Raw genomic sequence first — 72089 nt, 5'->3', positions numbered from 1 at the left:
GTAGTTGGAGCCATGGTTGTAGTAGTGGTTGGAGCCTTGGTTGTAGTAGTGGTTGGAGCCATGGTTGTAATAGTGGTTGGAGCCATGGTTGTAGTAGTGGGTGGAGCTTGGGTTGTAGTAGTGGTTGGAGCCATGGTTGTAGTAGTACTTGGAGCCATGGTTGTAGTAGTGGTTGGAGCCATGGTTGTAGTAGTGGTTGGAGCCATTGTTGTAGTAGTACTTGGAGCTATGGTTGTAGTAGTGGTTGGAGCCATGGTTGTAGTAGTGGTTGGAGCCATGGTTGTAGTAGTGGTTGGAGCCATGGTTGTAGTAGTGGTTGGAGCCAGGGTTGTAGTAGTGGTTGGAGCCATGGTTGTAGTAGTGGTTGGAGACAGGGTTGTAGTAGTGGTTGGAGCCATGGTTGTAGTAGTGGTTGGAGCCATGGTTGTAGTAGTGGTTGGAGACAGGGTTGTAGTAGTGGTTGGAGCCATGGTTGTAGTAGTGGTTGGAGCCATGGTTGTAGTAGTGGTTGGAGACAGGGTTGTAGTAGTGGTTGGAGCCATGGTTGTAGTAGTGGTTGGAACCATTGTTGTAGTAGTGGTTGGAGCCATGGTTGTAGTAGTGGTTGGAGACAGGGTTGTAGTAGTGGTTGGAGTCATGGTTGTAGTAGTGGTTGGAGCCATGGTTGTAGTAGTGGTTGGAGACAGGGTTGTAGTAGTAGTTGGAGACAGGGTTGTAGTAGTGGTTGGAGACAGGGTTGTAGTAGTAGTTGGAGCCATGGTTGTAGTAGTGGTTGAAGCCATGGTTGTAGTAGTGGTTGGAGCCAGGGTTGTAGTAGTGGTTGGAGCCATGGTTGTAGTAGTGGTTGGAGACAGGGTTGTAGTAGTGGTTGGAGCCATGGTTGTAGTAGTGGTTGGAGCCATGGTTGTAGTAGTGGTTGGAGCCAGGGTTGTAGTAGTGGTTGGAGCCATGGTTGTAGTAGGTGTTGGAGCCATGGTTGTAGTAGTGGTTGGAGACAGGGTTGTAGTAGTGGTTGGAGCCATGGTTGTAGTAGTGGTTGGAGCCATGGTTGTAGTAGTGGTTGGAGCCATGGTTGTAGTAGTGGTTGGAGCCATGGTTGTAGTAGTGGTTGGAGACAGGGTTGTAGTAGTAGTTGGAGACAGGGTTGTAGTAGTGGTTGGAGACAGGGTTGTAGTAGTAGTTGGAGCCATGGTTGTAGTAGTGGTTGAAGCCATGGTTGTAGTAGTGGTTGGAGCCATGGTTGTAGTAGTGGTTGGAGCCATGGTTGTAGTAGTGGTTGGAGCCAGGGTAGTCATAGTGGCTGGAGTTGGTTCAGTTGCTGGAGACTAATCAGAGTGAGGAAACACCATTTCAATCAATGTGGGGTCAAAACAGACATCTAAAGTGAGATTAGCATGTCACACAGCAGTGTCCCTATTCCCCCATGTGTAAGTTCACCAAGTTATTTTGTGATAAAGCCAGAGACATCCCTCTAAAACCAAGATCCATACACTAATACACACTAGATAACGTACTAATACACACTAATTATGCCCATGCATTACAGCAAAGTTCTGTCTCATGACACATTGTTGTGTTTAACCTGTTAATCTGTAGACCGTTTTCGCCTAAATGTAAATGGAAGATTGCTCCACTTCTGCACGGTCAATTTGCATGTTCTTGGTATCTAGGAACATCTAGGGACCTGGGGGTATGTATTTCCAGTGTCAGAAATATTGTGTCTGTTACTAGGCTGAGTAAATTGTAATGAATAAATTAATTATGATTAATTATGATGATCAAAAATTGAAAACATTTTCTGAAAAATGCTCACTGAGCTTTTTTTTAAAAACATTAACCTCTTAACATCCAAGGGCCCACATGTGGAAGGATTCTTTGCCGACCTCTAGTGGCTCGGGTGTGCATTTATTTTAATACAATATATATATTTATATATATAATTAAAGCCCTATTTGTTGCCTGTCGATTGCCCTTTCAGGTGACAAAACCGTTCAGCGGTTCTCGAGTTACATGCCGATATGTGAGGCGTGCCCCAAAGTACGCAAAAGTACACATTACCACCCCCGACTCCCGGGGCTCTAGCTCCGTCAATCATTTGGCGATCTCGAAAATCTTTGTACAGGGTTGTAGCCAATGAGTGTGGCTTTCCAATGATACCATATTATAATTGGGGATCTAATACGGTCTCTATTGATAAAGGGAATAAAAGTCCCCTATAGGGGGACCTTAAGGCTTAACAGGTTAATTTAGGTATCCTTTGAGATTTTGTCAAATATAATTATTTACACTCATTGCCAAAAATGTATCTCAGCACCAAAAAGGTTAAAGGGGCACTACTGTATGTCGTTTTGGGAGAGAGAGAGAGAGAGAGAGAGAGAGAGAGAGAGAGAGAGAGAGAGAGAGAGAGAGAGAGAATTATAAAAAAAACGGGTTCCCTCTCTGGAACACTGTTAGAGGCTACAAAGCAAGCTGCCTGCAATGGCTGTGATTTGCAGCGTATAGTTTACCCGTGCCACGGCAGAGGCCAGCAGAGCCAGGATACAGAGACCCAGACGTAGAGTCTTCATGGTGGAGAGCAGAGGTGCTGGAGCTGGACCACTGAACTAGTAGTAATACTGAATAGAACCACAGAGAAGCTGTAGATGAGTGATGTATCTCTAGTCTAGCTGAGGCTCCTGTGTCCTTGAGGGATCTGAGTGGGAGTCTTCTCCTATTCTGAGCTGTTTTATACACCAGTATAACAAGGTTCACCAGGGGTCAGTCTGATCTCATGACATACCCCCTGGCCCTGGTACCATCATCATCATCATCATCAAACCTTTATTTGTATAGGCATTAGGCAGGTTAGTTAAGAACAAGTTCTTATTTTCAATAACGGCCTATTCCTAGGGGAAAGGGGATGGGGGATCAAATAAAATAAAATAAAAATAAAACACAAAGGAAGATTATTAAAAAGGCAGGACATACATACAGAGCAACACCTGAACTGAACAACAACAACTGACAGACAACAGAACAATAGCGGCAGCATGGTGTTAGCTCACGGAGAAGCAGCTACATGAGTGCTCTAGGGAGTTTGTTAAAGTTTCCTTAAACAATCTAATTGAAATAAACGTTTCTGTTGTGAAGGGCCAGATTAAACCGAATATATATATTTATTTATATATATATATTTAATTGTATTTGTATATTCTCTAATATTCCCTGATATCCCTTGTATATTCCTTGTACAATATGCATTGAATATCCATTCTAGCCTACTGAACATCCCATAATAGTCTCCATTCTACTATTGGTCGAGACCTTGGTGCCAGGCTGCCATACCCCTCAGACCCAGTTCAAACGTACCGCTCGACATGTACGAACAAGTCCTAGTTCCGCGTAGGAATTTGGCTACCGCACCACTAATGGGACTATTTGTTCATAGTGCGTATATATACTGCGCTACTAAAGTAGGACTTTCTTTTCAGTCCAGTTTCTTACCCTCCAATAGAGTCACAGACGTAAAGCCTCCCCGCGATGCCACGTGTGGGAGTAAGGCCAAGTTCGCCTACCATCAGTATTGAGACATCGTGTATATTAATATTTGAATAGTCATATTTGGCACTATATCGTCGAGTTGGACGTAGTCTATTAAGCTAATAATAGTCTGTTAATATATAGTGCTTCGTGCGGTGAGAATACTACCGTAGTCAGTACCCCATCGTTTCGGGCAGAGAACTGGCTGCTTACCCAGGGTGGTTGACCCTATGTGAAGCTGCACCCGAGGAGCCCCAGAGCCGACGAGCGAGTGGACCTGTATACCGGATTATTCTACCGACGACAGCCCGCCTTCCCAGGCACGGATTATGCTTTGGATACTTTGATTATTCTATGGATAAAGACCCCCGACACTACCGTGTGTTGGAACCCCCCCCCTGGAGAGGACACAAGGTGAGGAGACGCTCTGCAAGACGAGGTCTCTCCACATCTCTCCCCCGTGGACCGGAGAGAGCCGGCCCACAAAGAGTCCACCTGCTTTCATCTGTGGTCCAAGGATCGCCGGCGCATTGAACGGCACTACAGTGGGTTCTCCTGGGATACCCTTGGCCGGACGAGGCAGCTGGATTCTACCCCCCCCCCCCCCTCCTACTCCTGTCGGCTTACAATCGACCGGATTAACCCCCTCTAGTGTATCCAGCCTATAATCATTAAAGTATCATTGCTGTTATTCCTTAACTATTCCAGGTCGTATATTTACCACCTGCGCCTTCAGAGATTGGACATTATCTATTGATATACCGACGAATACTCCTTGCCATAAAAGTGCATACTATTTCAATTCATAAATGTAATTAAGTGATTAAGTGTTTATTCTACACACCATCGCTGTGTAGGAAAATAAAGACCTATTTCTAATTCGTACATTTGTGTTGGATCCGTTTCATCTACGTGAGAGTGTTCATGATAATATATTTATGCCGTGTACTGGGTGGCCGAATATTAAGTACAAAGGTAGTGGTAGTAAGTATCATATCTAGTAATACAGTCAGGGAATTGTACCCCTCAGTTACAATTGGTCCTTCGAGCCGGATGGTAATCAGTGTAATATTAATATAGTGTTATTAATATTGAAATGGCCTATTATGAACACTCCACGAAACGATCCTCCTAACCAACGCCCGCAGCGCGAACGACGGCTCCCTCAGTACTTAGAGGCTTACGCTGTCAGTCAACAACCTAGTCTTCTACTAACAGTAAACGCGGTAAAACTAGAAAGTAAAAGTATGTCTAACCCCAACGCCCAGACTACCCCGACCATAGAGGCCCCTACGGGCTCTAATGTAACTGACCAAGTTCACGGTGGGGACCAGTGGGAACCAGACATGACTTCACACCCCGCCAGTACTGAAGAAGTAGTCCCCGATGAGTCCCGGGAGGAATACAACACTACCGAGAGAGAACTCGGCACGGAAGAAGACGGGGAGAGCACCGTGGAGATAGAGCTCCAAGGCTCCGCAAGGAGTACCCCGAGGGAAGGCTCCCCTATACAACCGCCTTCTCCCAGCGAGGCAGAGAGGACACTACAGCAGGCATTCCTCGTCAGCCTGAAAGCCTCTACTGAACGCGATAGACTCCAGGGTGAACGCGATCGACTGCAGATCCAGCAGCGAAGCGAACACGAGCAGATACGTCTAGAAATAAGACGCATTCAGATGGAAGAGAATGTGGCCCAAGAACGAGCCGGTGCTCAACGGGACGCAGAGCGCGACAGACAGCAAGCGCAACTAATAGAACAGCTGATCAGACGGACAACACCCTCTCCCTCCGCCAGAGGCTCCAGGAACTCGTCTAGACACACCTCCAGGGCGGCATCCCCTAGCCGAGTAAACAACCCTGAACTTGACCAACAGACGAGGTCTATACCCCCCACAGACCACCTCCCCCCACCGGTCCAAGCGAGACCTAGCAACCGGGAAGGAGCAGCATATCCTGTGGAGAGGCTAAACCAGAGACTACAAGCACTGGATGACCTAACTGAAGACGAAGAGGAAGAGGAGGAGAACCACGCCCGAAGACAGCACAGTACTCTACCGGACCAGGAGGTCCGGTACAGCCCAGGCTATACTCCCGCGGAGCTGCGCTACAGACCCCCGACTCTATACACGGGTGAGCACGACGCACGACCCGCACCGAGGAACAGCACCTGGACAAGCGGGCCATGGTACACTGCCGGTACCAGCCCATACCAAGAAGCGGGAGGAGACTCGCCTAGGAGGCCTCTCCCCCAACGCTCGCCGATGTATCCACAGTCAGCGTCATACATTGGCACGCCTATGGTACCCGACTTCACCCAAGAGAACCGGGCCCAGTATACAGAACTCCGCATGTGTCTGGAGACCATGTTGGTGGATGTATTGGATGAACGCCACAAATACGCCATCCTACTGCAGCACTTAAAGGTGCCCCGCGCACATAATATAGCGCTCGCCTACGCGACTTCCACCACCCCATACACAGCAGCGCTGGTAGCATTGGACCAGAGGTATGGGCGCATATGGGATTACGTGATCCAGGAGATCCGACACATCGACCGCTTACCCCCAGCAATAGACAATCGAGCACTGGACGACCTGTCCATCAGAGTGCAGTCCCTGGTAGGGATGTTGGGAGCGCAAAGAGAGAAGGGGAAGTATGAACTTTACGCCAACTCAAATGTGGAAAGGATCCTGGAGAAGCTGCCGCCCGCTCGTCAGGAGCGCTTTAGGCGGCAGAGGGACCACAGAGACCCGAATGGCCCCGAACCGAACCTCCTCGATCTAGCAGACTTCCTGGCGAGAGAAGTCAGCAGCCTACGGCTAGATACATTCGGACGGAGCACCCCTGGCTCCAGAGAAGGAACCAGACGACTAAATGATGGAAGAAGATCGGTGACTGTGATGCACCAATCGGAGTCAGTACCGAGCAGCAGGAGCCACAGTACCCCCTCCAGAACGGAGAAGTGGAAGATAGTGTGCCCCTACTGTGAGAAAGAACACTGGCTAGCGCAATGTGACTCCTTCCCCAAGCTGAACGCGGAGGAAGCAGGTCAATGGATAAAGTCCAACAAGCGCTGTTTTCGCTGTGCGCGCTCACACATGGCAGCCGAATGCCGCTTAAAGAAAAGGTGCACCAAGTGCGATGGAGCCCATCTGGACATACTTCACGACAGTAACAGACGGCGCCCTTCACCTGCACCATCCAGCCGCAAAGCGAGCGTCATGTACATCGATCCCGCCAGCAGCAGTGGAGCCCGAGTACTCCTAAAAGTAGTGCGTGTGACACTAAGCTACCAGAATAAAGTCCTGGACACTTACGCTGTCCTCGATGACGGGTCAGAGAAGACCCTGCTGCTCGCCTCCGCTGCGGCCCAGCTAGGGCTGCGGGGAAGCGAAACCCAAATGACAATTCGGACAATAAGACGAGATTTGAAGACGATAAAGGGCGAGAATGTCTCATTCTCTATCGCAGCAAGCGGCCAGCCTGAGCAACGGTACCAGATTGCAGACGCTTTCACCAGCCAAGAAATAGGACTGTCGCGGTACACATACCCCGTCGCCAAGCTGATGGAGAAATATGCACATCTGCGCAAGTTACCGATCCCGCTCATAGACAATGCTATGCCGACCCTGTTGATAGGCTCCGACCATGCAGACCTCATTGTCCCGATAGACCGGGTTCATACCGGACCCCGAGGCTGTCCTGCAGCAGTCGAGACCCGTTTGGGATGGACTCTCCAAGGCCCGCTCGCCAAATCTCTCAACCGAAGTACAGCCACTAGATGTCTCCACTCCCGAGTCACAGAGGGAGAAACCGCACTCCTGCAACACGTAGAGCGGCTATGGAGCTTGGAACAAATGCCCTTTAAGAATGGAAAGAAAGACATTCGCTCTAAAGATGACATTTACGCCATTCACCTCCTCGAGACAGGGACCAAGAGAGTCCCGGTCAACGGCGTGTTGAGATACGCCACGCCACTCCTGCGGCGAGAAGGAATGCCTACTTTCCACGCCAAGACAGACGCCATAGAACGGTACCTGCTGAACACGGAGCGGCGCTTAGCCAAGAACCCCGCCCAAGAGAGTGTATACCGCACTGAGATTGAGAAGCTCATCACAGCGGGACACGTCACAAAGATGGACATTAAAGAGGCTGACCAGACCACTGAATCGTGGTACGTGCCCCACCACAAGGTCCATCACAACGGTAAAGACCGCATAGTATTTAACTGCAGCTACCAGATCGGATCCCAAAATCTGAATAAAGAGTTACTGCCCGGTCCCACACTCGGCCCCTCCCTACTCGGCGTTCTACTCCGCTTCCGCCAGGAAAAGGTGGCCATCAGCGGGGACATTAAAGGAATGTTCCTGCAGGTGAGATTAGTAGAGGCGGACAAGCCCCTGTTACGGTTCCTATGGAGAGAGAAGCCAGGAGATGAGCACCCAGCCATCTACCAATGGGAAGTCCTCCCCTTCGGAACGACGTGCAGCCCCTGCTGCGCGACATTTGCACTACAGAAACATGTAGCAGAGGACCCAGCAGCGGACGAAGAGATCTACACAGCATTTGTCCTCGCCCGCTCGAGAGTAGCCCCACGCAAGCAACAATCTATCCCACGTCTAGAGCTCTGCGCAGCCCTAGCCGGAGCGCACCTAGCCACGCTCATCCAACGTGAGCTCACCATACCGGTGTCTAGAACAATCCTGTGGTCAGATTCCACGACGGTACTCGCCTGGATCAAATCGGACTCATGCAAGTACAAAGTCTTCGTGGGAGTCAGAGTCACCGAGATTCAAGACTTAACCGAAGAGTTAACCGGAGAAACAGAGTGGCGCTACGTTGATACAAAACAGAACCCAGCTGACGTCATCACCCGGGGGATGCCCCTGGATGACCTCACCCGTCGCAATGTCTACAGTGACGGCCCCGCATTCCTAAGACTCCCGGAAGGACAGTGGCCCATGCCTATCCCGAGGGAAGCCAGTCCAGAGGAGGTGGAAATTAAGAAGTCTGTGTTCTGTGGATTGAGCACCGTAGCCTCCACCGACCCTAACATAAACGATTGCACGTCCATAGAGAGTGCACAACAAAGAACATTCCTGCGGTACCACCCGGAGTGCAAGTCCCCCGCTGATATGTCAGCAGCTAACTACGAGGAAGCAGAATTGCTTCTACTGCAGCGAGCCTAGAGAGACTCGTTCCCCGATGAATTGGCCTGTCTACAGGGAGGAAAGCCCGTCCCATCCGACAGCAGATTAATTCACCTGGCCCCCGAGAGCGACGCTCACACCCTCATCAGAGTGGGTGGTCGCCTACGCAGAGCCCCCAATCTACCGGATGACATTAAATACCCGATCGTATTGAACAGCCGACACAAGGTCACAGAGCTGATTATAAAGAAATACGATGAGGATGTACATCACGCAGGAGCAGAAAGAGTCTTCGCGGAAATCAGACGTCGTTACTGGATCCTACAAGGAAGAGAGGCGGTACGACGCTTCCAACGAACATGTCTAGACTGCCGCAAGTGGCGCGCGCAGCCCAGCATACCAAGGATGGCTGACCTTCCTCCATGTCGCCTCCGAATCGGTGACAAGCCATTCCACTCAACGGGTATGGACTGCTTTGGCCCGCTGCACATAAAGAAAGGAAGAGGAACTGAGAAGCGGTGGGGTATTGTATTCAAATGCATGACCACCAGAGCGATACACATCGAGCTTCTCCCGACCATGAGCACAGACTCATTCCTTATGGCCTTCCGTAGATTCATATCACGGAAAGGAAGACCGTCTACCCTATTGTCCGATCATGGGACAAACTTTAAAGGCGGCGAAAGAGAGCTGAGAGAGAGCTTCCAAGTTATGGGCCCAGAACTTAAGACCCACCTCGCTCCAGCACAGGTTGATTTCCAATTCAACCCCCCAAACGCACCCCACTTCGGTGGCACTTGGGAACGAGAAGTGCGCTCCATAAAGACAGCCCTGTACGCAGTACTTGGGGCCCAGACTGTGGCGGAAGAAGTCCTAATGACAGTCCTCACGGAGATTGAGGGAGTACTTAACTCGAAGCCCCTCGGATATGTCTCCAGTGATGTGGCGGATATCGACCCAGTTACCCCCAACACACTCCTGATGGGGCGGCTAGATCCCACATTACCCCAGACAATGTACCGGCCTGAAGAAGCGAACGGCCGACGAATGTGGAGGTACAGCCAAGTATTAGCCGACAAGTTTTGGAACAGTTTCCTACTGCACTACCTACCGTCTCTACAGACCCGCCAGAAGTGGGTAAAGGAGAGAGACAATTTGACAGAAGGAACAGTCGTCATGATTATTGATCAATCACTGCCCAGAGCTATGTGGCCGGCCGGCCGCGTAAGCAAAGTGATCACCGGTGCCGACGGCAAGGTCCGAGCAGCTGAAGTGCTCGTCCAGGGTCGCACTTACACCCGTCCCGTGGCAAGGCTCATAGAACTGCCTCGACTCCCAGACACAATCGATGATGACCATGACCCTACAACCCTATGACTTTGTGAAGTTGACTGACCCCTACAGCAAACCCTTATGTGTAAATAGACAACGCTATTAATCTGTCTCCGTTTAACTGATTAGGTCTGGGACCTATTCAGGGGGTGGCTGTTGTGAAGGGCCAGATTAAACCGAATATATATATTTATTTATATATATTTAATTGTATTTGTATATTCTCTAATATTCCCTGATATCCCTTGTATATTTCTCAAGCTCTGTCCCCTCGTTGAGAAACCTGCCCGCCGTTCCCCACCCAGTCCATGGCTGACAGATCCAGTGAGAGAACAAAGACAGGTCCTGAGAGCAGCTGAAAGGAAGTATAGAAAGTCACGCCTCACTGCTGACATCGACACATATCACAACCTCTTGTTAACATTCTCCAAAACCATCACTAATGCCAAAGCTTCTTTCTTCCACCATAGGATCGAGGCCTCTGCCAAGAATCTTCGCAAACTGCATGCTACCATGTCCTCCCTCCTCACTCCCCCCCCACCCCCCCCTCCCTCATCTTTCTCTGCCGAAGACTTTGCGATCTTCTTTGAGGAAAAAGTGGAGAACATCCGCAGCTCCTTCTCCCAACCCCCACCCATTCCAAATGCTGAATCGAGAACCTCATCCTTCACTCTGTCATCTTTCTCTCCCATTACAGAAGCAGAGACCCTGACACTGGTAACGTCAAACCGTCCGACTACTTGCCAGCTGGACCAGCTACCCTCCCCACTCCTCCAGACCATAGCACCAGACATCCTCCCATTCCTAACTGCAACCATCAACTCCTCACTCAACTCGGGGGTGGTCCCCACCTCCCTAAAACAAGCCAGAGTCACGCCGCTCATAAAAAAACCAACCCTGAACCCTACTGTCATAGGCAACTACCGTCCTGTCTCTCTTCTCTCCTTCCTTTCTAAAACACTTGAACGTGCTGTATCCAACCAACTTACTACTTATCTCTTACAGAATGACCTCCTAGACCCTAATCAGTCAGGCTTCAGGACTGGTCACTCCACAGAGACAGCCCTCATTGCGGTCACAGAGGCACTTCACTTAGCAAAAGCGAAAGGCCTCTCCTCTGTCCTGATTCTCCTAGATCTATCTGCAGCCTTCGACACAGTCAACCACCAGATCCTCCTTGCGGCCCTCGCAGGAATGGGAGTGGCTGGCTCTGCGCTGACATGGCTGTCATCATACCTCAATGACCGCTCCTACCAAGTGTCATGGAGAGGGACCCTGTCGGCCACCCGCCCCCTGCGGACGGGTGTCCCCCAGGGCTCGGTTTTAGGACCCCTTCTCTTCTCCCTCTACACTAAATCACTGGGTAACATTATCACGTCTCATGGCTTCTCCTACCATTGTTATGCCGACGATACTCAACTCTTCCTCTCCTTCCCTCCCTCAGATATCCACGTCTCTGTGCGGATCTCGGCCTGTCTGTCCGACATCTCAGCCTGGATGACGTCCAACCACCTCAAACTGAACCTAAGCAAAACAGAATTGCTCCACCTGCCGGCCAAATCCTCCCCCCTAACCGACCTTTCAATCACAGTCGAGAATGCAGCTGTGACTGCGTCCCCGACCGCCAAGAACCTTGGTGTTGTCCTCGACGACCAGTTGAACTTCTCTGCTCACATCGCAGCGACGACCAGAACCTGCCGATTCCTCCTGAGCAACGTCAGAAGGATACGCCCCTTCCTGACAAAAGAAGCCACCCAACTCCTCGTCCAATCAACAGTCATCTCCCGCCTCGACTACTGCAATGCACTGCTCGCTGGCCTCCCGGCCACTGCCACTAAGCCTCTTCAACTCATTCAGAACGCAGCGGCCCGCCTGATCTCAAACCTACCGAAGTCGGCCCATGTCACCCCACTTCTTAGGGACCTGCACTGGCTCCCCATTGCTGCACGAATCCGCTTCAAGGCCCTCGACCTAGCATACCGTGCGGCAAAGGGAACCGCTCCCGCCTACCTCCGGTCAATGGTCTCTAACTACACACCCTCAAGACCCCTACGCTCTGCATCTTCTGGCCGCCTCAGACCTACTCCTATCCAAGCTCCGGGAGGGTCATCAAAGAGAAGTCGCCTATTCTCAGTCCTTGCCCCACAATGGTGGAATGAACTACCCACCCCAGTTAGGACAGCCGAATCACGTCCAATCTTTCGCCGTCGACTAAAGACGCACTTCTTCAACCATTATCAGAATTAAAAAAAAAAAAAAAAAAAAAAAAAAAAATCTAACCCTAACTAACCGTACTGTCATGCACTTGTCCTAATAAACTAACCTACACTGTAGCACTCAACACTTTGATGAACATTGTTGCTCAGCTGATAGAGTTGTGCCCTTCCTGATGGCTTGTCGTACAGAACTTGTAAGTCGCTTTGGATAAAAGCGTCAGCTAAATGACTAAATGTAAATGTAAATGTATATTCCTTGTACAATATGCATTGAATATCCATTCTAGCCTACTGAACATCCCATAATAGTCTCCATTCTACTATTGGTCGAGACCTTGGTGCCAGGCTGCCATACCCCTCAGACCCAGTTCAAACGTACCGCTCGACATGTACGAACAAGTCCTAGTTCCGCGTAGGAATTTGGCTACCGCACCACTAATGGGACTATTTGTTCATAGTGCGTATATATACTGCGCTACTAAAGTAGGACTTTCTTTTCAGTCCAGTTTCTTACCCTCCAATAGAGTCACAGACGTAAAGCCTCCCCGCGATGCCACGTGTGGGAGTAAGGCCAAGTTCGCCTACCATCGGTATTGAGACATCGTGTATATTAATATTTGAATAGTCATATTTGGCACTATATCGTCGAGTTGGACGTAGTCTATTAAGCTAATAATAGTCTGTTAATATATAGTGCTTCGTGCGGTGAGAATACTACCGTAGTCAGTACCCCATCGTTTCGGGCAGAGAACTGGCTGCTTACCCAGGGTGGTTGACCCTATGTGAAGCTGCACCCGAGGAGCCCCAGAGCCGACGAGCGAGTGGACCTGTATACCGGATTATTCTACCGACGACAGCCCACCTTCCCAGGCACGGATTATGCTTTGGATACTTTGATTATTCTATGGATAAAGACCCCCGACACTACCGTGTGTTGGAACCCCCCCCCTGGAGAGGACACAAGGTGAGGAGACGCTCTGCAAGACGAGGTCTCTCCACATCTCTCCCCCGTGGACCGGAGAGAGCCGGCCCACAAAGAGTCCACCTGCTTTCATCTGTGGTCCAAGGATCGCCGGCGCATTGAACGGCACTACAGTGGGTTCTCCTGGGATACCCTTGGCCGGACGAGGCAGCTGGATTCTACCCCCCCCCCCCTCCTACTCCTGTCGGCTTACAATCGACCGGATTAACCCCCTCTAGTGTATCCAGCCTATAATCATTAAAGTATCATTGCTGTTATTCCTTAACTATTCCAGGTCGTATATTTACCACCTGCGCCTTCAGAGATTGAACATTATCTATTGATATACCGACGAATACTCCTTGCCATAAAAGTGCATACTATTTCAATTCATAAATGTAATTAAGTTATTAAGTGTTTATTCTACACACCATCGCTGTGTAGGAAAATAAAGACCTATTTCTAATTCGTACATTTGTGTTGGATCCGTTTCATCTACGTGAGAGTGTTCATGATAATATATTTATGCCGTGTACTGGGTGGCCGAATATTAAGTACAAAGGTAGTGGTAGTAAGTATCATATCTAGTAATACAGTCAGGGAATTGTACCCCTCAGTTACAGTTTCCCTATTCAAAGGAAAACTCCAACATTTTGGGAAATTTGCTTATTTGCCATCTACCCTTTTTTTGTAGTGTGTTCCAGCTATCAGCTGCCACGTACTGAATGGAGGAACGGCCTTGTGGTACATGGTTAGGGGTGTGTGTGTGTTTGTGTTTATAGGGGGTGGGTGCATATAATGGATGGATATGCACATTCGTTCATCCCCTTTGGTCGCTGTGTGGGTTTGTGTGTGTGCGCTAACATGTATGTGTCTGTGAGTGTGTGTGTGTAAAATGGGACCATAATATACCTGTGTGAACATGGCCTCTGCAAGAGCCTTTAGGCACCAAATGAACGGCCACTTTCATCTATTTGCATAAGGCTATCTAAACACACAAAGATAATGACTCATTTGTCATTATTTGCTCATTGTCTCCTTCTTTTGATGAGATCACTCCTCTTAGCCAAGCAAATTTGATCCTACATGTACTTTGTACTATTTTTACTATTAAACCTATATTGATCAGAAGATCCGTCTATGATATAATTTATACGGATCCACCACAGCTACCCTCAACAGGGTCAAGCGTAGACAGAATGATTGATTAGTAGTTCCATTTTCCATTTAACTTTATTAAAATAATATCTCCTCCCTAATTTTCACATCATATATCGATAAATAAACAGAATAATTACACCAGGCATGCACTATAAAACAATACATACCTTTTAGTAATAGATTAGTAATAACCGGTGCTTACTAACGTTAGCCTCTCGGCTATTTCTGACCGAAATAGTCAACCTTTCTTTTTTATAATGGCAGATTCTTATTCACAGGGATTTTGTCCAGTTTTCACACGCTGTAATATGGTGTCTAAAATTTATAGATATATGATGAATATGGCCGTTTCTCCGTTTTTTTTCAATAAAAACGGACTTAGTATCAAACAAACACGAATATAAGTGGTTAAAATTCGGAAATATTTGTAATTTGTTACAGATATCTTGAGATATCTGTAACAGAGATTATATAACAGAGAGATTATATAACAGATTATCATTTGGAGTATCATTTGCAAATCGCTATCGTTGTAACGGTACACCTGTTCTGAGGTTTTCCCCTGCTCCTCACTCGCCCCCACCTTTGCACATACTTTCCCCTGCTCCTCACTCGCCCCCACCTTTGCACAGACTTTCCCTACAAGATACACTATACGACCGGGGTGCCCATGTACATGTCAAAATACTTCCCAAAGGTCAGTGAATACCACAACCACTACACCAGAGGAAGCTCAACAAATCATGTTAAACCCAGATTTGGCTCAAACAAGGGACTAAACACGTTTCGCAATTATGCCACAACAATGTGGAACGCCCTACCCAAAGCTGTAAAGGAATGTGAATCCCTGCCCACATTCAAAACCGCTCTTAACACTTTGAGCGCCACGCCTGGTTTTCCGTTTTACCGGCTGAATGCCACCATCGGCGCCAATGTTAACGTTAATATCGCCTAATCTATGTTTTAAATTATGGCTATGTGTCTAATCGGCCCATCGCATTATCAAAGACTATTTTCCAGTCAGTGCTGTCAAGGCAGATTGTTTTTTTATCGCGTCGTTTCCGTTTCAGAGCAGTTGGAAAGGCCCCCGTTTTGATATAAAAAACAGCTCATTCTGGAGCATTCTATGAAAATCGTCTTTTAGTGGAATATTCCACAACGTTGATATTCGTCTGCCTTTTTATGAATCGTTTTCAAATAAACGCTAGATGATCAATATTATACGTGCACGCAAGCACATTACGGCCGCGCACGGATAATCGCTCCGTTGATTTCCTCACGGACTTTTACAGTGAAACCGAAAGAAGACATTTCACAAAACAGCTTATAACTTCATCAAACTTACTCTGATTATCCTAACACTGATAACATAGAGTCCTTACGTTTCCCTATTCAAAGGAAAACTCCAACATTTTGGGAAATTAGCTTATTTGCCATCTACCCTTTTTTTGTAGTGTGTTCCAGCTATCAGCTGCCACGTACTGAATGGAGGAACGGCCTTGTGGTACATGGTTAGGGGTGTGTGTGTGTTTGTGTTTATAGGGGGTGGGTGCATATAATGGATGGATATGCACATTCGTTCATCCCCTTTGGTCGCTGTGTGGGTTTGTGTGTGTGCGCTAACATGTATGTGTCTGTGAGTGTGTGTGTGTAAAATGGGACCATAATATACCTGTGTGAACATGCCTTTAGGCACCAAATGAACGGCCACTTTCATCTATTTGCATAAGGCTATCTAAACACACAAAGATAATGACTTAAGCTCATTGTCTCCTTCTCTTGATGAGATCACTCCTCTTAGCCAAGCAAATTTGATCCTACATGTACTTTGTACTATTTTTACTATTAAACCTATATTGATCAGAAGATCCGTCTATGATATAATTTATACGGATCCACCACAGCTACCCTCAACAGGGTCAAGCGTAGACAGAATGATTGAGTAGTAGTTCCATTTTCCATTTAACTTTATTAAAATAATATCTCCTCCCTAATTTTCACATCATATATCGATAAATAAACAGAATAATTACACCAGGCATGCACTATAAAACAATACATACCTTTTAGTAATAGATTAGTAATAACCGGTGCTTACTAACATTAGCCTCTCGGCTATTTTTGACCGAAATAGTCAACCTTTCTTTTTTATAATGGCAGATTCTTATTCACAGGGATTTTGTCCAGTTTTCACACGCTGTAATATGGTGTCTAAAATTTATAGATATATGATGAATATGGCCGTTTCTCCGTTTTTTTTTCAATAAAAACGGACTTAGTATCAAACAAACACGAATATAAGTGGTTAAAATTCGGAAATATTTGTAATTTGTTACAGATATCTTGAGATTAGGCTTTTAATGTTAATTGTGGGAAATATATTTTTTTTTAAATAGTAAACAGTTAAAATTATAGGACTTTCAACTTGATCCATACTTTCATCTCTTAAGCCTTATGAGTGCTACCAGTTCCAGGGAGCCACAAGGGTTAATAATGAAGATTTTTTGATAATATCTTTCGTATATCTTTACCCAGGGTCATCTTGCGACCCCCTGGTGTGAGAACTGCAGCCTTAGACAATCATTAGCATCTTACATGAAACATTTGAGCTGGTTGGTTCTTCAGACACCTTAGCTTGTGGCCCTGTGTTTCCACTAACAGTGAGGTCAAAGTGTCAGGGATCAGACTCAGAACATCAAAACCTGCAAAACGTCACTTTCTTCTATTTGCGTAAGGCTTTCTAAACACACAAAGATAATGACTTAAGCTCATTCACCAACACTGTCATAAGATTTCTCTTACGACAACCACCTTGGAAGGTCATAAGAGAAACTCGACGACAATTACACCCGGATTCACCAACTTGCCAAAATGATCACAGCCGCGATGACCAGAATGAGATACATCACTCATTGACAAACTTGTACGTGTCTTCCCGTTTACTTCATTTGCATACAGACACGCCTGTCCAGCTCATTATAATGCGAGGGCTGTGTGGAAATAGAGGTTCGGAATTGCTCTGTATTCAACAGGTAGCGGAAGCGCTTTGCGATTTAACAAGTATAGCCATGACTCAACAACCATGTCAGAAAATAAACAAATAAATAAAAACTAAACCGATCGCCGCGGATATAGCCATAGTAGAATATACTATTAATATTCCATGTATCGTCTTGTTATTCTTATATTATTTATTGTTGGTTTTATTTAATTATTACATTGATTGCGCATATCTAAGAGGCGAGCCAGTGTAGAAACGGCTTGATTGTACTTACATTTGCACTCTGGTTGGATGCCAAACTTATTTTCGTTGTATTGTGCTTGTGCTTGTATGATGACAATACATTTGAATCTAATCGAATCTCATTTTGGGAGATTATATAACAGATTATCATTTGGAGTATCATTTGCAAATCGCTATCGTTGTAACGGTACACCTGTTCTGAGGTTTTCCCCTGCTCCTCACTCGCCCCCACCTTTGCACAGACTTTCCCCTGCTCCTCACTCGCCCCCACCTTTGCACAGACTTTCCCTACAAGATACACTATACGACCGGGGTGCCCATGTACATGTCAAAATTAGGGCTGTCAGTTTATCGCGTTAATTAGATTAATTAATTACACAGCAAATTATCGCGTTATGAAAATTAACTCAAAATTAATTACAAAAAAAAAGTTTTTTTTTTTTTTTATATAATTTTTTTTTTGTATCTCATTCATTCCATAAGAATGTAGAATACACATTTACAGATGTTTTTTTAATATGGTCCATTTGCATGTTCTTGGTATCTGATTCTAGGGACATCTATGAATCTCAGGGAATGTATTCCCAGTGTCAGAAATACTGTGGGCTAGATCCACAAAGAATGAATTGCACAGTGCAAGTTGCACCCTTACTTACAATTCATTATGAATTGAAAATGGGGGACCCTGATGTAAACAAGACAAAAGTCTTTCTCTGATCTGCATCCCCTTAACAATTGTGTGTATTGAGCCGTACTGTATTGTACCCATTCTGCAATCTGTTAATAACATTTTCATTCAATCACTCAATCTGCGCTGTGATTGATTGAATGAAAATTTTATTTTGAGTAAATTGTAATGAACCAAATGAGAATATCAATATTTTTTTGTTATCTTTGACTGTGAATAACACCATGCTCAAATTGACCAGACCTGAAAAATCTAAGCAAATTAATAGATGGAAGATGATCAAACAGAAGGTTTTGTAGATACAGTACTGAATTCTGCCATCCGGACACATGCAATTTGAAATATGATTATAGAATATAGAATATCAGGCATAAAATGGTTATGCGATTAAAATGCGATTAATTAGATTAATTAATTACAAATCCTGTAATTAATTAGATTAATTTTTTTTAATCGCCTGACAGCACTAGTCAAAATACTTCCCAAAGGTCAGTGAATACCACAACCACTACACCAGAGGAAGCTCAACAAATCATGTTAAACCCAGATTCGGCTCAAACAAGGGACTAAACACGTTTCGCAATTATGCCACAACAATGTGGAACGCCCTACCCAAAGCTGTAAAGGAATGTGAATCCCTGCCCACATTCAAAACCGCTCTTAACACTTTGAGCGCCACGCCTGGTTTTCCGTTTTACCGGCTGAATGCCACCATCGGCGCCAATGTTAACGTTAATAACGCCTAATCTATGTTTTGTGTCTAATGTGTCTAATCTGCCCGTCGCTTATCAATGACTCGTTTTCCAGTCAACATTGTCGAAGCGGATTGTTTTTTTATCGCGTCGTTTCCGTTTTATAGCATTTTGAAAAGCCCTCGTTTTCAAGGAAAATAAAAAGATTCTGTGATAAACGCCCTGTACTGGAATATTCTAGAAAGTTGTCATTTTTCTGCCTATTTATGAATAGTTTTCAAATAAATGCTAGATTATCGATAGTATAATGTGTACGTATGCACGCTATATAGGCGATCTGAAAAATCGATTCTCTGATTTCCTCAAAGCCATCGCCCACACACACACATAGGGCGAACGCTGAGAGTTCAGCGAATACAACTCTGATTATCCCAAGACTTGTAAAATAGATTCCTTACCTCAGATCAGATGTTCTCCAAAAAGATCATTCCAATTCCTGATCGCCATTCCAAAAATCGATCGCTTTTATTGATCCAACGCTACATACTGTAAACACATATTCCACGCTGTTCTGATGGTCCACAATGAATCCGATCGGCTCGGGGTACATGCCTGAGAAGTAAAATGTGGATTCCGGATTTTTCTTTTCTCATCCATTTTCATTGAGTCCATTCCAAAAGGGTGCATTACCATCTGGGAGACGATAGGGGGTGTTTCTTTCTTTTTTTTTTTTTTTTTTTTTTTTTACATCTGAGCTCCTGATGGGGCTGGTTTACCAACGGGAGACTCCGTTGATGAAATATGAATTCAGATCGCTAATAAAAAAATAACACACTAATTGTCATGGTGGGCATTCAGGGGGCGGGCTGATAACACGTGTTATCACGTGGTGGGCTCTTAAAGTGTTAAGGGACAAAAAAAACACACAAAAATATTAATATTTTCAATATATCAAATGCAAATTAAATTTTTCTGGGGGGATTATTACAGGCTAGCATATGTCAATGATTAGCAGCAACACTGATTTGTATGGATTGAAAAAAAATTGTAATGTCAGATTGAAAAAAAAAATCACACTCTTACCATTAAGGGACAAAATTGTCCTCTTCAAAAACGTCATAAAAATATTATATGTTGAAATAATTCCATAAATGATTAGCAACAACACTGATTTCAAAGGATTTAAAAAAAAATTGTAATATCAGATAACATAAAATACTATGCCATGGTGTATGACCATGAGTAAGTTACTATGCCAAAGTTACTCATAAAGTAAAAAGGTACTGTATAGTTCAAGTCTCCTTGATAACAGAGGTCAATGTGAACCCACTGCTCCCATGACCTCATAACATCACCTCTTAACCCTTTGCTAGTTTGTAGTGCAGAGTCCTATTACCTTATTTCACACTAGAAATTAATACAACATCACTTTGAACAAGAACATGTTTATTTTTCAACAAAAAACAAAACATTCAAACGTGTGTGCGTGTGAGTTAGTTCAGTCTTTGTAACAGGTGTGGCAGTATGTATATGTGTGGTATTTGCAAATGTGCATTTTACACTTGCAGCAGGTGATAGTGGCCTTCTTTCTCTTGGTTGTGCACTGCACACATTAGATCCACAAAGAATGGATTGCACGGTGCTAGTTGCACCCTTACTTACAATTCATTATGAATTGAAAATGGGGGACCCTGATGTAAACAAGACTAAAGTCTTTCTCTGGTCTGCATCCCCTTAACGATTGTGTGTATTGAGCCGTACTGTATTGTAGACAGGTGTTTTTTAACTGTTTTTTTTTTTTTTACCAGAACTGCGACAAGGGTGACTGGAGGGTTACAACAGTAATGGCCCCAGAATGGACCCCTGGGGCACCCCACATGTCACCTCCATGGCTCCTCAGAGGGCCCTCAGTGTGACTCGTTTTAATTTAATTCTATGACTTCCAGATATGAGCTATAGACAATTTCAGTGGAATTGTGCTGCTAGGGAACAGTTTGGACTCAAATGTATTTCTTGTTTCTTGATTGCATCAGAAAACATTGCAAAATGAAATACACTTGGGTCCTTTTAAAATGTAATTGTTGTCACTTTGAAACTGTCCATAATCTTGTAACGTTTAGATTTTTGGGCTATGTTGACCAAAATAAATAATTAATAGGAAGACAAAAGACGTATCCTTTAAGTTTACAGCGTTCAGTGTTTTATTATAGCCAAATAAAAGTTTTTCAGTAACAGAAAAAGAATGTCAGCACAGTGACTGTACAACAATTAAGTTATAAAGAGTGACCCTTGGCTCCCATTTTTATTACAATTATAATATGCCCACCAGGTACAGTATATGGTCACATTTTACACACACACTCACAGACACACATACATGTTAGCGCACACACACAAACCCACACAGCAACCAAAGGGGATGAACGAATGTGCATATCCATCCATTATATGCACACACCCCCTATAAACACACGCACACACACCCCTAACCATGTACCAGGGCCAGGGGGTATGTCATGAGATCAGACTGACCCCTGGTGAACCTTGTTATACTGGTGTATAAAACAGCTCAGAATAGGAGAAGACTCCCACTCAGATCCCTCAAGGACACAGGAGCCTCAGATAGACTAGAGATACATCACTCATCTACAGCTTCTCTGTGGTTCTATTCAGTATTACTACTAGTTCAGTGGTCCAGCTCCAGCACCTCTGCTCTCCACCATGAAGACTCTACGTCTGGGTCTCTGTATCCTGGCTCTGCTGGCCTCTGCCGTGGCACAGGTAAACTATACGCTGCTTCTTCCAAATCACAGCCATTGTTTCTCATATACTCTGTAGTAGGGCTGCACGATTCTTGCTAAAATGTGAATCACGATTTTTCTCTCTAAGAATTGAGATCACGATTCTCTCACACAATTCTTATTTTTTTGTCAACATTAAAAAAAAAAAAAGTAAATTAAAAATAAATCGTATAAGAAATTATTTTCTTTTTTTATCGTCATAATTTTGAAATGAGATTGCATAGGTCTATGAATCGAGATCGCAATTTTATTTCGATTAATCGTGCAGCCAGTGGCGTCGTTTCAGTAAAAGGCAAGGTATGGCCAGAAGGGAGGGTGGGGGGGGTGAAGGGGGATTTTCCCCTCCTTGGTGGATATTTTTTGTCAAATCAGTTGTGCAATAGTCACTTTTGGTGAGTTGTTTCTATACAATTCAGTTATATGACATTTAGGTATGACACAGGACTACACAAGAATTTTTTGTATAGAAATGTGTCAACAGACTAAAGCAGGGAACCACAATATTTTGCATACGAATTATGCAGAATGTAATATCATAACTATCTATTACTTTTCTTGCAATTGAGCCAATTTTCCATAGGTACGGTTTTGAGGTGTGTGTTCAACAGAATGTAGTATCAAAAACACATTCATAAAAAGTATGGGTTACTGAATGCTGAACTGCACTGTTATAATCACTAAGCCATTGTAAGAACTTGTCTCTGCTGCCCTTTGATTAAAAAACGTCCCTATGTCCATTTTCCTTTTTTTGGGGGCATATTTCAGTTAGTCACAGTAAAAGTCACCTAGTAAAAGTGAGATAATTGACAATATCAAAACATGCTAGGGCTGTACCGAATAGTTCGAAGCTTTGTTCATAATGTTGACATTCGAATTCTAAATCAACATAAAAAACTGTAATAAAAAAAATAAAAAAATAAAGATTTAAATTTTTATTTGCCAAAGTATGGCGAGTGCCATACCTTGCCATACCAGAACGACGCCCCTGCGTGCAGCCCTACCCGTGCAGCCCTACCCTAGGCTACCGATTGATCATTATGTTTAAATGACAGACGAGGGGTGGCTTTTCAATCTAATACATCTTAACCCATTCTCCGCCGATGACGTGTTAACACGTCATTCTCCGCCATGCGTAATCTGCCAATGACGCCGTAAGGCGTCTTTGAGATCAATATTTCATATTTTCGTCATGGTATTCACATTTCACCCACGGAGTCTTGGCTGGTGCTGTAGGACTCCGCTCAACTCTGCAACGCTTCAATACCGCCACCTCGTGGCCGATCGACGAGTTGCCAAACCGGAAGTGGCCGGAAGTGCTTGGTCCGTCCCCTATTCCGTCCGGCCACTCGTTATCGCTCCCGGGACTCAATCCAGACACCGTGGATATCGATCCGTTGCCATAACTCAATAAACAACATGATTTGGACGTATATTAGTATTATACAAACCGGAACTGGATCACCTCGATCAACATCACATAACTGGGATCTGTTTGCGCCAGTGTGATCGCCCAACGGTAAGAGGAGGCTGATGTTACTTTAAGCCTGTTTGTTTATTATTATCCATACAACTGCTCTGATCAATATATCACCCATACTACATAAATGATTTAACGTCGGCCACGGAATTATAAACGACCCCCCCCCCCCTCCGTTCACCCGCAGATGATAAGTCATAACGTCTAGGACCATGTACAGTTGAAATTTTTTATATAACGTTCATCGGTGTCAAACGGCATTTGATAATCTAATAAATGCATTTATGTCTATATCTCACGTTCTAGGAAATACTGCAGAAAACGATAAAAACATATTTATACTCTAGATGGTATTTTTGTATGAATGTGTGAATGAAAAAGTAAAACGTTCCTACATCCTGAACGATAGATAATTGATGTTGAATGGGCCATAGTAATGTCAATTTAGCAATACAATTTAAAAAGTTATAGCCCTGCAAAGAAGGTGAACATCTCCATAGACAAATAGCGCTGGCAGAGAGGGTACAGCGATGGATATAAGCCCCGGCAGAGAATGGGTTTTAATCATGAAAGATGACTTAAAAATCATCTATGAATTAACTGCTATAACTAGGGTTAGGAGGACTAGGGTCTCCGTTAAAAAGAGCGCGAGACAGATGCAGTGGATTATGATGCAGTTGAAAGACATGTGTTCACATTTGCGGAGCCTGCAATTGGTTTACAAAACATATCAACTACAACAACAACAACTACGGTGAAACAGTAACCTTGCAGGCAGCTCTGTAGCCTCTAACAGTGTTCCAGGGAGGGAACCAGTTCTCTCTCTCTTTCTCTCTCTCTCTCTGACTTTCAACTGTGTGTATTAGTACGTCATCTAGTGTGTATTAGTACGTCATCTAGTGTGTATTAGTGCATGGATCTTGGTTTTAGAGGGATGTCTCTGACTATATCACAGAAAATACTGGACGTCTGTAAGCTAACTTGGTGAACTTACACATGGGGGAATAGGGACACTGCTGTGTGACATGCTAATCTCACTTTAGATGTCTGTTTTGACCCCACATTGAACGCAATGGTGTTTCCTCACTCTGATTAGTCTCCAGCAACTGAACCAACTCCAGTCACTATGACTACCCTGGCTCCAACCACTACTACAACCATGGCTCCAACCACTACTACAACCAAGGCTCCAACCACTACTACAACCAAGGCTCCAACCACTACTACAACCAAAGCTCCAACCACTACTACAACCAAGGCTCCAACCACTACTACAACCAAAGCTCCAACCACTACTACAACCAAGGCTCCAACCACTACTACAACCAAAGCTCCAACCACTACTACAACCAAGGCTCCAACCACTACTACAACCAAAGCTCCAACCACTACTACAACCAAGGCTCCAACCATTACTACAACCAAGGCTCCAACCACTACTACAACCAAAGCTCCAACCACTACTACAACCAAAGCTCCAACCACTACTACAACCAAGGCTCCAACCACTACTACAACCCTGGCTCCAACCACTACTACAACCAAAGCTCCAACCACTACTACAACCAAGGCTCCAACCACTACTACAACCAAAGCTCCAACCACTACTACAACCCAAGCTCCCACCAATAAAACAACCCAAGCTCCCACCACAGTTCCGACCCTCCCTACAACAACAATCCCCAAAACGACCATGCACAATGGAAGCCCCGGAGTCGAGGTATCTTTGTGGGGCTCTGTGGCTGCAGTGTTGCTGTGCTTACTGTGGCAGTGAGTAGCCTGGTGCCATGTCTAGCTACGCAGATGTACTGCACAGGCAAAACAGACTTGATGAAAAGTAAACTGGAAGACTGATCAAAGCCAAGGTGTCTGAAGAACCAACCAGCTAAAATGTTTCATGTAAGATGCTAATGATTGTCTAAGGCTGCAGTTCTCACCCCAGGAGGTCGCAAGATGACCCTGGGTAAAGATATACGAAAAGATATACTGTCCATATACCTACATCATCATGTTCAGAAACCTTGCTACAGAAGTGTTTTCCTTGTGAAATAAGGAATATTTGCTAATTATTAATCAAGTGAAATTGAAAAGGGAACTACTGATCATTATTTACGTCATAGCTGTGGTGGATCCGGACTCTTCAATTATATCGTAGACGGATCTTCTGATCAATATAGGTTTAATAGTAAAAAATAAATAGTACAAAGTACATGTAGGATCAAATTAGCTTGGCTAAGAGGAGTGATCTCATCAAGAGAAGGAGACAATGAGCTTAAGTCATTATCTTTGTGTGTTTAGAAAGCCGTATGCAAATAGAAGAAAGTGACGTTTTGCAGGTTTTGATGTTGTGAGTCTGAACCGTGACACTGTTAGTGGAAACACAGGGGTACGTTATTTTAACTAAATGACTCATTAACTACAATTAACTACAATTAATGCCATAATGAAGTATTTAAAACAAGAGAGCATGCATACAATGCAGCACTGTGTGACATTTATGAAACACATGTGAACAGTGTTAATGGAACCAATGTTTATTGTTATTATTTGCACAAACATCAAACACTGGGACTGAGAGCAATGACCTGTGAATATAGAGTTGTACAATTGTGTAGGTTTTGTACATATAGCTTTTCAGTCTTCAGATCTGCAGATGGCCAGTAGTGCCTGCAGGTGTTCCCCTTTGAACTGTTTCTGTTGAAAGATGAATGAAAGAGGAAATGTAAAAAAATATATAAAAAAAAAAAGATTCCAAGGGATCGAAGTTTTTAAAACTAGTGTAGATTTCAACTGAGACATTGAATAATAACAGAGTGTGTGACGTCTGGATTAAATGCTGTAAAGGAACGCGCCAACATGATGGGAGATTTGCTTACCGATTACCTCTTCTGACCCACCTCCATTCATTGTGCTAAGCTATAGTGTAGCCGGATAGCTTTCCTCTGAACGCACAGAGAGGAAATTGGTATCCATCTTCTTGTCTGACTCTGAAGAAGACGGTATGTGCATTCCCATGATGTTGGCATGTTCCTTTAATGGTTTGAGGTGATGGGTGTATGAACACACAATAAAGAGTGGAAAAAGTATTTGTGGGGTTGTGTCTAGTGTGAGCATTCTGTGAATAGGTGTGTGTCAACTGTGTGTACAGTGTGTGTGTACGGTGTGTGTGTGTGTGTGTGTGTGTGTACGGTGTGTACGGTGTGTACGGTGTGTGTGTGTGTGTGTGTGTGTGTGCGCGTGTGTGTGTGTGTGTGTGTGTGTGTGTACGGTGTGTACGGTGTGTACGGTGTGTGTGTGTGTGTGTGTGTGTGTGTGTGTGTGTGTGTGTGTGTGTGTGTGCCCAACCTGTAGGGCAGTGTAGAGAGAGGTCCCTGTCTGTCGGAGGTAGGCAGCTCTGACACACAGCAGGTCCTCCTCACAGTGGGATACCATCAGTCCCTGGACTATAGGGACCTGAAGGAAACAAACCTTTACCTTCTCAACTATCTATTGAGAAGATCCTACCACCAAACAGCTCTGTGGTAAACAGAACGTAGTAGGTACACATGTACACCATGTTAAAGTTACACGGATGTTTGTTAAAGAAGACATCCAACTTCGTTCAAACTACTTAAAACGGAATGAATGAATGAATGAACACAGAATCAATCAATCAATTAATCAATCAATCATACACCTTTGTCTCCTGAATCTCTGTCCAGCTGGCTCATACATATCAATCCAAAGAACTCAGGTTTTATACTATCACAGTCAGTCAGTGAATCAATCAAACAGTGAATCAATGATTTTTTTTTTGGATCCACTTTTTCTCCTTATTTTTCTATTTTTCTCCCATCCCAATTTCGCATTGCCAATTCTCCCCTCCCCTGTCTTGAACGTTGCTAGACTATGCCTCCCACTGGTCGGCTGTAGTGAGGATAGAAGCCTTGCATCACGTGTCCCCTCCGGTACACTAGGAGGCAGCCTGTCGCATCTTTTCACAGCGCGGACTCTCAGTGGCGAGGAGTAACGCGTGGGAGGCTCACACTGCTGTGCAGGCGTCACCCAACCGACCTGTAGGAGTCGCTGTCCACAACGTCCAATCCCCACCCATCGACTTTCCACCTGTTACCTCTGTCAATTGAGATAGTATGACGACTGGCCCAAGCCGCAGGCAATGCTGACACCGGGATTCGAGACCGGAGTCTCTTGCATTGGTGACGAGCGCAATCTCCGCTACGCCACCCAGCCGCCTGAATCAATGAAAACTTAAACAATATAAGAAGGCTGGAGTGTCTCACCTTCATGGACTCCAGTCTCTGGGCCAAGTACAGATCAGGGCTTTGAATGGACTGCACTGAAATGAACAACAGTACAAATACAGTATATGAAGAATCAGTACATACAGTAAATATACTTCGATGGTAGACTCACAGCAGTCCTTTGCAGACCCCTAGTGGTGGTTTAAGGAAGTGACAGGGAAAGACACTGGTCACTGATTGGAGGGCAGAAGTGACAGGGAAAGACACTGATCACTGATTGGAGGGCAGAAGTGACAGGAAAATACACTGATCACTGATTGGAGGGCAGAAGTGACAGGGAAAGACACTGATCACTGATTGGAGGGCAGAAGTGACAGGAAAATACACTGATCACTGATTGGAGGGCAGAAGTGACAGGGAAAGTCACTGATTGGAGGGCAGAAGTGGCCGTTCATTTGGTGCCTAAAGGCTCTTGCAGGGGTCATGTTCACACTGCAGGTCAAAGGGACCCGAATCACATTTATCTTTAAGCAGTGTGTGAACACAAAGATCTGACCTTTTTCAAATCAGAGCAGGTTATCTGTTCAGCACACTGATGCCAGATATGGGTCGTATACAAACATAGATGTGAAGTCAAGGCAAAGAGATTGGACCTGAGCTAAAAATCGCATTGGGCGCATTATACGCTATGCTGACGTAGTCCTTTGCCTTTCATAGTCCATACATACAAGCTCTTTGATCCACCAATCTCCTCTGATGAGTGCACATTGAGCCATATCTTGTATGGCACCAGTACGCTAGTACAGTATGTAAATGCTGTGCCCATGTGCTGGCATCAGCTGGCACACTGGCGCAGAGACAAGCATACAGTATTACCAGTAGGTCAATCTATGTGCTGTAAATAATAATATAACAGTATCATGCTTGTGTCATTTACACCTAAACAGTATGGATAGCTACTGCATACAAACATGCACACACACACACACACACACACACACACACACACACACACACACACACACACACACACACACACACACACACACACACACACACACACACACACACACACACACACACACACACACACACCACACACACACGTTTGTTTATGTGAAATATGGGGACATTACAGTACATAGACTTACATGCATTCTGTAACCTAACCATAACCATTACCTAACACTAACCACAACCTAATCAGAACCATAACCCTATAACCATAACCTAATTTGTCTTATGGGGACACCCAAATGTGTCCCCATAATGTTTTTGGTACCCATTGCGTGAGTGTGTAAACAGGTCAATGTCCCCTATAGTATAGAAATACAAGTGCGCACACACACACACACACACACACACATGCACGCACGCACACACACACGCACACACACACACACACACACACAGACACACGCACACACACACGCACACACACTGTCCACCCTTAACAATTGTGTGTATTGAGCCGTACTGTATTGTACCCATTCTGCAATCTGTTAATAACATTTTCAATCAATCAATCAATCAATCAATCAATCAATCAATCATCAATCAATCAATCAATCAATCAATCAATTCAAACAGTTGACCTGTATTCACCTAACGACCTCAGGCCCAGTCTGATGTCTCCTGTGAAGTGTTTCTCCAGGGCGCTGTCTGCTGTCTGTCCTCTGTCCAGCTCCAGGCCCAGCAGCACTGAACACAGCAGGCAGCAAGGAGAAGAACACTGTGCTCACTTTACATGGACAGACAATCTCTGATAGAAACAGATGCTCTTCTCACATTTACATTTAGTCATTTAGCTGACGGCGCTTTTATCCAAAGCGACTTACAAGTTCTGTACGACAAGTCATCAGGAAGGGTACAACTCTATCAGCTGAGTAACAGTGTTCATCAACGTGTTGAGTGCTACAGTCAGTAGGTTAGTATATTAGGACAAGTGCATGACTGTAAGGTTAGTTAGGGTTAGATTTTTTTCTTTTTTTCTTTATTTGATTATTTATTCTTTTCTCTCTGGCTTTCGACACCATGTAGCTTGTTGATTTCATGATTTGATTGTTTTATTGTGTTATTGTTGTATCGTTTTGTTACTGTGTCCTTTGCTTTTAAATACTTTTAAGTACTCTTATCTATTTACATTTTTATTGTTGCCTATGTTTATCTTTTTTTGCCCTTTTTAGCACTCTTGTTCTTTTATCTATTTTTAGTGCTGCTTATCGTTTTTTAGTATGCTGCCTCTGTACAGCACTTTGTGCCCCTGTGGCTGTTAAAGTGCTTTATAAATAAAGTTGGATTGGATTGGATTGGAGATGCTGTCAGACAGACGATGAAACAGACGGATCTCTGCTCACAAACAGGATGACAGCGAGACAGAGAGACAGGCTTGGAGACAGACAGGGTGACTGGTCTCTGCTCACAAGCAGGATGACAGCGAGACAGAGAGACAGGCTTGGAGACAGACAGGCCAGGGTGACTGGTCTCTGCTCACAAGCAGGATGACAGCGAGACAGAGAGACAGGCTTGGAGACAGACAGGGTGACTGGTCTCTGCTCACAAGCAGGATGACAGAGAGACAGGCTTGGAGACAGACAGGGTGACTGGTCTCTGCTCACAAGCAGGATGACAGCGAGACAGAGAGACAGGCTTGGAGACAGACAGGGTGACTGGTCTCTGCTCACAAGCAGGATGACAGCGAGACAGAGAGACAGGCTTGCACAGGTGGAGAGTAGCTAGTGTAATTACAACTTCTCTAGTTACTGTAATTGAGTCGTTTAGTTGTTTTTTAGTAATGCAATTCTTTGAATAGGCTCCAATCAAATACATTTGTGAGCATTTACACTTTCTTTTTAATTGAGTATGTTTTTATTTCTGGACCTTCAATAATACAAGCGTTTTGGATACGATTCAAAATGGACCAAGCCTTGCGGTGATAATGACCGATCAAAATATATGAAAGACCATAATTATTCCAAAACAAGCACTCAGGTAACTTGGGGAAATGCACACAATCTTAACGATTTTAAAAGTAACTTAAGTGAAGTAACTTTTCTAGCAAAGACTTAATTACTTTTAATTAAGTCAATGCTAGAGAAGGTCTCTTATCCCAATTAATTTTTGTATTTTATTTTTCTATTATTTTTTAAACAAACACATAAACAAACATGACAACACACGATAAGATATACAAGCATTAGTTGTCAGTGCACATCCAATGAAATCACATTTTAGTTAATTGTCTTATATAGGATATACCCTAAATACCTGTTATCTTATCCCAATTTAGAGGATAATTCCATCTTCAGCCTGGATATATTTATATATTTCAGTACTCTCCAATTGCACGCAGGCAGAGCAGAATGCCAGGCTGCCACGACACACCGACCAACAGGAAGACAGAAGGAAGAAAAGGCAGTGTGTCGCATACCTCTGTTAAGATGATCGTAGCTTCTAGAGGTTAGGATGCTAATCCACGGCCCAGCATCTGATTTCTTCCCATTTAGTGACGCAGAGAGCGCCTGGTGGTACAATCGAACACACCCAGGCAAACAGTGAGGGGTCAATGGGTACACATTAATTGCAGTCAACATGTTTACACATTCTAGTTGAAGTCAGTGGAGGCCATAGAGTCCTTAACATTTTTTAACTTTAATATAAAGCACTGTGTCAGTATATTACCTCAATATAGACTTCTTAAAATGTGAACTATCTTTAATATAAAGCATTGTGTCAGTAGTATATTACCTGAATATCTCCTTGCACCACGCCCGTAACACCGTCCTTCTGTTGGGAGAGAGAGAGGAGAGAAAAAGATGGCTACTGAACATGAACATTCCTGGATAAACCATTTTACATTTGTCAATATTTCATGCTTTTGTACAGATGTATCGTAGCCACTGTAGGGTTATCATCCATTGTCCTTGTCATTGTGTCACAGAAGGCGACGTTTGTCATTAAAGTCAACGAGGGTCGCAGTTACGTTCAATAAAGACAAGAGGAGCTTCGATAAGTCCCCGCTGGTCTCTCCTTTCAGGTCTTTCTCCAGGTCCCTCTTGTACACTGAAACACAGGACAACATTAAACGCTAACGTTAATGAAATACATTTTTTGATCTGTTGACATTCAATATCAGAACCACACACTCGTCGTTTAGTATTATGTTGCGTTTGTATAGTCCGTTGGTGTCCTGTCTTTGCATTGTTTAGAGATCGTCGTGTACTCTGTGTGTCGTCCTGTTAGAACGTGTGTCCTCTCTGTCCTGTACCCTGTGTGTTGTCCTGTTAGAACGTGTGTCCTCTCTGTCCTGTACCCTGTGTGTCGTCCTGTTAGAACGTGTGTCCTCTGTCCTGTACCCTGTGTGTCGTCCTGTTAGAACGTGTGTCCTCTCTGTCCTGTACCCTGTGTGTTGTCCTGTTAGAACGTGTGTCCTCTCTGTCCTGTACCCTGTGTGTCGTCCTGTTAGAACGTGTGTCCTCTGTCCTGTACCCTGTGTGTCGTCCTGTTAGAACGTGTGTCCTCTGTCCTGTACCCTGTGTGTCGTCCTGTTAGAACGTGTGTCCTCTCTGTCCTGTACCCTGTGTGTCGTCCTGTTAGAACGTGTGTCCTCTCTGTCCTGCACCCTGTGTGTCGTCCTGTTAGAACGTGTGTCCTCTCTGTCCTGTACCCTGTGTGTCGTCCTGTTAGAACGTGTGTCCTCTGTCCTGTACCCTGTGTGTCGTCCTGTTAGAACGTGTGTCCTCTCTGTCCTGCACCCTGTGTGTCGTCCTGTTAGAACGTGTGTCCTCTGTCCTGTACCCTGTGTGTCGTCCTGTTAGAACGTGTCCTCTGTCCTGTACCCTGTGTGTCGTCCTGTTAGAACGTGTGTCCTCTGTCCTGTACCCTGTGTGTCGTCCTGTTAGAACGTGTCCTCTCTGTCCTGTACCCTGTGTGTCGTCCTGTTAGAACGTGTGTCCTCTCTGTCCTGTACCCTGTGTGTCGTCCTGTTAGAATGTGGATTGTTGTATGTCTGTGTGCTGATAACCAAGTCAAATGCCGGCATATCCCTATTATTAGCGAATAAAGTGATTCTGATTATTTTAAGCTGCAATCATTATTTTCTGAGAACTAGAGGGCAGCGAGGAGCAACTCTAAACAAACCCTTTCTCCCAAAAACAAAAGCCTCATCTTGCCAAAGTGTTAAAACACACAATATTGTTGTAGCAAAGAGATTTGTTGAAAAAAAGGAATAGAACTTTCTCTCGGGCATGTCCTGGTTGTTAAACAAGGTAGGTATATACTTCACCTATAGGCAATACTGTTCTGACAGCCCAATATTGATTAGATGAAAAGAATACTATTTAAATGCATAGGGCCAGGTCGTGGCTCAATGAGCCTTTCTGACAGCAGGTGGTCGAAAGTTGTTTTGAAAATGTAAAAAATAAGGATTGCAGCTTTAATTGGTCTAAAAACTGAATTTCTCTTTACAATGCTGCTCTTCTTCTCTTCTTTCCTTTTTGAATGTAAACATTTGGAAACACTCCCATAATGCTCTGTATACTAGTTTCGGTAGTGTAGTATAAAACCATGGATACCAGTCGATATCAAGACAGAACTATGGGTATATATACATATGATACCTCAGATACTCTGTTGTAAACTCTGCCCCACTGTATATTGTATCTTGGTTATTTATTATTATTATTATTATTATTATTATTATTATTATTATTATTATTATTATTATTATTATTATTATTATTATTATTATTATATTATTATTATTATTATTATTATTATTATTATTATTATTATTATTATTATTATTTGTATTTTTTTTTTTACTTTATTTTTGCCTGTTTTGTTTAGTTTTTGTCTTTGTTGTTTTCTCGTTGTTCCTGGTCAATTTCAGTCCTGTCCGTGTCTCGTCATGTCCCATAAAAGCAAAAAAAAAGAATCATGGTGATATGTTAAATATTGATAAACAACCTTTGCTTCTCTGTACCACCTATGTTTCACCAATAAAAGATATATAAAAAAATATTTATATACATATGATGCAAAGGTAGGACTGAAACACAGAGCGACGTACAAAACAATAACACAATTAGCATATAGCAAGATTCCAATATCCCAACTCAAGTACAGTATGTTCAAAGCTAAGCTCCTTCATACCTTTCTTAACCCTTTCACTACCACACTACCAACGGGTTAACCCTTTCACTGCGACAATACAGAAGGTTAACCCTTTCACTGCCAACACGGCAAAGGGTTAACCCTTTCACAACCACACTACAGAAGGTTAACCGTCTGTAGTGTGGTAGTGAAAGGTTAACCTTCTGTAGTGTGGTAGTGAAAGGGTTAAAACAATACTTATACATGACCAGCCTCATGATGGGCTGTAGTGTATGTAACCCCCCCCCCCCCCCCGCCCCCGATCTAATCCTAAATGACTTACATTGGTTGTAGGCTGTAGTGATTTCTTTCAGTCTCTGGCCAGATCTTGTACACAGTATCTCCAAGAGGGTGTCTTCGTCTGTGCCTAGACCCTGCACATGCACACGTGCGTCCACACACGCACACACGCACACACACACACACACACACACACACACACACACACACACACGCACGCACGCTGTTGATGACATGCTATGGATACCCATTACGGTAGAGCAGTGTTGTAGTACTCGAGCCCAGGACCTGGACTGATTTTCAGGACCCGTGACTCGATTTGGCCATGAGCACTGATGACTCGGACTTGGACTCGAGCATTGACCAAAGTAAATAAACTCCCTTTGAAATGGTGACCGCTGTGTCATTTATGTTTACTGTAGAGCTTTTTTATTTGTATGTCAGCTCTTTGACTGCCAGAGTGGAGTGGACTCAACCTGGATGACTTGGACTTGAACTCCGACTAGGGTAATGGGGACTCGGACTCTGGCTCTTCTTTGGTGACTTGGACTCAGACTCGAACACTGGGGACTCGAGACTCGACTCCTGACTCGAGATTTAGTGACTCGACTACAACACTGCAGTGGAGTATATATAACAACAGCATGTTACTATAGCTGCTTGGATCTCCTTCCTCAACAGGTCAGCATTCCTCACCCTAACGGTCCTGTAAGTCTATGGACATGCCCAAGGCCACAGGACCTACAGCCAACACGCACGCACATTTGAAGTGTTTATTTATGTCCACATGAACAGAAGTACAAGGAAGCCTCATACAATGGACATAAACACTGCCAGTGCAGTCAGAAAGAATGAAAGAACAGCCATGTTACAAAGTGCATGGACGGCAGAACGCTGTTACAGTATGGCTGAACTACTTGTCAGACACATCGGACACAAATCATGGGTAAAGGAAACAAACGCCTCCTCCAAATTGAGCGGCTTCCTATAATAGCTGATACTGAGCAGTACCTTGCTAACTGCTTGGCCTTCCTTTTGGGGAGACCGGCTATTTGTAGGCCCCTCACAACCAACTTGTGCACATGCCCTAGGCTGCCAAAGATAAAAACTAGAAGTTTACATCTGTAGCCTAGCTCAGATACACACACACACGCTCACACACACGCATGCACACACACGCGCGTGCGCACACACACGCATGCACACACACACCTCCATGGCCTGGCGCAGGCGGTGAGCCTCATGTTGTAGTGGCGTCATCATCAGCGCTAACATCAGGTTCTCCAGCTCTCCAGACAACGCCTTCTTCAGCCCATGCACCAGGTCCTGCAACACACACACACACACACACACACACACAGTGACGCACGCACACACACACACACACACACACGCATGCACACACACACAGACAGACATACAAATACTTTTTTATATGGAGAGGGAAATGTATACTACTATCTCACACACACACACACACACACACGCATGCACACACACACAGACAGACATACAAATACTTTTTTATATGGAGAGGGAAATGTATACTACTATCTACGGAAAAAATATAGACCTTATCAAATTAGAAAGTAGACTGTCTTATTGTTAGAACCTTTAGACTGTTTGGCCACTAGAGGGCTCACCACCCATTGCAGCCCACTCCTATAAATTGCCAAGGTGATCAACGGAATCTTGTGCACCTGCGGAGGACTTACCTTCAAACGCTGTCTCACTGTTGGAACTGTTTCACTGTTTTACTGTTGGAACCGACCACGGAGCAACTGACGACTGTTCTGTGTAACCTTTATTTCACTATCACTATCATTTACCCTTGGACAACAATAAACCTGTAAACCGAACCGGCGGCAACTTTGGACATTCAATTCATTCACATCACAACCTTGGTACAGCGTGAAAAGGCACAACAGCGGGTGCATCGTGGACGACTGTCAGCACACAGAGGAATGGCAGTCGGCCACTACAAAGTTTGAAGGTCTCCTCCTGAAAGAAGGACGTGGGAATACAAAGTTTGAAGGTCTCCTCCTGAAAGAAGGACGTGGGAATACAAAGTTTGAAGGTCTCCTCCTGAAAGAAGGACGTGGGAGTACAAAGTTTGAAGGTCTCCTCCTGAAAGAAGGACGTGGGAATACAAAGTTTGAAGGTCTCCTCCTGAAAGAAGGACGTGGGAATACAAAGTTTGAAGGTCTCCTCCTGAAAGAAGGACGTGGGACTACAAAGTTTGAAGGTTCCCTCACAACAGAAGAACGTGAGTGAAAAGAAGAAAGTTTGAAAGTGTCCTCACGACAGAAGGACGTGAGTACAAAGTTTGAAGTTACCCTCACTATAGAAGGACATGTGAGTATAAGGTTGGACAACCTCCCTCACAAAAGGAAACCAGAGGTAAGAAGATTTATGAAATACACCTCTGTTGATGAAGACCTGGATAAAGGAAATGGATAGTAGCGTGAAGAGCAAAAGCCTTCCGTGAAGATAAATAGTTTGAACGCTATGCTGAAATTGTTTGGTGGACGCTGCTGTATTTATGAATGGAACTGACTCGGGACATTGCTTCCTTGCGAACGCTGTGGAGAATTCTAGCATCGGACTAATTAAATTGTGATGCTGTGGATTATAGAACGGACTATGCGCCGTATTAGAAAGTGGAAACTGTGGAACCATCACAATTAATATTGTCTGGACGTGTGGAAACTGGACACTAGATGACGCAATGAACTATGATTTAATTCCGATATATAATACAGTGGACAGTGCAACGGAGAATTAAATGTGGAACCATCACAATTAATATTGTATGGACGTGTGGAAACAGAATAACGTTGACACATTGGCAACTGAATGATTACGACATTGTGGAAGGATATGGAACTGACGATGTGCCGTATCGTTTAGAGGTGGAGCCATCGTAATTAGTGTCGTCACTGAACGTGTGTAAACTGTTCTCTTGGACATTGATGTAGATGTGTGGCAAAAGCTATAACTACATTACTGCATTCATAAGCGGGAAGAAACGCAAACCCTCTTTGACGTCACGCTAAGTGAATGCAACATTCAAATTACAAAGTCTGAAGCCAAGATGAGGAAGAGGCAAACCAGCAAATATGTACGCCTTGCCCATTTATACGCTTTAAACCTTAAAGATTTGAAATTGGAATTGGAAAGAATAAATAACAACGCTGTAGCCAAGATGAGAAAGAGGCAAATTGCAATTAAAGAAGAAGCCGTGCTAAGAAAGGCTGAAGATGAAAAGGAAATCTTATGGGTACGCTAGCCTCTAGGCTAAGACAGGCTGAAGACGAAAATGAATGCTTGTTTATACGCATTTCCACTGTAAACTTGCTTCAGAAACAACAAAATAATTGGAAATATGAAACTGTCCTTGCCAATGTAAACCTTAAAGACTTGAGACACGAGTTGGAAACCAGGATAAAGAAACAACAAAGTGATAGGAAATTGGAAGAAGAAAAGTTCTTAGCCGAACTTAACCGAGCAGCCAAGCAAACGGCCAGGCGGGCATCATCGATGGGAGTCTTGGCTGAGAGGCGCAACATTGTACCGGCCAATGATAATGTTTTTACTAATCACTGTCTTGATTTCAGCTCCAAGGAGTGCGAGCACAAAATACAGAGTCCAGAGTCCAGAGGAGAGGACAGCGATGAAGAAGAGGACAGTGATGAAGGAGATGAGGACAGCGATGAAGAAGAGGGCAGCGAGGATGAAGATGAGGATGACTATTCGAGCGCACCTCATGTTCCCTCCAAGAAGTGGATGGTGGAGGATGACCTGATGGGTCCTACCCAGAGACTTCCTCAGAATGAACCAGATGGTGGTGAGGAGGACGGTGTCGATGACGTCGATGATGATGGTGGTGAGGACGGCGTCGATGACGTCGATGATGATGGTGGTGAGGACGGCGTCGATGACGTCGATGATGGTGGTGAGGAGGACGGCGTCGATGACGTCGATGATGGTGGTGAGGAGGACGGCGTCGATGACGTCGATGATGATGGTGGTGAGGAGGACGGCGTCGATGACGTCGATGATGATGGTGGTGAGGACGGCGTCGATGACGTCGATGATGGTGGTGAGGAGGACGGCGTCGATGACGTCGATGATGGTGGTGAGGAGGACGGCGTCGATGACGTTGATGATGATGGTGGTGAGGAGGACGACGTCGATGATGGTGGTGAGGAGGACGGCGTCGATGACGTCGATGATGATGGTGGTGAGGAGGACGGCGTCGATGATGAAGATGGTGGTGAGGAGGACGGCGTCGATGATGAAGAGGACGCCGATGACGAAAACAAACTGCATAGCCAGAGTGATGAAGGAGAGGAGGACAGTGATGAAGACGAGGAGGAGGACAGTGATAAAGAAGAGGAAGAAGAGGTAGAAGAGGTGGACCAGTGGCCAAGCCATACTGCTAAAACAAGATGTGCTACCCCTGCTGGTCGAAGCCGGCATGTGCTGCCAACAACCTCTCATATCCAAGCCCCTCAGTCTCACACTGATCTACATCAAACAAGCATAGAAGTGCATCTCCCAAAACGTAGCTCTACTCTGCAAGGACCTGCTGAGGTCAAGAGTGTTGGAGGAAATGCCAAGCCAACGGGAAAGAGCAGAACCAAGGTAGAAGTATCAGAAGAAAAGGAGGCGTGTTCAGATGAACACCATGACAAAAGTGTTCTGATATCTGATGAAGATGAAGAGGATGAAGGACAAAATACGGTTGAAACGGGTATGTCAACCGGCAGTGGAATGGTTTCAGAAACCGACTTGGTGGATTTATATATTATTATATTATTATTTATATATATATTATATTATATATATACATTAGAACCTTTAGACTGTCTTATATTAGAACCTTTAGACTGTCTTATTGTTAGAACCTTTAGACTGTTTGGCCACTAGAGGGCTCACCACCCATTGCAGCCCACTCCTATAAATGGCCAAGGTGATCAACGGAATCTTGTGCACCTGCGGAGGACTTACCTTCAAACGCTGTCTCACTGTTGGAACTGTTTCACTGTTTTACTGTTGGAACCGACCACGGAGCAACTGACGACTGTTCTGTGTAACCTTTATTTCACTATCACTATCATTTACCCTTGGACAACAATAAACCTGTAAACCGAACCGGCGGCAACTTTGGACATTCAATTCATTCACATCACAACCTTGGTACAGCGTGAAAAGGCACAACAGCGGGTGCATCGTGGACGACTGTCAGCACATAGAGGAATGGCAGTCGGCCACTACAATAAGAATAAGATCTAAAGTGTGTTATTATCGATGGCGCGTGTTGGTGGGTTAAGTGCCCTTTTTGTAGCTTGAGCTTATTCCAATTCTTGTTTTTTACTTTTGACTAGTAACTGAATGTTCATTGGGCGACAGTGGCTCAGGAGGTAGAGCAGTCGTCTGGCAATCCGGAGGTTCTCGGTTCGATTCCCGCTCCTCCCGGGCAGCGTGTCGATGTGTCCTTGAGCAAGACACTTAACCCCTAATTGCTCCCGATGAGCAGGTTGGCACCTTGCCGTCGGTGTGTGAATGCCGGGTGAGTGAATGTGTGAGTGAATGTGTGAGTTTCTTTCTTATATTAAAGTATATTTAGTTTTTAAGAATTGTAAAGGATAGGCAAAAATAAGCATGTTCCTTTTTTCGGTCATTGAGTTTGGATTTTGTGTGTGAGCTTACTTCAAATCGAATATGTACATTTGTGATTTTCTTTTTCTTTTATGTTGAAAGTCCACACAAGGGTGCTTTTGATTGATATGTAAACAAAGACCGAAAATAAACTATTCATCATCATCATCATCATCATCAATGTGAGTGAATGTGTGTGTGAATGTGTGAGTGAATCTGAATGTGTGTGTGAGTGAATGTGTGATTGAATGGGTAAAATGTGAGTAACAAAATTGTAAAGCGCTTTGGATAAAAGTGCTATATAAAAAAAAGCAGCCATTTAACATTTACCATTGTGAGCGATTTGTGGTGCTGAATTCCCCTCTGGATCAATAAAGTACTTCTATTCTATTATATAAAGATAACCTGCCAAATACCGCTTTAACAATAATAAAAAATAAATAAAAATACAATTCTGTCACATTCTAGCTAATTCTGTCACATTCTACCTAACGGGGGGTGAATGCTGTATACTAACTGGTGTTAGCAAGCAGACCCCCCACCCCCTCTTAAAACGAGGCATATGCATAAGGTTTTGCTCCTCTATAAGATAAGATAAAATAATAGATTCCTTTATTGATCCCCTTGGAGGCATCATAGCAGCATGGGGGAGGGGAAGTACAGGTAATAGAAGCCATGATACAGGTCATAGAATTATAGTACAGTGGAGAAGTAAAAATGAAAATAGAATACAAATAGGCAGTGTAAACAATATTACAATATAATTGACTCTGGACATGAGCATTATGGGCAAGTAGGCAGTGTAAAAAGGTCAAGGTGCAAGATGAGGGTATATACATATATGCCCTCTCAGTTATATTTGCCCTACAATAAATATAGTTACAATATATAATCTAATAATCTAATACACAATCTAATCGAATCTAATATATAATCTAAAAAAACCAAATGCTAAAATGTTAAATGCTAAATATATGCAATATATAATCCAATAATCCAATAATCGAAATCGAATCTAATATATAATTGAAAAATGCTCAAATGTAAAATGCTAAATATATGCTCTGATGAAGTATACAGTATTCACATAAGGTGCGGTATGCATACGGTAAGTATATTATGAATATACTATATTCATAATATTATATATATATATATATATTATATATATACTATATTATGAATTATGAATTTCACCTGACTATAGTTTCACTCAAGCAGCACACATCATCACACGTCACACTAATATGCGCTGGACTTGTAGATACAGCAGAGGCACAGCTTACTCTCCAAACAAAGGTGTGTTGTTGAAACACAAACGCTCGAGACCCGTTTGCCTCATGTTTGCTGATCAAACATTTACAAGGTGCAATGTGCTCCGAACACACACATCGATGTCGGCTAAAGTTGGTGCCGTTAGCAAGAGACAGAAACCCACCTCTTATTAATGACGTCACTGAATATTAACATATTTAGTTATAATTATATGACACATTATCAGTCTGTGTTTATTAAAACAGGACTTTAAAACAGAAACACTGCAAGTATAATAACATTGTAGGGCTGTCCCCGACTAAGGATTTGGATAGTCGACTATGATTGGCCAAAATTTGCCGTTAGTCGACTATTAGTCGACAAAAAAAAAGTATAATATATATATTTTTTGTATCGTTCCATTTGGGCTGTGGGGGGTGCTTAATGTCTGAAGGAGTCGACTGAAGGCTTCGTGTCCTCTGCAAAAGCATGCAATTGGTCCACTGATGGATACATCTTGATATTTGTCTAGTCTAGTGTGTTCATTAGACGGGTGAAATCCTCTTTCAGTGCCTCTGTGCCTGTTTTCTTAGGCAGTTAGCCTCTGGTATGCGTGCCATTAGCGTTAGCCACGCTTCTAGGCCTCTTTTCTTTTGGAAAGAATGATAAAAAAAAATTTATATTTAAATATTATTATTCTTTTTTTTTTGTATTCGACTAAGAGGTTGGCAGTCGACTACGGCTCCTTTCGACCGATTAGTCGACTAATCGACTAATAGGGGTCAGCCCTATAACATTGTATGTAAAAAAAAACAGGAACAAGAGGAAATGTGTTTCTTTACCTTGTCTGTTACTCCGTGGTAAGCCTTGACGATGGCCTGTCTCTGATCGTTGCTTCGATTGGTCAGGATTCTGATTAGAGTCACTGCATCTGAACCAAAAGCAGGAGTTTTGACTCACAGTGTGTGTTAGAGTAATGCCCGCCTAACTACTGTGTGTGATGATGAATTGAAAATGGGGGACCCTGATGTAAACAAGACGAAAGTCTTTCTCTGGTCTGCATCCCCTTAACAATTGTTTGTATTGAGCTGTACTGTACTGTACCCATTCTGTAATATGTTAATAAAGTTTTCAATCAATTCAATCAATCAATCAATCAATCATAAAGATTAATTTGGGTAAAACGCAGTAGCGACTGTATGTAATTTAGCACACAAGAACCAAAAGAATAAAGAGGCAACATGTAGAAGAACAGTGTTCTGTACTTACACCATCAGTACTACCACTATGGCTATTAGATTAGATTCACGTTATTGTCATTACACAGTACAAGACAGTGCAACGAGATTGTGTACGTCCAACCAGGATGTGACAATCAACAGTCAGTTGCAATATAAGACACATGTAAATAAAAACTGTACAGTAAAGTAGAATGGTTAGTACAATGTGCAATGGTGATAATAAAATAATAATAATGCAAATAAAGTCTACATAAGCTACTGTATGGCTATATATACACAGGTATACAGTGAGGTGCAGTGGGCTAAGTAGAGTTTTGATTCAGAAGTCTGACAGCTGAGGGGAAGAAACTATTCGTGGTCCTGTCGGTTCTGCCTGGGAGGCTGCGGTAGCGTGCCCCAGAGTGAGTACCTCTGTACTTACACCATCAGTACTACCACTATGGCTATGGTACCGTAGTTACAGTAGCCCTGTCTTAAGTCACCCATCATCAGGGCTTTTAGCTGAGGTACCTTTCTTCTCCAACGCTGCCTGGATCTCCAGAGCATCTTTATCAGCCTGGAAGTTGGAGAAGGGTCGTACAGTACCCAGTGTCCCCCAGGACATGTCCTATGGGACAGAGAGGGAGAGAGGGGGGAGAGAGGGGGAGAGAGGAGGGGGGAGAGGGGGGGGGGAGGGGGGGGGGGAAGAGGGGGAGAGAGAGGGAGAGAGAGGGGGGAGAGGGGGGGAGAGAGGGGAGAGGGAGAGAGGGGGAGAGGGAGGGAGAGAGGGGGGAGCGTTGAAACACAAAGGAATTACACAATTTACATCATGTAGAATTGAAAAAATGTTAAGTGTGTGTCTGACAGGTGAGAGTGTGTCTGACAGGTAGAGAGACAGGTAGAGAGACAGGTAGAGAGTGTGTCTGAGAGGTAGAGAGACAGGTACTGTAGAGAGACAGGTAGAGAGTGTGTCTGACAGGTAGAGAGTGTGTCTGACAGGTAGAGAGACAGGTAGAGAGTGTGTCTGACAGGTAGAGAGTGTGTCTGACAGGTAGAGAATGTGTCTGACAGGTAGAGAGTGTGTCTGACAGGTAAAGAGTGTGTCTGACAGGTAGAGAATGTGTCTGACAGGTAGAGAATGTGTCTGACAGGTAGAGAGTGTGTCTGACAGGTAGAGAATGGGTCTGACAGGTAGAGAATGGGTCTGACAGGTAGAGAGACAGGTAGAGAATGTGTCTGACAGGTAGAGTGGGTCTTGACAGGTAGAGAATGTGTCTGACAGGTAAGAGAATGGGTCTGACGGGTAGAGAATGTGTCTGACAGGTAAGAGAGTGGGTCTTGACAGGTGGAGAGTGGGTCTTGACAGGTAGAGAGTGGGTCTTGACAGGTAGAGAGTGGGTCTTGACAGGTAAAGAGTGGGTCTTGACAGGTAGAGAGTGGGTCTTGACAGGTAGAGAGTGGGTCTGACAGGTAAAGAGTGGGTCTTGACAGGTAGAGAGTGGGTCTTGACAGGTAGAGAGTGTGTCTGACAGGTAAAGAGTGGGTCTTGACAGGTAGAGAGTGGGTCTTGACAGGTAGAGAGTGGGTCTTGACAGGTAGAGAGTGGGTCTTGACAGGTAGAGAGTGGGTCTTGACAGGTAGAGAGTGTGTCTGACAGGTAAAGAGTGGGTCTTGACAGGTAGAGTGTGTCTTGACAGGCCCTGGTTGGAGGAGTAGAGGAGAGAGATGATGAGATGTGAGATTTCCCAATTCATGGGAAATGTGGCATAAAGGATTGTGTGAATCGTATCCAATGACACATTTGCAAAAACCTGCTGATCAAGAGGGACATTACAACATCTTTAAAGATACCCTGTCTTAAGTGTTTCCATCGTTTGAAATGAGGACCACACATACTGAAGATAGACTCAGCCGTAGTCTACAGGGTCGTCGTTGATCGTGTGACCGCGGGAGGACGGCACCGTTGGACGATTTTAATTCGATTATTATTATTCTTTTAATAAAGTAGATGTAAGATCTATGTTTGACATTGATTTGCCCCGAAGCGAAATCTCAAGGCATGCCTGAGCTCATTCCACAGCAAACCGGTGTAACTCAGGACGATCAGTTAGGAACCACGCGTTTTCAGATAGACATCGGGGAGGTTGTTGGCACATGACGTCCTGATAGTGAACATTGGAATGCAATGAAAGAGCGAAGAGAGGAGAGGAGAACGTCAACGTACATGAGATTTGAAGTACTCGTAGTCCATGGCTTCTTAAAATGACTGTGAGAGAGAGAGAGAGAGAGAGAGAGAGAGAGAGAGACCTTTATTTATTCTCGAAATTACAATTGAGGTCACCTTCATTTTCAATGTAGTTGAAACTAGTGACTTTACAGACATTTCAATGCACACATTTCTACAATATAACAATAAGAAAATATGAATAGCTATCTTCATAGTACTCTCAGTCCAGAGTGCACCACAGCAATTAGTATAAACAATTAAAAAGAAAATAAACACACACAACCTACACATACTGCATGAATGGATGATGTGGAGGACTTTGGTATGAGATTATTTTCTTGAATGCAGTTACATTTGATCTGTCTATTTATTATAACAACTATTCTGATAAGGTTGCTATGATACAGTAGCCATACACTTGACACTAATCTTAAATGGATATTTTCTACAAGGAATGGATTAAAACCTGTGTTAATGTTTTTTTTTTTACACACACAACTCGCAGAATAGCATATTTACAATCAAGTCTAATACAATGTCTTCAACAGAATAAAAGATTATAACCTTTCCTACCTGTAACGGAGTGCTGTGGCAGTAACAACGGAGGTAGTGGAGTTCCTGAAAACCCTCTAATCAGCGTTGTATCTTTAGTCCCACCCTTACTACACACCACACCTGCTATAGTACACCTACCATCCTGTCACTCTCACACAACTGACCAATCAGGTGCTTTGTGTCTTCACACCCATGCCATTACTATTGGTCTCTAGCATTACTATGGCAACCAAGTTGCAAAATATCTGACATTCCGAGGAGGAGCCCAGACTATCTGGTTTGCTTACAGGTGTTCATTGACCTTAAATTACCATAACATGGAAAATTAATTATGACCAATGGGACCAATAACTTATATGGTCAATATCAGGGAGGAGAGTTCCATCTTAGTTCAGTATAATATCTGTTTCCTCAAGGTTTAAATAGTGCTCAGACTCAACGCTCTAGTTACTCCTAACATCAAGATAAACCAGCTGACTGATTATCATACTTGTCTGACCACATGGCCGGTCCGGGCAGTAAGCGAGGGCCCCTCCTCAAAGATCAATCTTGGCACAATTATGGGCTTTTGGCTGAGTCTTCTTTTCAACAAGTAGTACGTTCACATTATTCTCTCTGACCGTTTAATCCCAGAAGAGTTTGGTATTTTGCGTCCGAAACTGAGTCAGGATTGCAGGAGTCGAACAGAGAGTTTTTTCTCCACCCACATTTGTAGACGCCCACGATAAGATCAGATATCCATTTAACAAGTCTGATCCACCAGTTTTCCCTGCTTATACGGTAGATAGAGAGAAAGGGAGAGGGAGGGGTGGTGGTAAGAGAGACGGTGAGGAAGCAGGGTTGAGTTTCAAATTCAGTGGCACCAAATCCAAACTTTTAATAATTTGACTGTACATTCTAGTCACAGTGTGGGAGTCAGAGACTGTAGCCTGCATCAATATAGGCCTCTGTGGCACATGCAACATAATACACACACACACTTTTTACAACAATGAGAAATTGTTTTTAGATCCTAAGCTTGCTTGTGAATTGATTTCCAATAGAAAACAGCTCCTTGCCTCTTACTGTACCTGTGAATGGAGAACAGCAAGGACTGCTTCAGTCACTGGACTTACTGTATCTGTCTGATCTACCGTACTGCTGTCTACTGCACTATGTATATCTGTCTTGTACCAGTAGCACACAGACATATGAGAGATGTGGGTGTTTATGATAAACAAAAGGCAATCGTGATTTTATGGCATTGTGTGGTCTGTTGTACTGGTTGAAAAGAATATTTTGGTACTGTAGCATGGTACAATATTGTACGTAATAATAATAATAATAATAATAATAATAATAATAATAATAGTCAAATAGTTTAAAAGGAGCACTGTATTAGGCATATTATTGATCTTTTATTAATAATAAAGTTTATGCTTTGGGAGTAAACCAAAGCAAACCAGACCAAGCTGCAGAAACAAATTAGTGGGGGGGCATAAAATGTTCTCGGGGGGGCACAATGGTTTTTCAACACAGGTTCCCTTTTATACGTTTCAGCTGGGACAACGGCGCTGTGGCTTGCTTGGCGTTGCCCACGGTGCTGAACTAAACAGCAGAGAGGCAATTGAAAAATCAAATTTCTCTATCTTAAGAACATTCACTTATACAAAAACAGACTGAACGGATATATATAACAGACCTGCTGGGGCAGCAGACTGAGAGCAGGGGACACAGACAGGCTGGATAAGATGGTCAGGAAGGCCAATAGCGTGGTTAGGGTGTAGCTGGACGCCCTAGTGAGGGTGGCGGAGAGGAGGAGCCTTGCTAAGCTCCAGGCCATCAGGGAAAACCCCTCCCACCCACTATACACAGACTTGGCTGACAGGAGGAGCATGTATTGTTATAGGCTCACACTACCTAAATGCAGCACTGAACGGCACAGGAAGTCCTTCATTCCAACAGCCATCAGACTATACAATGCATCACTGTGCCTCACTGCATCACTGAGCAAAGAGTGACAGTTACCATCTTCCTGGACTCTTACTTTTTAAACAGCACTGTGCAATATTACACCTACTGTAGACTTCAGTATATTTTTACTGTATTTATTTACTGTATCTTTTATTCTATTTTTATTCTATTTCATTTTATTCTATTCTTAGGCCATTTGTTTTGTTATTCTTATTCGTGACTTGTTCTGTCTAAATGTTTAATGTTGAGTGATTTGGAGTGTCAAATTTCCCTCAGGATAATACATTTATATTCTATTCTATTCTATATCTTTGAAAAGTCTCCATTTATTCAACACTTCTGAATTCACTGACAAACTGAACTGAACTGACAAAAATAAAGTGCATAAAAAAGCAAACAAAATTCCTCCACAGGCTACTCACCATCATTAGTAGAGCGGCAAGCGGCGTTTGGGGACAGAGTGAAATCTTCTTAAAACACTGCCCCTCCACTCATCCCTGAACTTTTTTGTTAAGTCCTTCTCAAATGCCAACTGAATTAAATTGGCCTTGCGTCGATGAAGCATACTAAGGCGATGTTCTGTAAAGATGTTCTTGAGGGTAGAAAACAAATCCTCACAGAGTGCCGTGCTAGCTTCAGCAGTGTTGTTGTTGACATCAGTGCCCACTAGGGCTAAGCATTTGGATAGTCTACTTTGATTGACAAAAAAAAAAAAAAAAAAAATCTCAGGGTGGGCACAGCTGACTCAGTGGGTGGGCCAGGCCCCCCAATGCCCGCCCATGGCGCCGGGTCTGAAGCAAACCCTTACCATTTTCTGCACAGTACTCTCACCTTGTACCCCCAGTACCTCTGGTCAGAGAAGCTGTGATCGGACCTGAAAAACCTCAGAAATCTCAAGCTACTCTGTTGAGAATAACTATCTCATGGTAATGTTGTGTACTCTGGTCTCAAGCTACTCTGTTGGGAATAACTATCTCATGGTAATGTTGTGTACTCTGGTCTCAAGCTACTCTGTTGAGAATAACTATCTCATGGTAATTAGGGCTGGGCGATATGACGATATTATATAAATATCGGGTACAGTTCATTAACGATACACTTTTTAAACGTATCGTGGATATCGTGATGTTTTGCCCAAGAGGCTTGTGTCGCGTCAATCTGGTCCACACGTTGACACTTTTGAACAGCGCCGCCCCACACACACTACTGCATCAAAAGTGACTACTTATGATAACAAAGGCATTCGTTTTGTGGCATTAACGTTATAATAATAATAATGCAGGACCTGTTCAGAGGTCTCTATATAGTTACACTTTCAATAACATCAGCGTATTTACATAGTGCCGACCGAGGTCGACCTAGATATAGCAAGCTCGTTCATATCTCAGCCCGTGCTGACTCAGTTGTGCCCATTCTGCGGTCTGTTAATAAAGTTTTCAATCAGACAGATGTATGGAAAGGCTTTTATTATAACATTCGTTGCAGTAAAATCATTATGCCTCCAGTCGTTTAGTCCTTCTGCGGAGCTAAAAGCTAAACGTCGGCCGCGGCGAGCTGCCATTGTTATTGTCATTGAGCTCTCCAATGGCGGAAGTAAAAAATAAATACGCGCTTTCCGATTGGTGCTAAGAACAGCAGGGCGGGTGCAAGCGATGTGACGTAATTGGCAGACGCGACTGTCAATCAAAATGATTCTGTTTGCCGACTGAATGAATGAGAACGTTATTAAAAGATTGCAGCATGGGTACAATACAGTACAGCTCAATACAACAACAGTCAACAGCGGACTGGAGGATGCAGACTAGAGAAAGACTTTCGTCTTGTTTACATCAGGGTCCCCCATTTTCAATTCATCATATTTCATATCTAAATCATATAATATCTCATTGCTAAATATATGCAATATATAATCTAATAATCCAATAATCTAAATCTAATATATAATATAAAAATGCTAAATGCATGGGTATTTTATTTTGTCTTTAATGTTAGCTTGCAAACTCAAATACTGTCTTGGTAAGCCTCATAATGAATTTTGGGGAAAAAAAGAAAAACATCGTGATGCGTATCGTGTATCGCCGAAAGGTCAGAAAATATCGTGATATCATATTTAGGCCATATCGCCCAGCCCTAATGGTAATGTTGTGTACTCTGTTCTCAAGCTACTCTGTTGGGAATAACTATCTCATGGTAATGTTGTGTACTTTGTTCTCACGCTACTCTGTTGAGATTAACTATCTCATGGTAATGTTGTGTACTTTGTTCTCATGCTACTCTGTTGAGATTAACTATCTCATGGTAATGTTGTGTACTTTGTTCTCAAGCTACTCTGTTGAGAATAACTATCTCACAGTAATGTTGTGTACTTTGTTCTGTCGTATATTATCTAAATAAAACATGTAAAATATCAATGAAATGTACATGTGCAGGACGAAGATACTGTGGTAAGATGTATTACAAAATGGATCGAAGAAGCAGCAGGCTGTCTCCTCAACAAAAGAGCCAGGCCTCAGCAAACAGCTGTTAACAGTCACCATCCCTCGTCAAAATAGTTTCTAAAAGGCCTCAGAGGTTAGATAGGTAACACCAGGCCATTTGGCATCTCCCCTTACACAACCAATCTAAAGGCTAAACCATTTGAGTTTAGAACTAAAATAGGAAGAAATGGATCAATTCAACAGATAAAAGCAAACTGTCCAACAACATCACCTGAGACTATAGGTTTAGCTAGCATGAATAGTTGACAACAAGTTAACCAAATAAAAAGACATAGTTTGTAAATTAATGTTAAAGCTAAAACAAGGTTAAAGATTACTTTGAAATAGGAATACAAACAGTAGGATGTAACATTAAATAAGGCAATTTCATAAGTTACATGTAGGCATAACTCTTAAAACTATTAGGAAACGGTAGTCAAAATAAAGAATAACTCTTAAATAATAAGGATAAGAGAACCATGACACAGGACTCCTTATCGGTTAATCGAGAAGCCAGTATACTATTTCTGTTGAAGGACGTATGCTATTCTCTGTGCAAAGAGAAGAACTGTAAGGATTTCCAAATAAGGTAAGGAAATAGAACGGCTAACAGCCAGTCGGATTTCTCCCCATTATAGACTGTAAACTCCGTGTCACCAGACCAGGATGACGTGTCACTCCAAAGGGATCTTCCAGAAGTAATTTGGCGAATAGGGAAGCACGATCTCTGGAGTGACGTCACATGACAGGCAGGGAAAAGGTTTTTCTCTCTCTTCTTAAATTGCAGGACTGGTGGAGAAAGGAGACTCGAGCGCTCAGAGCCGGAGACGCACAGAGCCACGGACACAGACGATCAGAGGATCGCCTCGCCGCAGGGGATCCAGACTCCAAAGAGAGGACAAATCAAGCGCTCCCAGCTTGGAGAATCACGGAGACCAGAGTTGCCTTGGCAACCAGCACCAAACTAAGAAGGCCTCGGGTTGCCGAGACAACCAGAACCACCACCGGAGAAACGAGTCTGACCGGCATCCGCCGATCAGAACGGGACCAACTGCCACACCAGAGAGATGATTAGATAGAAGAAGCAGATCCTGTACTTGTTTGATTCATAGATGTGTTTTATTAAGAATGGAATAAACACCCTAGATGTTTGATTCAAACCACCTCGTCTGCGCTTCCTTCCTACAACAGAACCACATCGAAATGCCAACAACGCAGAGTAGAAGGGTACAAACTATACGATCATCGAGACTAAGATAAATTAATGAAAGAGACGTCAGTTCTCAAGCTACTCTGTTGGGAATAACTATCTCATGGTAATGTTGTGTACTTTGTTCTCATGCTACTCTGTTGGGAATAACTATCTCACAGTAATGTTGTGTACTCTGGTCTCATGCTACTCTGTTGGGAATAACTATCTCACAGTAATGTTGTGTACTCTGGTCTCATGCTACTCTGTTGGGAATAACTATCTCACAGTAATGTTGTGTACTCTGGTCTCATGCTACTCTGTTGGGAATAACTATCTCACAGTAATGTTGTGTACTTTGTTCTCAAGCTACTCTGTTGAGAATAACTATCTCATGGTAATGTTGTGTACTTTGTTCTCATGCTACTCTGTTGAGAATAACTATCTCACGGTAATGTTGTGTACTTTGTTCTCAAGCTACTCTGTTGAGAATAACTATCTCATGGTAATGTTGTGTACTTTGTTCTCAAACTACTCTGTTGGGAATAACTATCTCATGGTAATGTTGTGTACTCTGTTCTCAAGCTACTCTGTTGGGAATAACTATCTCATGGTAATTTTGTGTACTCTGGTCTCAAGCTACTCTGTTGAGAATAACTATCTCATGGTAATGTTGTGTACTTTGTTCTCAAGCTACTCTGTTGAGATTAACTATCGTATGGTAATGTTGTGTACTTTGTTCTCATGCTACTCTGTTGAGATTAACTATCTCATGGTAATGTTGTGTACTTTGTTCTCAAGCTACTCTGTTGAGAATAACTATCTCATGGTAATGTTGTGTACTTTGTTCTCAAGCTACTCTGTTGAGAATAACTATCTCATGGTAATGTTGTGTACTTTGTTCTCATGCTACTCTGTTGAGAATAACTATCTCATGGTAATGTTGTGTACTCTGTTCTCATGCTACTCTGTTGAGAATAACTATATCATGGTAATGTTGTGTACTCTGTTCTCATGCTACTCTGTTGGGAATAACTATATCATGGTAATGTTGTGTACTCTGTTCTCATGCTACTCTGTTGAGAATAACTATATCATGGTAATGTTGTGTACTCTGTTCTCATGCTACTCTGTTGAGAATAACTATATCATGGTAATGTTGTGTACTCTGTTCTCATGCTACTCTGTTGAGAATAACTATATCATGGTAATGTTGTGTACTCTGTTCTCATGCTACTCTGTTGAGAATAACTATATCATGGTAATGTTGTGTACTTTGTTCTCATGCTACTCTGTTGAGAATAACTATATCATGGTAATGTTGTGTACTCTGTTCTCATGCTACTCTGTTGAGAATAACTATATCATGGTAATGTTGTGTACTCTGTTCTCATGCTACTCTGTTGAGAATAACTATCTCACGGTAATGTGTACTTTGTTCTCATGCTACTCTGTTGAGAATAACTATCTCATGGTAATGTTGTGTACTTTGTTCTCATGCTACTCTGTTGGGAATAACTATCTCATGGTAATGTTGTGTACTTTGTTCTCAAGATACTCTGTTGGGAATAACTATATCATGGTAATGTTGTGTACTTTGTTCTCATGCTACTCTGTTGGTAATAACTATATCACGGTAATGTTGTGTACTTTGTTCTCATGCTACTCTGTTGGGAATAACTATATCATGGAAGAAGATTATTTTATCAGCAATGTACACAAGGCAATTGAAATGGATATTTTTGCATATTCCTCCTAGTATGCACACATATGCATTTCTTCAGAGAGGTCAGAGTGCAGGGTAGCCTTAGTATGCCTTTAACACAGAGATCGCTTGACAAGTCTCAAACACACGTGTTTTTAGCTGGATCAACAGGTCAGAAACATGTCAAATGTTGCTGTGTTCCTTTAACTTACCACTTAAAAAAAGAAGAAATGGAACAGGATCCAGATCCGGATTATTTTCATTGAATCACAGGAGCGGGATGGGATGAGATGCATCCAGCTGCAGGACCGCAGAACCCATACGAGGCACCTGACCTCCCACTGCCACACTCTCTGGACCTTCGCTTCCAATGGCTGATTTGGGTCACGTGACCGTCACAGGGTCACGTGACCGTCCCACCCAATGGCTGAATTGGAGTATTGCACCGTGCGGGATCGATTGATTGATTGAAAACTTTATTAACAGATTGCAGAATGGGTACACGTGACCGTCACAGGCCCGGATTGATTGATTGAAAACTTTATTAACAGATTGCAGAATGGGAACACTAAGAACAACTCACAGATGTGCTTCCTGTGCCTTGGGACAGTTCAGTCAGTATTTGTGTGAACAGGGCCGCCTCAGGGTGTATTGTATTGTTTTCTTTATTTTTTTAAATTTTTTGCGAGGCCCCCCTTCTCGCGAGGCCCTTTTTCATCACAGACCTAAAATCTAGTTTTGCTTATATGCTTATATATTTCACATTAGACACGTTCCTGGCTCTGAGGCTCTGCAGGCAGCAGAATTGGTTTCAATGAGGGGAGGAGTTACAGGTAAGGTAGCGTCTGTTGAGTTCATTGTGTGTGTCTGTGTGCGTGCTGGGGGGGGGGGGGGGGGGGGGGGCGGCTGAACCGACTCATTGCCAGACGTGAGCGATTCGACTCACGCTCACGGCAATGAATCGGCTCTTATGAACGAGTCGCTCATGACCGACCCATCACTAGCGTCTGACTATTTCGCGCGTGCAGCATTGGAGGTTATGCCAGCCAAGATGAAGAGGACATCGTTCGGCAGATGGACTGAAGATGAAAGTTGTTGCATGTTAGACAGTTCAGTCAGGCTAGCCATCCCGGCTAAAGACAGGGACAGCTAGTTAGCTTTAGCTACGTTATAATATTAAGTGTGGTTCAGTCGGGATATAGCCATGATGATGTCGGCTAGTAGCTAGCTTATCTAAAGGCTAACTAGCGTTAGCTAACCTAGAGACAGCGCGTGCAGCATTGTTATGCCAAGATGAAGAGGATGGTCGTTCGGCAGATGAACTTCGTCAACTCCACACGGTTGTCTCCATCCTTTTGGACGTTTGGTGAGTTTTTAATGCACTATTCTATTCCCGCCGTGGATATCTCTCTCTCTCTCTCTCTCTCTGGAGCCAAACTGGCCGACTAGCTGTTGTAGTACTAGTAGCTAACGGTGTGTGGCCTGGTGTCAGCACCTGTATTGCTTTTCTCACGTTGTACAGTTTTTCAGTGGTAGCCGCATAGCTTGCTTCTGCGTTAGCTAATGGTTAGCGATAGCCGGGTTGAGCTAACTGTTAGCCAGTTAGCTGTTTAGCTACGAACGCAACTCTGGTCTCCGTGATTCTCCAAGCTGGGAGCGCTTGATTTGTCCTCTCTTTGGAGTCTGGATCCCCTGCGGCGAGGCGATCCTCTGATCGTCTGTGTCCGTGGCTCTGTGCGTCTCCGGCTCTGAGCGCTCGAGTCTCCTTTCTCCACCAGTCCTGCAATTTAAGAAGAGAGAGAAAAACCTTTTCCCTGCCTGTCATGTGACGTCACTCCAGAGATCGTGCTTCCCTATTCGCCAAATTACTTCTGGAAGATCCCTTTGGAGTGACACGTCATCCTGGTCAACGTTAGTTTGATGCTATCAGTTAGCCTAGAGTTAGCTGTTAGCTTGTGCTACGACCATTGACATTAGCCGTGAGAATAGCAGGGGGTTCTGGCACTCTGACTACGACATCATCTTTGACAGAAGATGTAGTCGGGCCTGCACCATGACAAGGCTCCGGCCATAGCTTCTTTTTGTCCCGCCAGCGAGAGGCCTTTCGTCAACGTGGAGACCTGTGTTGCGGCCTTTCGCCCTGCGTTCCTTGGTGCAGGTAAGAGATGTCATGACATTACCCCACTCTTCCTTCCTTCCCCTCCCGAATGTTTTGTTAATAACGATGTTTTTTTCCAGGCAAAACATATGTTACTTCACAACATTTGGAGATACGACATGTGCTGTGTGTGAATTGTCTTGGTCGTTTGTGTAGCTTGGGTAGCGTTGGGCCGTTGGCCAAAGCTGTGTGTGGCCTGGTGTCAGTACCTGGCTAGCCTATTTAGCTGATGTCGGCCATTGGCTCCGAGTCCTTGTCCTTTTGGATCTATGTATATTCATGTTGCCTTTGTGAAGTTATCTTTTCCTTCTGTTTTGTTCTTCCATTAAAAGTTGAATATCTTTTAGGGGCTCATCTTTGCTTATCTCTCTCATACATGCTCTCTCTCTAACACACACACACACGACAAACACACATGCTCTCTCTCTCTCTCTTTCTAACACACACAGTCTGCCTATGGCGGCCTTTCTCGATGGCTAGGCTGTGCTCGCTGAGTCTGTACCTAGTCAAGGATCTTCAGTCACAGTGCTCAGGTATTCTGCCACTGTGTACTCTCTGTTTAGGGCCAAATAGCATTTCAATTTCTTTCCAATGTGTGTCTCTCTCTCTCTCTCTCTCTCTCTCTCTGTACACTGTATATTGACTGTAGAACGGGAGCTCTCTCTCGCTCTCTCTTGCTGTATGTTGACTGTATCATGCCCAGCCTCGGGCAGCGCTATTATTTAAGAATATGTTGACTGTATGAAAAAAAAAGAAAAAAAAATATATATATATATATATATATTTTTTTTTACCTTTTGGGGGGGGGGGGGGGGGGGGGGGGGCACGCGCTTAAATCTCACACAGGGCCTCGCATTTCTCCCAGGCGGCCCTGTGTGTGAACATGAACCACTCCTACGCAGGGCCACCTGGGAGAAATGCGAGGCCCTGTGCGAGATTTAAACGCGAGCCCCCCCCCCCCCCCCCCCCCCCCTAAAAGGTAAAAAATTATTATTATTATTTTTGTATACAGTCAACATATTCTTAAATAATAGCGCTGCCCGAGGCTGGGCATGATACAGTCAACATATAGCAAGAGAGAGAGCGAGAGAGAGCTCCCGTTCTACAGTCAATACAGTGTTATCGCTGCACAGACCCGGCAATGCCCCTGACCCTCCACCAGAGCAAGGCCAGAGAGAGAGAGAGAGAGAGAGAGAGAGAGAGAGAGAGAGAGAGAGAGAGACACATTGGAAAGAAACAACCCAAAACCAGAGCAAATTGAAATGCTATTTGGCCCTAAACAGAGAGTACACAGTGGCAGAATACCTGAGCACTGTGACTGACACAATACTAAGAAGATCCTTGACTAGGTACAGACTCAGCGAGCACAGCCTAGCCATCGAGAAAGGCCGCCATAGGCAGACCTGGCTCCCAAGCGAAGACAGACCCACTGCACACAAGATGAGGTGGAAACCGAGCTCCACTTCTTAACAACCTGCCCACTATACCAAGACATACTTCCCACAAATTGCAAACACCCAAAGAGACTTTGAAAACATCGACAATAACTCAAAACTACTGGGAGAAATACAAGAATGTGAAATAAAGCCCATTTGAATTGAAGAGAGAGAGATAGATAGAGCATGTCTGTGTGTGTTAGAAAGAGAGAGATAGAGAGAGAGCATGTCTGTTTGTGTGTGTGTTAGAGAGAGAGCATGTATATGTGTGTTAGAAAGAGAGAGAAATATAGAGAGAGCATGTCATTTTGTGTGTTAGAGAGATATAGAGCATGTCTGTGTGTGTTAGAAAGAGAGAGAGAGAGAGAGAGCATGTGTGTTTGTGTGTTAGAGAGAGAGAGCATGTCTGTGTGTGTTAGAGAGAGAGCATGTATGAGAGAGATAAGCAAAGATGAGCCCCTAAAGGATATTCAACTTTTAATGGAAGAACAAAACAGAAGGAAAAGATAACTTCACAAAGGCAACATGAATATACATAGATCCAAAAGGACAAAGATCAACACTTAAATCCAAAGAGAAGAGGGTCTATACCAGAGAAAACAAAGTAGCAAGGAGCCAATGGCCGACATCAGCTAAATAGGCTAACTGCAAATAGAGTAGCCAGGTACTGACACCAGGCCACACACCGTTAGCTACTACAACAGCTAGCCGGCCCGTTTGGCTCAATATAACGTTAGCTACGTTAGCTAGCCGGCCCGCTTTGGCTCAATATAACATTAGCTACAACAGCTAGCCGGCCCGTTTGGCTCCCGAGAGAGAGAGAGAGATATATCCACGGCGGGAATAGAATAGAGTGCATTAAAAACTCACCAAACGTCCAAGAGGATGGAGACAACCGCGTGGTCATCTGCCGAATGACCGTCCTCTTCATCTTGGCATAACAATGCTGCATGCGCTCTCTCTAGGTTAGCTAACGCTAGTTAGCCTTTAGCTAAGCCCAGTGAACTGAAAACCATACAGTGCCGTTAGATTCAAGTCCAGCCTGAAGACATGGCTCAAAAGGGACTATACCTAGACACTTAGCTTAAGGCACCCTTGCATGTTGTATGAGTCTGTATGTATATAAATGTTAAATGGTATATGTGATGTGTTGTGATGTCACGTTTTGTATGATGCATGTTTTAAGCATCACATTCCCCCACCCCCCTACAAGGACCACAATGGAAATAAGCTCTGAGCTTTTTTGTGTTTTATCCTTGGCAGTATATCCCGACTGTGCTCTTATGTCACATGTTTATTTTTTATATTGTCAAATAAAGTCATTCATTCATTCAGCTAGCTACTAGCCGACATCATCATGGCTATCCCGACTGAACCACACGTTAGCACTCGATATTATAACATAGCTAAAGCTAACTAGCTGTCCCTGCCTTTAGCTAAGCCGACATGGCTAGCCTGACTGAACTGTCTAACATGCAACAACTTTCATCTTCAGTCCATCTGCCGAATGACCGTCCTCTTCGTCTTGGCTGGCATAACTAAGCATAACCTCCAAAGCTGCATGCGCGAAATAGTCAAACGCAGCTGACGCACGCCGGCGTACACATGATGTAACCCCTCCCTTCGTTGAAACCAATAGTATGTCTGCTGCAGAGCCCCAGAGCTCCAATAGTGAGTATGTCTGCTGCAGAGCCGCAGAGCCAGGAACAAGTCAGACACATTCTACAAACGTGTCTAGACGTGACGTGCTCTGTTACTGGACTCGGAGTGAGGAGGTCGAGTGAAGTGGGGAGACAGGTACGACGGTCCTCTACGCTCTGGTATACCGTTCGCAAAATGTACGTTTTTAATTCATTTTAATAATTTAATATAATGTAAACTGTGGGATGGTCTGATGGTGATTGTCTGATGAAGTGATGATGATGAGGATGCCGGCGTAGATGTGCGGTACCATGCCCTCTGAGCAATTTTACGTTGAATAGACGTTTAAAAGACGTCTAAATGGCCCATAGACGTCTAGGCTAAATTCGGTCTAGAATGGGGTGAAAAGTGAAAGTTTGGTAGACGTCTATTCTAGACGTGTTTTCAACGTCTAAGCTTAGACGTGTTTTGAACTCCATCACTTTTCTCTGGATCCCTGATATAAATGACAATTATTAGTTAAATGTAGTGAAAACATTCCGTACTTCAAATAACCGCAAATATTGTGCAAAACAACTCAAACCGTTTGTGACTGAGGGCGTTTTAATGTATTCTCCCATACTTCACAGAGGAATAAACTCAAATTACATGCTAAGATTTTATCACTGTTAGTTGTTGAAACAACGGTCACCAGTGTCTCGGCATTTTTACCCAACTGTAAGAATGTTTACACCAGCAATAACTTATAATATGGTAAATTCTATTTATAATCTTAGTCTTTTCAGGCAGAGGAAATTTGTCTCTCCTGGGAGTGGGCCTTGACACTGTTGACCACTAGGAGCTGCCCGGTACAACCACAGTCCGACACTGTTGACCACTAGGAGCTGCCCGGTACAACCAGTCTGACACTGTTGACCACTGGGAGCTGCCCAGTACAACCACAGTCCGACACTGTTGACCACTAGGAGCTGCCCGGTACAACCACAGTCTGACACTGTTGACCACTAGGAGCTGCCCGGTACAACCACAGTCTGACACTGTTGACCACTAGGAGCTGCCCGGTACAACCACAGTCTGACACTGTTGGCCACTAGGAGCTGCCCAGTATAATGACAGTCTGACACTGTTGACCACTAGGAGCTTCCCAGTACAACCACAGTCTGACACTGTTGACCACTAGGAGCTGCCCAGTACAACCACAGTCTGACACTGGTGACCACTAGGAGCTGCCCAGTACAACCACAGTCTGACACTGTTGACCACCAGGAGCTGCCCAGTACAACCACAGTCTGACACTGTTGGCCACTAGGAGCTGCCCAGTACAACCACAGTCTGACACTGTTGACCGCTAGGAGCTGCCCAGTACAACCACAGTCTGACACTGTTGACCGCCAGGAGCTGCCCAGTACAACCACAGTCTGACACTGTTGACCGCCAGGAGCTGCCCAGTACAACCACAGTCTGACACTGTTGACCACTAGGAGCTGCCAAGTACAACCACAGTCTGACACTGTTGACCGCTAGGAGCTGCCCAGTACAACCACAGTCTGACACTGTTGACCACTAGGAGCTGCCCAGTACAACCACAGTCTGACACTGTTGACCGCCAGGAGCTGCCCAGTACAACCACAGTCTGACACTGTTGACCACTAGGAGCTGCCAAGTACAACCAGTCTGACACTGTTGACCGCTAGGAGCTGCCCAGTACAACCACAGTCTGACACTGTTGACCACTAGGAGCTGCCCAGTACAACCACAGTCTGACACTGTTGACCACTAGGAGCTGCCCAGTACAACCACAGTCTGACACTGTTGACCACTAGGAGCTGCCCAGTACACCCACAGTCTGACACTGTTGACCACTAGGAGCTGCCCAGTACAACCACAGTCTGACACTGTTGGTCACTGAACAACAGTGCCTTGTTCAAGATCACTTTAGTAGTTTGTATTGAGTGAAGGGAGAGCGTTATTCATTCACTTTCCGGTCCAGAGGATCGAACCAGTACCTTCAGGTCACAGGTCTGCTTCTATACCCTTTAGGCAGTGGCGGCCGCTGGCGCTGGTGCCTTGTGGGTCGCAGTAAATGTAATGCTCTGAGATGCTCTGGAGCAATCTCTCTCTGTCTCTCGGATCAATCAAATCAAATAATTAACACATGTATGTTGTCATTTTAAACAACTCACCATTCATTCATTATGCATCAGCAGCAGCTAAATTAATGTTATAGTTCAGCGTTTCGAATCGCTAGCCTATTAATTATCGTCTCAGCAAGCACAGTCAATACTTTTTTCCGTAGCCGCATTTCGCGGAGACAGTTGTGTATAGCGAGAGAGAGAGAGAGAGAGAGAGAGAGAGAGAGAGAGAGAGAGAGAGACTCACTGTTTAGTTGAAACGTCCAGGGCAGGAGAGCTTGATAAACGTGTATAATCCACTGTTGATGTATTCCAGACCACTGTCCACTGTCTCCAGACTGCATCCGCCATATAGCTTGTTAGCCAAGTGTTAGCTTGTTAGCACAACACAAGTACATTTCTTTGTCCATTTTTCCGCGTCGAACAGACTGCAAACTACCTGGCGTTCTATCGCCATGCTCTAAGACAAACTCTAACCTTAACCAACTTTGAAAGAGTGCCTAAGCTTAACCGTCTAAAGAACTTGCAGTCACGGCACGCTCTGCTGCCTGCATCTCACAACAACACAATAACACAACTATCTCTCACCAACGGACCAACCTAGGAAGCTAGAATTGGAACATTAGAAATTGGATTCGGCCAATCAGAGATTGTCTCTGTGAAATTCTGCTACGGAAAAAAATACTGGCGTCGGCCAATCAGAGAGCGTCTCCGCGAAATGCGGCTACAGAAATTCTTGACGCTACTGGCTAGACCGCTTCAAATCGCGCCTGGATTCCAACATAATAGTCATATTTCAACGCACAACGCGTTATGCACTGATTGGCTGTGACGGATACAGCGATCAAACTGTGACGCGCACTCAGAGCGCTATCGCGTCTAGCCCTGGCCGAGAAATACGAAAAAATTTAAAAAATTAAAAAAACGTCACTTCCTGCTCAGGAAAACGAGTGTTTTTTTATTTTAGATAATAACGTTATATTGTGCATTGGAAATACAAACATACTTAAAATGAGTAAATATTATTAATTTTAAACATGTTTATATTATTTATAGGGCTATAAAACAAAAAACTAAAAAGTTTTATTTTCTTCTTCTCTGATTAAACAGCAGGTGGGTCGGCGCCCTTGCGCCCCTAGTGGCAGAGCCGCCACTGCCTTTAGGCCACCGCTGCCCCATTCACTGATTCATTTCCACACATTCATTTAGTTTGACAGTTATTTGAGAGTTAATGAGTTAAAACAAACGCCACACGCACCCCTCCCCCCACACAGAAAACTTGTAATACGAAAAAGTCTTGTAATACGTTTCATTGTGAGCTCGTGCCGATGCTGAGTGTATAGCTCTCTGATTGGTGTAAAGCCTCACACGTGACGTGCTCTGGGACCAAATTCGAAGTGAGGAGTGAGTGAGGACTGAGGAGGTCGATCAGAACTGTCAAGTCAAGTGGGGAGACTGTAGTCGGTCCTCTATGCTATACCGTTCGAATCGCAAAATGTACGTTTTTAATTCATTTTTGAAGAGTTTATCGCCGGCCACTAGGGGGCAGCGTCTTACCAGCACCCAACCGGACATGCCTTGATCTGCGCTGTTATTACTGAGCGGCCATCTTAGTCCTCATTCCCTCACTCGCCTGCGGCAGAGACGTTCGTTCGCTCATTCATGTGAGATGCTTATTGCACTATTGCTGTTCATACATATTATATATATTATATTATATGCATTATACAGATATATATATTTATGTGTTACCATAGTGTTATTATGTATTCATGTTACACATTGTCAGCTGAGTGTGTTGTCTTGTCTGTTTCAGGGTGTCTTCATCTTTGTCTTTTATTAAATACTGAAACTGACATTGAGGAGTGTGTTTCTTCATGAAGACACCATGGTCGTCGGTGGATGCTCTGTCCCCGCCTGTGAGTTCACATCAGGCGACGTGTCTGAAGCACTCGCCATTGCTATTGTCGGGTCTGCAACCTTTGAAAACCCGATCGGTAATAAGATTTAAAAAAGAAGTAAAGAATTAAACACTTTTGAGGTAGTTTTATTATATAAAAATGAATGAACAAGGTATAAAAGTGGATAAGATATAAAAAGTGGAATAAACAATAATACTAGTAGTTTGAACACAGAGTGATATGACCGGCCGGCCACAGAGTGTGCTCCTAAAAAAAAAGAAGTGCTCTCGTTCCCTTCCTCCGTTCCCTTTTCACCCCTCTCCATGGCACGTCATATAATTGGTGTGTGTGCCTGCGTGTGTGTTGGTGTGTGGGTGTGTGTGTGTTGGTGTGAAAGGGAGGGAAAAAGATTTATTGGTATGTGTCTTATCGTTGGTACTTAAACTCTACCTGGCCCCGTCTTCTAATCGCGGGGTAATCCTAGTCAAGTCATAATTTAGTTACTTGTGGCATTTCGTGTCAAATTAATTGAGTTAAAGCTATTCGCTCCAACTCTCTGCGTCTTGGGGGAATGAATGTGCCTTTGTATTAGGTCATCGTGTGTGTGTGAGTTTTTATGGTCACTGATTAGGATCTTTGAGTGCTCTGCTGTGCCAGAGAGAGAGAGAGAGAGCCAAGGGAACTAGGACTTTGCATGTATTCTGCTACATGATTATACATGTACTATAGAATGTCTCTGCTATAATTTCCATGATTATACATGTCATATTCCGACACTATGTTGAACAATCATGGACTTGCCCACCAGCACGCAGCGCCTGTCATGGCCGCGCCGGCCCAGGCCCCAGCCCCTCGCGGCCCGAGACTCGATCGGCCCAGGGTTGACGTGGGCGTGTCAATAGAGGAATGGAATGTGTTCATCCGACGTTGGGACGTATTCTGCACCGGCTCAGGCATAGAGGATGCCCAGGCCCCCGTCCAATTGTTTCAGTGCGCCGGGCCTGTGCTTGGAGACAGCCTGCTGAAAGCCGCCCCCGGCGCCGCTACCGGACCTTTGCAGGACCTGATAGCCGTCATGCGCTCTCTGGCTGTCATCCCGGTCGCTACATGTGTCCTGCGCACCGAGCTACGACAGGAACGAGACGAGACATTCCGCACACTCGCTGCCAGAGTGCGGGGCAAAGCAGAGACATGCGCATATAGTGCGGCATGCGTGTGTGGTGCGAACGTCGACTTCACCGACCACATTATCCGCGATGTCCTGCTCAATGGCATTTATGACTCGGACATACGCCGCGAGACGCTGGGGACGACTGACATCCTGGTTAAGCCAGTTAACGAGGTGATCGCGCTCGTCGAGAACAAAGAGATGGCCCGTAACGCTCTCCCGTCGTCCTCCCTGTCAGCCATGTCGTCGTTCCGGCGCCTTAAGACGACTCCACAGACGAGCCCCGCCCCGAGCCCTGCGGACGGGGCTAAACGAGCGTCATGCCCGGAGTGCAAGAGCGTCTTTAACATTTTCACGGAGGGGCCTCGTGGGTGGAATCCTAAGCCTCACCAGGTGTGCATCGGCTGCTACAGGGCCCGCCGACAACAGAGGCGTCAACAACCACCATCCGACGGTCAACAGGCCGCCGTGGGGTCGGAGCTGATCTCCCAGGTCTCATCGCTGCAAGCTATCGCCGACGCCACGCCCCTACGTCGCATGGCTGTGTCAACAGGCCTGCACCTATCAGACTCGAGCACCACATCTTCTCCAAGGGCGAATGGAAACGAGCCAGGCTGAGAGACCACCCCCGAGCACTGATCACCATCTCGGTGGACATGCCAGTCGGACTGAGGGATGGCACCAGCAACCGGGGCCCAGCCAACGGGGCTCGGATATCGGCCGTCGCAGACACTGGCGCGCAGTCGGACCTTTGGTCTCTGGAGGAGTTCCTGTCCTGCGGTCTGATGGTGATTGTCTGATGTGTCTGAAGTGATGATGATGAGGATGCCGGCGTCGACCGGTGCGGTACCACACTTATAAGATTTCGCCCGCCATTATTATTAACGTACACATATAGCATTTCATATAAACATTTTAATGGCTATATAACTCACCAGAACTAAGCTTTTTCACCTCGTACTATAGAGCAGCTCTCAGCCCTGTGCAAAAATAACAACCTGCAGCTGAATAAACTAAAGAGGAGATTAATCTGATCGGGGACTATAATACTACAGGAGGAAGAAGGCCTGTTAGAAATTATTCGCCGGTCTGGGTGGGTGTCTGGAAGATTTCTATCCCGGACATATTCGAGAAATTCCGGTCAGAGCAGTCTGTTATAATCACATTTTTATGAGCTAACGAATTCCGTTATATTGGACATTTGTATTAATTACATCAAGCGAAGAATGAGAAATTGATTTGCAGAATCAAATTACTATCTCTCGCGGCCTCCCAAGTTTTGAATTTCAGAAAAGAAAATTCCAAATATGTGGAGGTAGAGCAAACAAAACTGATATGTGTTTAATTAATTCATTCATTCCAGTGTAAACATGTCAGATGAATATGAATATGATGAGGATTTCGATGGAGATAACAACGACCCCGACGGTGAGGCTTGATTGATTTTAAAAACTACCAGCCAGGCAGATTTTTTACCAGCCAAAAATTATAAATAGCTTTTTAGTATATCGCCATGTGTTATATTATATTAATACTGCCTTATGTGTGTGTGTGTGTTTTTGTGTGTGTGTGTTTTTGTGTGTGTGTGTGTGCGTTATGACAAAGGATTCGAAGGATTCGAAGAGTCTGCCGACGGAAACGTTACGAAAAGTGAGGCTTGATTGATTGATTGAAAACTTTATTAACAGATTGCAGACACTAACAGCAGGACAGTCTGTGCGTGTTGTCGCTGCTATGTGGGCTATAAGCCTTGCATCACGTGTCCCCTCCGGTACTCGAGGAGGCAGCCGTCGCATCTTTTCACCTGCACAGCACGATCTCTCAGCGTCGGGGGTCTGCGTTTGGAGGGCACGCCGCCCCCGTCGCTTCCTGATTCTGCTGCGCAGGCGCACCAACCGACCTGTAGGAGTCGCTGTCCACAACGTCCGATCCCCACCCACCAGCTTCCCACCCCCTAATACTGCCAATTGTATTGGTATGAACGACCAGCCAAGCTGATAGCAATGCGGAGAGCTGGGCTCGAACCCAGCGTCTCCTGCATTGGTGGTGAGCGCCTTGCCCACTGCACCACCTAGCCGCCCATAGGCTGCAGCTGGTTTGAAAGCCAGAGTAAACCGGCTTCTCTGCTGGCTGTGGCTCCAGGGGAGTTGAACAGTTCTGGCTCTGCTAGTTTCTTTTCTATCTTTTGGCGCTTTTTTGGTGGACAAACCACCGCACATGTGCACCGTGACTCGCGACTGGAGACTAGCTCTGCTAGCACACATAGCCTACTGTGTACAGACGGTTTCAAACTGTATTTTAAATTAGAAAGCAAACAAAATAAATGGACAAGAGAAAAATAAATCTCAATTTGGTCAGTATTGTCATTTGGACAAGCAAAGCCATTACTTTAAGTTGCAGGCAAGAAAGACAAGTCTGTCCACTGTCTCTGGTTTTAAAACTGCCCTGTTGCAAGTCACAAAAAAAAAAAACGATATATTTTTTTCCCCCGATATCGATTATTAAAATATATCGCGATAATTATCGTTATATCGCCCAGCCCTGCATCAGGGTCCCCCATTTTTTTTATTTTTCATTATTCTGTTCTTCTCAACAGGACGACGGAAGAAACGGATGGGAGAACAGCATACAATGGAACTAAAGCCAAAAAGAAATATGCTGGTGCCCCCCAGTCAGTACGCGGGAAGGACCGAGCCAGGTCCTCGACTGGAAACAGTCGATGCCAAGGAGTTTGCTAAGTGGTAACTACTAACTAATACTCATTACTTCCAACCAGCTGCTGATACCATAAGTATCCTGTTGCAAAAAAAAAATTCTTCCGCATTTATAATGTCGTACCTCAGCCAGGAGAATTAAACTTTCCACTCGGGCCTGAACGCTCGACATGTCTGTTTCTTTTCCGCGGGAGCCACCACGGCATCGGCGGTCTCTGTGACTTCAAGTTCAGAAGACTCGTCTTCGTTGTCAATGTCATTATTATTAGACCTGCTTGTGCTTGGTTTCATAAAATATTTGTTAAGTTTAGCTTGTTTGGCCATCTCTCTCTCTCGCTCGTATAGCTGTTTGTCGTTATGGTGGCTGGCCAGACAGGCTAAAAAAAAGAAAAAAAAATGATTCACATCTGAGCGGCGCCATCCGCGCTTTATCAGTGAAGCAACAATGAAACACATTGACAATTTCATACGATTTCTGGTAGACAACTAATGACAGGAAGAATAATAAAACGAAAATACAATAACAAAATACAAGCCATCAGACCAGTTTGTAAAGGAAGTCCATATGGGAAATATCGGTGATCTTTGATCTATAGGTCTAGGAGATGAGATTTCAGTGCTCTTTTGAATTTCAGAAAAGAAAATTCCAAATATGTGGAGGTAGAGCAAACAAAACTGATATGTGTTTAATTAATTAATTCATTCATTCCAGTGTAAAAATGTCAGACTATGAATATGAGGATTTCGATGGAGATAACAATTGATTTTAAAAACTACCAGCCAGGCAGATTTTTTACCAGCCAAAAATTATAAATAGCTTTTTAGTATATCGCCATGTGTTATATTATATTAATACTGCCTTATGTGTGTGTGTGTGTGTGTGTGTGTGTTTTTGTGTGTGTGTGTGTGCGTTATGACAAAGGATTCAAAGGATTCGAAGAGTCTGCCGACGGAAACGTTACAAGTGAGGCTTGATTGATTGATTGAAAACCACTGCACATGTGCACCGTGACTCGCAACTGGAGACTAGCTCTGCTAGCACACATAGCCTACTGTGTACAGACGGTTTCAAACTGTATTTTAAATTAGAAAGCAAACAAAATAAATGGACAAGAGAAAAATAAATCTCAATTTGGTCAGTATTGTCATTTGGACAAGCAAAGCCATTACTTTAAGTTGCAGGCAAGAAAGACAAGTATGTCCACTGTCTCTGGTTTTAAAACTGCCCTGTTGCAAGTCACAAAAAAAAAACGATATATTTTTTCCCCCGATATCGATTATTAAAATATATCGCGATAATTATTGTTACCGTTATATCGCCCAGCCCTGCATCAGGGTCCCCCATTTTTTAATTTTTCATTATTCTGTTCTTCTCAACAGGACAACGGAATAAACGGATGGGAGAACAACACAAAATGGTATTAAAGCCATACGTAAGCATGTTGGTGCCACCCAGGCAGTATGCGGGACACACGGAGCCAGGTCCTCGACTGGAAATAGTCGATGCAAATGAATTTGCTAAGCGGTAACTACTAACTAATACTCATTACTTCCAACCAGCTGCTGATACCATAAGTATCCTGTTGAAAAGACATGAATTAACACTTTGAGCGCCACTCACGGCTAATCTCGGGTTTACGATAGTGACGTTGAAAGCCACGTCACGGCTTTTCTCTGAATTTTTTTATTTTTTATTTTTTGCGATCTGAAATCATATTGCATCACCCGAGCCTACTGTTGGAAATCCAGGGGCCGCCGGCGATCAGATGTGAAAAAAGCGCCCCCTATCGTCTCCCAGATGGTAAATCACCCTTTTGGAATGGACTCAATGAAAATGGATGGGGGGAAAAAAATATTCCAGTCCACATTTTCCAGTCCACTGATGCAGCCGGAGTTACCAGAGTTCATTCTGGAGCCTCTGAGCCGCGGCGAGCATGGGTTATACTGTACACACGTTGGATCAACATACTTATCGATTTTTTTGAATGGTGATCAGGAATTGGAATATACCATTTGGATACCATCTGATGTCAGGTAAGGAATCTATGTTATCAGTGTTAGGATAATCAGACTCGTTTTCACAGAGATATAAGCTTTTTTGTGATATGTGCTCCAGCGGTTTCACTGTAAAATCCATGAGGAAATGAAAGCAGCTATTATCAGCGTGCGGCTCGAACGTGCGTGCGTGCGTGCACATATACTATTCCAACCAGCTGCTGATACCATAAGTATCCTGTTGCAAAAAAAAAATTATTCCGCATTTATAATGTCGTACCTCAGCCAGGAGAATTAAACTTTCCACTCGGGCCTGAACGCTCGACATGTCTGTTTCTTTTCCGCGGGAGCCACCACGGCATCGGCGGTCTCTGTGACTTCAAGTTCAGAAGACTCGTCTTTGTTGTCAATGTCATTATTATTAGACCTGCTTGTGCTTGGTTTCATAAAATATTTGTTAAGTTTAGCTTGTTTGGCCATCTCTCTCTCTCGCTCGTATAGCTGTTTGTCGTTATGGTGGCTGGCCAGACAGGCTAAAAAAAAGAAAAAAAAAAATGATTCACATCTGAGCGGCGCCATCCGCGCTTTATCAGTGAAGCAACAATGAAACACATTGACAATTTCATACGATTTCTGGTAGACAACTAATGACAGGAAGAATAATAAAACGAAAATACAATAACAAAATACAAGCCATCAGACCAGTTTGTAAAGGAAGTTGTGAAGGGTAATTTCACATCCCCTCCTCCTCCACCTTCCCTCCTCCTCCTCCTCCTCCACCTTCTCCTCCTTCCCTCCTCCTCATCCACCTCCTTCCCTCCTCCTCCTCCTTCCCTCCTCCTCCACCTTATCCTCCTCCTCCTTCCCTCCTCATCTCCCACCTCCTCCTCCTCCTCCTTCCCTCCTCCTCTCCCACCTCCTCCTCCTCCACCTTCTCCTCCTTCCCTCCTCCTCCTCATCCACCTCCTTCCCCCCTCCTCCTCCTCCTCCCCCCCCCTCCTCTATTTGTGAGGTCAGGATTTCTGTTTAAATGTGAAGGGTAATTTCACATTCTTACTCCTCTAGGGCCCCACAACAGGGTAAAATCCATGAAGTCATGTTATCCTTCTCTCAAAAACTGTTAAAACACTATATCCATTCTTTGTATTCAGAGCAGGCCAGATAACGCTTGCATCCAAGGCCGCAGCAAGCCTTCCGCAAGGGCCCATCCCATCCGACTCCCCAAATGACCATATAAAGCCAACCCAATCAGAGACAGAGGCGTCTCTATCTCACTGTGTTAAGCCATTACAATATTGCTTTGTCTTCACTTTCACTCTGACAGACCTGTGAATATGCACTCTGACAGACTGAAAGTCCGTCCGTATGGGCGTACTCAACTGTATATATTTTCTTTTCCAATAAACCTGTATTGTATTCATTTAACGTGAGTCTCTTTCTGCTCCTGTTTTATTATTTCAGAATATCTAATTCGCAGTGTGACACTGTTTTAGGCTGCTGGATGTCCGTGGAGAACCTGGTGGTTTGCACTCTGATTTAAGGCCAATCTCTTGTCTCTGTATTTCATTTAACCATCCCTGGAGACGTCAAAAATCCACCACATTCTTGGTGTCTGAAGTGGGATGCCAACCGATCCTGCCGGTGCAGACGGGCTCTTCATCGCTCTACAACACAGCCACGTCTGGGACAGTGAGGAATTGTCTGTCTGCATCGGCTGGTCGGGACGGCATTCCACGGGCATTACATGCAGCGTCGCGGCGAGTTAGGTAAGCAGGAGTGGGGGGGGGGCGTCTGAATGTAACTATCTGTGTTATTGCTATATACGTGCTTAAAGGGATTGGGTGACACTACGATAAGTTTCAACCCTGGTTGAATTATAACCTTCTCCTCCTCCTCCTCCTCCACCTCCTCCTCCTTCCCTCCTCCTCTCCAACCTCCTTCTCGCCCTCCGCTCTTTGTGAAGTCAGCAGTTAGGCTTTGGTCACTATCTGTGTTATTGATTATGTATGTGACACTGCGAGAAGTCAACCCTGGTTAGGCTTTGGTCACTATCTGTGTTATGTATGTGACACTGCGAGAAGTCAACCCTGGTTAGGCTTTGGTCACTATCTGTGTTATTGATGTATGTGACACTGCGAGAAGTCAACCCTGGTTAGGCTTTGGTCACTATCTGTGTTATGTACGTGACACTGCGAGAAGCTACATACGTGACACTGCGAGAAGCTCAACTTTGATGTGGGCTTTGGTCACTATCTGTGTTAAGATAAGCTACATACGTGACACTGCGAGAAGCTCAACTTTGATGTGGGCTTTGGTCACTATCTGTGTTAAGATAAGCTACATACGTGCTTAAAGGGCTACATACGTGACACTGCGAGAAGCTCAACTTTGATGTGGGCTTTGGTCACTATCTGCTACATACGTGACACTGCGAGAAGCTCAACTTTGATGTGGGCTTTGGTCACTATCTGTGTTAAGATAAGCTACATACGTGACACTGCGAGAAGCTCAACTTTGATGTGGGCTTTGGTCACTATCTGCTACATACGTGACACTGCGAGAAGCTCAACTTTGATGTGGGCTTTGGTCACTATCTGTGTTAAGATAAGATAAGCTACATACGTGACACTGCGAGAAGCTCGACTTTGATGTGGGCTTTGGTCACTATCTGTGTTAAGATAAGCTACATACGTGACACTGCGAGAAGCTCAACTTTGATGTGGGCTTTGGTCACTATCTGTGTTAAGATAAGATTGCATGTTACAACTTGTAACCCCTGGTGGTCACTATTTCCACATGTTTCAACTTGGGCGACAGCTAACTGTAAACAGTTTTTTTCTCTTTGTTTCCAGCCAGTACAACTATGAGGGATATCCAGACATGTAACACACTGACCATGTTTGAAATTGTTGTTGTTTTTTTTGTGTTTGATTTCTTTTCCTTTGGCCGGCGCAATCTCATTAACGCGACGTATGACATCCTAGATGCAGTATTAATCAATGCTGTCGAACTCAGATCTATGGAATGTGAGGGGGAGGATGGTGCGTTTCTCTCAGCGCAGGAGAAAGAAGATAACGAATATGCACCAGGGCCGTACTTCCCACTGCAGGGCCACGCTGTCCCTGGGCAACCACACCACCTAGGGGCCCCATCTCCACCGGCACACCAGCCACCATACCCATATGAACCCGCGGAGGACGACGACAACCTAATCAGGTTCAGTCCCAAGTCCAACAGGAACCGCCTGCTCAACATCTCGCATGATATGGCAACACCACAGCAGGGCCGGTGCTATGGAAGCGGGGCCCGGGGATCAGTGGAGGCCCTGGGAGGGCAACTGGGACAGGAACTCCAGCTAAGCTCCCTGTGCGATAGCCCCGCCCTGCCACGAAGATAAGAACGCACCGCTGCTGGGATCCACAGGAACCCCTACCACGCACCCCAGTCGGCAATACAAGCCCTTTTGCATAAGTAGGACCTACCCCACCACGCCAACGACGGCCCCGGCCTGTACAAACAACGGCCGCTACGAATATCCTGCCTCCCTACTCCCTGCACCTGGTATGCTGCTGTATTCAACTATGGGGAGATGACTGCTACTCTACTCAACGGCATCCAGCCTCCTTGCAACAGATATATCGTTCTGTGTGTGAAGGAGTGGGGAAGACACCTGACTGCTACTGTACTCAACGGCATCCAGCCTCCTTGCAACAGATATATCGTTCTGTGTGTGAAGGAGTGGGGAAGACACCTGACTGCTACTGTACTCAACGGCATCCAGCCTCCTTGCAACAGATATATCGTTCTGTGTGTGAAGGAGTGGGGAAGACACCTGACTGCTACTGTACTCAACGGCATCCAGCCTCCTTACAACAGATATATCGTTCTGTGTGTGAAGGAGTGGGAAGACACCTGACTGCTACTGTACTCAACGGCATCCAGCCTCCTTACAACAGATATATCGTTCTGTGTGTGAAGGAGTGGGAAGACACCTGACTGCTACTGTACTCAACGGCATCCAGCCTCCTTACAACAGATATATCGTTCTGTGTGTGAAGGAGTGGGAAGACACCTGACTGCTACTGTACTCAACGGCATCCAGCCTCCTTACAACAGATATATCGTTCTGTGTGTGAAGGAGTGGGAAGACACCTGACTGCTACTGTACTCAACGGCATCCAGCCTCCTTGCAACAGATATATATCGTTCTGTGTGTGAAGGAGTGGGAAGACACCTGACTGCTACTGAGGACGACAACAAGGGAAGCCAGTGTGCATATTAAAAAGTCAAATTTCTGATTTAGATATGGGTACATATTCAGAGTTTGAAAATACTACTTATATTAAGAAATGTGAAGGGTAATTTCACATCCCCTCCTCCTCCACCTTCCCTCCTCCTCCTCCTCCTCCACCTTCTCCTCCTTCCCTCCTCCTCATCCACCTCCTTCCCTCCTCCTCCTCCTTCCCTCCTCCTCCACCTTATCCTCCTCCTCCTTCCCTCCTCATCTCCCACCTCCTCCTCCTCCTCCTTCCCTCCTCCTCTCCCACCTCCTCCTCCTCCACCTTCTCCTCCTTCCCTCCTCCTCCTCATCCACCTCCTTCCCCCCTCCTCCTCCTCCTCCCCCCCCCTCCTCTATTTGTGAGGTCAGGATTTCTGTTTAAATGTGAAGGGTAATTTCACATTCTTACTCCTCTAGGGCCCCACAACAGGGTAAAATCCATGAAGTCATGTTATCCTTCTCTCAAAAACTGTTAAAACACTATATCCATTCTTTGTATTCAGAGCAGGCCAGATAACGCTTGCATCCAAGGCCGCAGCAAGCCTT

General features: G+C 44.4%; 1 protein-coding gene across 1 annotated transcript; it reads right to left on the bottom strand.

Annotated features, from left to right (window-relative positions):
- Positions 1-25759: 25759 nt before the first annotated feature.
- On the bottom strand, positions 25760-44928 carry anxa14 (annexin A14). Its single transcript, XM_084313231.1, has 13 exons — positions 44814-44928; positions 44238-44279; positions 42545-42641; positions 41636-41724; positions 35088-35201; positions 33919-34009; positions 31465-31544; positions 31230-31268; positions 30913-31003; positions 29088-29183; positions 27522-27577; positions 26587-26694; positions 25760-25935 (listed from the first exon to the last, which is right to left on the bottom strand). Exons 2-13 carry the CDS (start codon positions 44262-44264, stop codon positions 25876-25878), a joined length of 948 nt encoding a protein of 315 aa, XP_084169357.1. The 5' UTR covers positions 44265-44279; positions 44814-44928; the 3' UTR covers positions 25760-25875.
- Between the last annotated feature and the right edge of the window lie 27161 nt (positions 44929-72089).

The sequence above is a fragment of the Notolepis coatsorum genome (genome assembly GCF_963971535.1).
Source record: "Notolepis coatsorum genome assembly, chromosome: 4".
NCBI lineage: Eukaryota > Metazoa > Chordata > Actinopteri > Aulopiformes > Paralepididae > Notolepis > Notolepis coatsorum.
This window is presented reverse-complemented; position numbering and strand designations above follow the sequence as displayed.

Bases quoted from the DNA above. Each gene is read 5' to 3' on its own strand.
- anxa14 (XM_084313231.1), bottom strand. From the start codon at position 44,264: ATGGACTACGAGTACTTCAAATCTCAT. The intron at 41,725-42,544 runs GTACCTCAGCTA...CTTTTGGTTCAG, and splicing joins GGCAGCGTTGGAGAAGAAAG to ATGCAGTGACTCTAATCAGA. The intron at 25,936-26,586 runs GTTGGGCACACA...ATCTTTCAACAG, and splicing joins CTCTCTACACTGCCCTACAG to AAACAGTTCAAAGGGGAACA.